Genomic DNA, 63,159 nt, shown 5'->3' on the forward strand with positions numbered 1-63,159 from the left:
ACATCACACTCTATCCATTAGCAAGACCTGTTTATACTCAAAATATAGCTAGTGAAATGATATGATGTCTGGGATTCACTTCCAAATAATACAGGAGGGGAGATGTGGATGGAGATATCATTGAAACAAGATTGTCTATAGGCTGGGACTTCCCTGGCAGTCCAGTCGTTAGGACTCTGCGCTTCTACTGCAGGGGGCACGGGTTAGATCCCAAGTTGGGGAACTAAGATCCCGCGTGCCGGGCGGCCAATAAAAATAAAAATGGGCAGAAGACCTGAAAAAACATTTAAAAAACTGGCTACAGGTTGATGATTGTTGAAGATGGGGGATGGTACATGGAGGTTCATTATATTATTCTACTTTTGTTCATGTTTGAAATTTTCCGTAATAAGAAAATTGAATCATACCACTTCTCCCTACCTTTCACTGCTACCATTCTGACCCAAGGCGCCACATCTCTTGTCTGGACTGTTGTAGTAGCTTCTTAACTGAATTCCTGCTTCTGCTCTCACCTCCACTCCCCACCCTCTGCTTTTTTTTTTTTTTATAAAGTTTTTTTTTTTTTTCCTTTTCTTTCTTTCTTTCTTTCTTTCTTTATGGCTGTGTTGGGTCTTCGTTTCTGTGCAAGGGCTTTCTCTAGTTGTGGCAAGCGGGGGCCACTCTTCATCGCGGTGCGCGGGCCTCTCACTATCGCGGCCTCTCTTGTTGTGGGGCACAGGCTCCAGACGCGCAGGCTCAGCAATTGTGGCTCACAGGCTTAGTTGCTCCGCGGCATGTGGGGTCTTCCCAGACCAGGGCTCGAACCCGTGTCACCTGCATTGGCAGGCAGATTCTCAACCACTGCGCCACCAGGGAAGCCCCACCCTCTGCTTTTAATCTAATCTTCCCACCAACAGTCAGTGTGATACTGTTAAAATGAAAGTCCAACCATGTCCCTCTTCTGCTTGGAACTCCCCAGTGGCTCCCCATTTCAATCAGAGTAAAAGCCAAAGTCTTAATAGTCTTCAAAATCCTACACAATTTACCCCCCACCCTTGTACTCAAACCTCATCCCCTCCCACTCTCCCCCCTTGATCATTCCATTCCAGTCACACTGCTATTCCTCAATCCCACCAGGCATACTGCCGCCACAGGGCCTTTGCACTTGCTGTTCCTTCTCCCATTCTTTTTTTTTTTTTTAAATATTTATTTATTTTTTTCTTTTTGGCTGAGCCGGGTCTTAGCTGCAGCACACGGGATCTTTCGTTGCAGTGTGTGGACTTCTTAGTTGCCGCATACAGACTCTTAGTTGCGGCATGCATGTGGGATCTAGTTCCCCGACCAGGGATCGAACCTGGGCCCCCTGCATTGGGAGAGTGGAGTCTTACCCACTGGACCACCAGGGAAGTCCCACCTTCTCTCATTCTTCCCTCTGACATACATACAGCTCACTCTTCGCCTCCTTCATGTCTTGGCTCAAATGTTTCCTTTTCAGACCTTCCCTAACCACCTTCTTTGAGACTGAACCCCTAAACATCGCCACTTCTCATTCCCCACACGTAGTCAGTACCTTTTAACCTCTTTCCCTGCTTTATTTTCCTGATTAGCACTTATCACCGTCTTAATTACTATAATGTTACTTATTTATCCTGTTTATTATCTGTCTCCACCATTAGAGTGTAAGCCCTCTGCAGTCCAAGAATTTTGCCTATTCACTGCTGTATCCCCAGGACGCCTGCCTGGCACACAGCAGGCACTCAACAAATGTTTGTTGAATGAATAAATGAATGGCATTCTGAGTCTCAATTCCTGCCCACCTGTCCAGGCACAGCTCTCACCTCTCCCCTCCCTGCCCTCCATGCCAACGTGGATCTGAGAGCCGAGTCCTGGCACATACCAGGATGATTCACACTTCTCAGCCTTATCCTGTCTTGTGCCCTCTGTCTCCTGGCCGCATTCCCAGTCTTTTAAGACTCATCTCAAGCAGGTGTCCACTGACAACACAGGTGACCCCAAAGAAACTCTTCTGCCTGAATTTCCACCAGGTTTCTGTGCCCTCTTTTCTCCTAGTACACAGGACACTGGACTCTCTGTGTCTCCTCTGTCTCCCCTACTGCTCTGGGAGCCCCTCGGGCAGGAACCACGTCTCATGTTTTCTTCTTAGCACAATGTCTGGCACCCAGCCAGCACTCACTAGATGTACAGTGAACGAATAACAATACTTGCATTTACTTAATGTTTTCTCTGCTAAATGTTCTCACGCTTAATCCACACAACCTATGGGGTAGGTATTATTCTTAAACCCATTTTAAGGATTATTTATATGAGGATCAGAGAGGTTAAGAGTCTGGCAGAGGGCAGAGTGGAATTCCAGAGCTTGTTCCGCGGGACCCTAGAACTCCCACTGTTCAGCCCAACCTCGAGCGAGTCCCTGCTCTTACTGAGCCTGTTTCAGGTGACAAGCTGGTGGGGATGGAATTGGTGGATACCATCCAATTCCCATCTCCTGGGGAAGTTGCCTTTCCCAGGGCCATCCTCAAGCCAATTTCAGTTTCCAAGTTGTAAAAGGGAAACTAAGAGTTGAGAAACGAAACCTACAGCAGAAAGGGTGACTAACAGCCACGCCTGTTAAGGTGGTTTCACTCGGTGTCCCTCGGTGCCCCAGCTGCAGTGAACAGCCTCCAGGAAGAGGATCCCCTGGTCAGCCAGACACCTCTTGTTTCCTCTCCACTCTGGTCCTTTATTCCACAGGGTGCTGGAGGTCAGCTGAGGAGGAGTCCCCTTAAAGAAGAGTGTGTGTGCCAGGAGCTGGTTAGGTGTGTGGGTATATATCTAGCCACCAGTGGTACTCTCAAGACAGAGATGGCAGTGCCCCCGGAGCTGTTTGTCACCCCGGCTTCCAGGCTGAACTCCTTCGTGGCTCACTCTCTGCATCCCAGCCAGGAGTGGAAAAAAGAGGTGCTGGAGACTGTGCAGACCGTGGAGCAGTTCCTGAGAGAGCAGAGCTTCCAGGGGGAGCACGGGCTGGACCAGGAATTGTGGGTGCTGAAGGTGGTCAAGGTGAGACTGGTCCCCTCCATCCCCAGGCCAGGGCTGGGCAAAATGCAGCTTGTGGGTCTACATCCCTGAGGATGCTGGGACCTCTTGCCTCATTATCCCTAGCCCCTGCTACTGACATCTCAAGACACTCCATCCCAGTGCACTGCTGCCTTGAGCAGAGCAAGTCCAGTAAGGAAGCTAATAATAATAGTGCCCTTTTTTGGATGCACTACCCTAACCCCTTAACATATATTATCTCTAATTTGTGTACCCTGTGAGGTATGTACTATTCTTTTCCCATTTTACAGATGAGCAGAATGGAAACTCAGTGATTTAAGATCCATAATGACCAAATGCAATGCAAGTTCTCTGATTGGATTTTGGTGTGAATGGACCATCTGTAAAATATAATTTGGGAACAATTGGGGAAATTTCAATATGGCCAGAATATTAAATAATATATGTAAGGGAATTTTTTTTTTAATATTTATTTATTTTATTTATTTATTTTCTTGGCTGCGTCAGGTCTTAGTTGTGGCAATGCGGGATCTTTTGTTGCAGTGTGCGGGCTCGGGCTTCTCTCTAGTTGTGGCGTGTGGGTTTTCTCTCTCTAGTTGTGGCGCGTGGGATCCAGGGTGTGTGGGCTCTGTAGTTTGCGGCACGCGGGCTCTCTAGTTGAGGCATGGGAGCTCAGTAGTTGTGGCATGTGAGCTTAGTTGCCCTGCGGCATGTGAGGTCTTAGTTCCCCCACCAGGGATCGAACCCGAGTCCCCTGCATTGGAAGGTGGATTCTTTACCACTGGACCACCAGGGAAGTCCCAGGGAATTGTTTTTTTGAGACATAATAGTTTTGTGGTTATGGGGGAAAATGTTCTCCTTTGTTGGACACAAATGCTAAAGTATTTAGGGACAATAGTCCTTAGCATCTGTAATTTACTTTAAAGTGGCTTAGTTGAAGCAAATATGGCAAAGAGTTTAGACTTGTTGAATCTGGATGGATGTATAAGTGTTCATTGTATTCTCTTTCTATTTTTCTGTTTAAAATTTTTGATAATGGAAAAATTTTTTAATGGAAGCTCAGAGAGGTGAGGTCACTTGCCCAAGGTCACACAGCTAGTGGTGAAGCTGGGATTTCAACCAGGATCTATCTTACTCCACTCCAGGCTGAGCTTTTTTCCCCCAAGCCCTTCCTGCAGCTGCCTCATGTCACCTCCTGTCCTAGCTAGGATAATAATGCAAGAGGGTCAAAACTAGAAAGGCGTGATGAGAAAAACAACTTTTGAGGAAAACAATTTTGTTTTTCTGAGTGGCTGCCTAGGCCTTTTACAGTATGGTGACCCTACTAACACCAAAAGTTCAGAGTCTGGACTTGTAGATAGGTTTAGGGTATCCCCACAGGTTCCTGCTTTGCCTTTCCCCGTGGAACCTTTTAAAATAACCACTGAGTGGGCTTCCCTGCTGGTCCAGTGGTTAAGACTCTGAGCTTCCACTGCAGCGGGCACGGGTTCGATCCCTGGTCAGGGAAGTTCTGCATGCCGCACTGTATGGCCAAAAAACATAAATAAATAAAATTTTTTAAAAATGTAGAGCTAAGAGCGTTTTTAAAAAAATTTTTTTTTAATTAAAAAATAATAACCACTTAGAGTTAAGCCTGTGAAAAGTTAGTAACCTCTGCCCCAATCACCTTGTAAGTACTAGGTGCTTGCTACCCTGCTCTATCTCCTGCTGGCTTGTGACCTGGGGCGGAGAACTGCCCTTCCCCCAGCTCACTGCATCCCCTTGCTTCTGGGATCTGTAAGTAATAAATCTTTTTTTTTTAATTTTTTAAATTAATTTTTGTTGGAGTATAGCTGCTTTACAATGTTGTGTTAGTCTCTGCTGTACAACAAAGTGAATCAGTTATACATATACATATATCCCCTCCTTTTTAGATTTCTTTCTCATTTAGGTCACCACAGAGCATTGAGTAGAGTTCCCTGTGCTCTACAGTAGGTTCTCATTAGTTATCTATTTTTGAAAGTAATAAATCTTATGACTCTACTCCCTTTGTATGGGTGTATTGAAACTGGACCTTTCCTCCAAATGACCCCGTGGGTTTCATTTCCCCACGGAGGGAGTTTGGATGCTGAGGGAGCTACCTGCCCACCCTGTGTGGGTGGCTTGTGCCCCCCCAACACCAACGAGAAATTAACACTTTATTTGGGCTTTAAACCCTCCCCCCCACCCCTGAAAAATCTGGTGAGCTGTGCTGGTCCACAAGAGTGAATGCTTGTCCTTGGGTTTGAATAGGTTTGGACTGAAGCAAGTCATGAAGCCTGTTCTAGAACGCTCTTCCCTCTCTGCTTGTATCTTACCACTGGAAAAGGTGGGAAGGGCAGCGCAGGCACAGCCTTCAGCGGGATGTGCTCTTCATCCGCACCCAGGGTGCCATTCCGAACCCTCTCACATGGGGCAGAAACGCTGAGTCCGAATGCAGGTGGAGAAAGAAAATGGAAAAGGAAGAGGAAAGAAAAGATGGCGGACTCCTGCACAGAAGCAGGGCCTGCCACATAGACTTGGGTCACAGGGAAGAAAGAGGTAGAACCACCATACCTGGTGTTCTGACTCTATCTGACTGTGACTATCACTCCTGGCTGTGAGTCCATGGCAAGTTGATTAACCCCCAACTGCCTCCCTTTTCTCATCTGTACAATGGGGATAATTATACTAGTCCCCCCACCTCAATTAATGGGGGTGAGGATTAAAAGACATTGTGTGTATAAAGGGCTTTCAGTGGTGCCAGGCACAGCGAGGGCTCAATTGGCGGCAGCTGGGTCATCATCAATGTTCCTTGACTCCACCCACCAGCAGAGGTAGCCGACCTGTGGTCTGATGCATCCCTGGCAATTCCACCTCCCGACCTGGAGTGAGAAAGAGAGAAGGCCAGAGAGTTGGGGGACTTAGTATACCAGAGGCAACAGTGCTGGAGAGCAAGTTTAGGATCTCAGAACATCAAAAAGACCCTTTCAAAATCATCCAGCTCAGGCTCCTTCAATTCAGATGGGGAAGCTGAACTCCAGGCAGCAGAAGAGATGACCTAAGTCAAGTAGAGCAGAAGGAAGAGAGATATAGTGCTGACTTCCTGTGTGCCAGGCACCACGGCAAGCCCTTGGCACACATTGTCTTATCGAATCCTCCCAATCACCCAGTGAGTCATGTGCCATCATTACTCTGAGGTGACAGATGAGGGACGGCGTTCAGAAGGATCATGCAACTGAGAAACAGGGGCAAGAGGCGAGGTCAAGATCAGGCTGCCTCATTCCCCAGCCCGTGGTTCTTATCCACCAGGCAATACTGTGCCCCCCTTTTTATTTTTATTTTATTTTATTTTTTAGATATTTATTTCTTCATTTATTTATTTATTTAGGCTGTGCCAGGTCTGAGTTGCCACAGGCGGGATCTTAGTTGTGGCATGCAGACTTCTTAGTTGCGGCATGCATGCAGGATCTAGTTCCCCAACCAGGGATCAAACCTGGGCACCCTACATTGGTGGGGCGGAGTCTTACCCACTGGACCACCAGGGAAGTCCCTGTGCCCACCCCTTTTTTTAAAAATTAATTAATTTATTTATTTATTTTTGGCTGTGTTGGGTCTTCGTTTCTGTGCGAGGGCTTTCTCCAGTTGTGGCGAGCGGGGGCCACTCTTCATCGCGGTGCGCGGGCCTCTCACTGTCGTGGCCTCTCTTGTTGCGGAGTACAGGCTCCAGACGCGCAGGCTCAGTAGTTGTGGCGCACGGACTTAGTTGCTCCGCGGCATGTGGGATCTTCCCGGACCAGGGCTCGAACCCGTGTCCCCTGCATCGGCAAGCAGACTCTCAACCACTGCGCCACCAGGGAAGCCCTGCCCCCCTTTTTAATGTCATGAAATTATTCAGACCCCCCCCCCCAGAATCCTCCTACCACCACCCTGTGGAGGATGACCGTTCCCTTGGAGTGGGGATCACTCTGCAGATAAGGCTGAGTCTCAGAAGCGAGGCAGTGGAGTAAATAAGAAACGTGGGCTGTGGAGTCTGGCTCCCTGGTTGGAAGCGCCCACTGTGTGACCCTAGAGGAGAGGCTTGCCTCTCGACATCCCCGCTTTCTCCCCTGTAAAGAAGGGATGTTAATACTCCCCACCCGGACATCCCTGGTGGCACAGTGGTTAAGAATCTGCCTGCCAATGCAGGGGACACGGGTTCGATCTCTGGTCCGGGAAGATCCCACATGCCGCAGAGCAACTAAGCCCGTGCACCACAACTACTGAGCCTGCGCTCTATAGCCTGCGAGCCACAACTACTGAGCCTGCCTACCGCAACTGCTGAAGTCCGTGCACATAGAGCCCGTGCTCCGCAACAAGAGAAGCCACTGCAGTGAGAAGCCCGCGCACCGCAATGAAGAGTAGCCCCCGCTCGCCGCAACTAGAGAAAGCCCGCGCACAGCAACGAAGACCCAATGCAGCCATAAATAAATAAATAAATAAATAAATAAACAATTTTAAAAAAAGGAAATACTCCCCGCCCATCCCTCAGGGCGGTGGTGATCATCCGTGGAAAGAGCCTCAGGGATTGCCTGGTCCAGGCAGTGGCCTCGGGGTGACGGGACTCTGTGCTCTGCAGGTGGGCTCTTTCGGGAACGGCACAGTGCTCAGGGACAGCTCGGAGGTGGAGCTGGTGATGGTCCTGAGCGGTTTCCACAGCTTCCAGGAGGAGGCCAGGCGCCTCGACGACGTTCTGAGCCTGCTATGTGAAAAGCTCAGGTACTGCCAGGACCTCCGGAGCCTCCAGCTCCAGGACCTGAGGCTGGTCCAGGGAGTCCCCTCTGCTGTCGCCTTCACCATCCAGTCCTGGGAGACTGCGGAGCCCATCACTGTCACCGTCGTGCCGGCCTACGGGGTCCTGGGTAAGGGGAAGCCCACCAGACTCACACGACCGCCCTCCCGGGGGACCCGCAGCTTCCTCACCTCTCCTTCGTGGCCACGTGCAGACACCTGTATTCACCCATTCAACCCATGTCCTGTGCTGGGTGCTGGGTGACCGCAGTGCCTGCGACTGACTCAACTCTGGCTGTCCTGTGGCTCAACTTAGGAAACAGATTTATCAAAGAATCACGCAGATAAACATATGGTTGGAGAGGAAGTGAGAGCCATGGAGGGGAAGGAGGAAGAGCAACCTCGGGTGCTTCTGGAATATTTACCGCGGGGGCGGGGGCCTGTCATTGTCTGTGCTTTCCCGGAAGCAGACCCTGAGACAGGGATTTGGGGATAAGCAGTCCCAGGAGATGCTGGTAGGGAAGCAGGGGAGCGAGACGGAAGGGGAGGAGCTTGACAAGGTGCACGTGGAACTAGTCACCACGGTGAGCAGCTGGGCTTGTGCCCCTGCAGAGCTCCGGTAAAAGTGCAGAGCACGTCTCCCAGGTGGGTTGTTGAGTGTTTCATCCACGAGCTTCCCATCAGCCATTGGCTGAGGGCTGCTTCCCGGGAGCACCGATGGCAGTAGTAACGGTATCAGCTACAAGCCCAGATGATACAGCTTTCACCTGGTGCACCAGCTCCTCTTAACTAGAGTGGCTGCTGGGAGTTGCTCCATGGAGAAAGTGTCACAACTGGGATCCCATCTGAGCCAGAAAGAGACAGTGGGAGACATTAGTGGTAGTGATGTACGCCCCACCCTTCAGCAAACGTGCTCTCTGAGCCCAGCTTTCTTATATGGAACTGGTCCTTCCCTATAGTGATGGAAGCTTCATATAAATCGCTGAGAGATCCAAAACAGACATTAAGGGAAACTGAGGGTGTTGGGCACATCAAGAGAGGACAATAGTCCTTGAGTAGCCTGAGGAATAGAAAACCCACTTTAAAAAAAATGTATTTTATTGAAGTCTAGTTGATTTACAATGTTGTGTTAATTTCTGCTGTACAGCGAAGTGAGTCAGTTATCCATATATACACCATTATGTTTTATCACAGCATATTGAATCTAGTTCCCTGTGCTGTACAGTAGGACCTTGTTGTTTCTCCATCCTATGTATAATAGTTTGCATCTGCTAATCCCAAACTCCCAGTCCATCCCTCCCCCACCCACCCTCCCCCTTTGGTAATCACAAGTCTGTTCTCTGCGCCTGTGAGTCTGTTTCTGGAAAACTCACTTTTGATTCTCCAGAAGGACAATCAAGAAGGCAAACTGTTAGTCTCTTAAGCTATGTGGTCCCAGGTTTCCCTGGAGAGATACTCCAATAATTACCAGTCTCTCCCCCATGGACTAGTCAGCAAGCTGGGGCTTCCTGAGCCCTCACTCTCTCCCCTTTGCCTCCTCTCTCCTCAGGGCCTTCTGTTCCCAACTCTCATCCCTCCCCAGAGGTCTATGTGAGTCTGATTAAGGCCTGCGGTTCCCCTGGACATTTCTCCCCATCCTTCAGCGAGCTGCAGAGAAACTTCGTGAAACACCGGCCAGCCCAGCTGAAGAGCCTCTTGCGGCTGGTAAAACACTGGTACCTGGAGGTGAGGAGGCTGCCAGGCTGGGGGCAGGAGCGGAAGATGGAGGAGGGAGGGGAAGAAAAAGGCAGGAACCATATCTGTTATCTCGGGAAACTGCACCCAGAAGCAATGAAGGTTGGGTGGGAGGGAAGGCTCAGCTTTTAAAATGTAAACCTGGCAGAAGATGCAGATGAAGAAGGAGGAAGGAGAGGAGGAGGAGGAGAAAGAAACAGAGGAGGAAGGAGAGAAATAAGGAACGTACTGTATTTCAAAGAACGAGTGCTTGTAATGGTCCAGCTACAGTCCAGTGCTGGCTAAGGTCAACTTCTCTGGGCTCTCTGGACATTAATCTCAGCTGATTAAGGACTAACAAGAGAAAAAATTCATTTAATTCCACATTGCACCAATTCCCCCTCCAAATGATTGAGTTCCTGAGTATCATGATCATTACTGAGTGAATACATCCACAGCAGCTACTTTTTAGATTTCACATATGATGTCTGCATGGTACCAGGTATATTTCAAAATACCCAGATGAACATGTCATCTGAACTTATGAAAGGAAGACTCAGAAACAAGCAAAAAATGAGAAAGAAAGAAAAAAGATGCTTTCTTATTTTTAAAAAAAATGGTAAGGGTCAGATTTTAGAAAGACCGGTCCAGTCCAAAAAGAAAAAAAAAGTATTTAAAGATAAAAATCAGAATATTACCAAAGTTAGTTTATAGTTAGTATGTTTATGGTGGGAAAGCAGCCATTTTCTTACATGATTATCACTTCTACCGAGGTTGTGATGTATCTTCAGATGTTAGCATCACAGAAGCCAAGAATGAAATTGGTGTTTTTGGTCAGTCAGGCACTTAAGAGGAATTGATCCAAGGTTTTGTGGATTTGGAGAGCTAGAACTCAACAAAATGATCTGTTTGCTTTGTTTGTCTGTCTGTCTAAGTGTACAAAGTGTTTTCTTCCTGTATATGACTTGCACATTTATTGTAACGTCCACAGAACAACATATCAGCTTTACTTCTATAGCCCTTTCTTTGTTCAAGTCTCTGCCACTAAGGGACTTCCCTGGCAGTCCAGTGGTTAAGACTCCATGCTTCCACTGCAGGAGACACAGGTTTGATTCCTGGTCAGGGAAACAAGATCCCCGCGTAGCCAAAAACAAACAAAAAAGCAAACAAAAAAAACCCCAAAAGTCTCTGCCTCTAAGACAAGAATTTGTCTGCATATGGTTTTTTGAAACAGTTTTTTGATTCAGTATTATTATTTATTTATTTATTTATTTATTTATTTATTTTTGGCTGTGTTGGGTCTTCGTTGCTGCGCCCAGGCTTTCTCTAGTTGCGGCGAGCGGGGGCTACTCTTCGTTGCGGTGCACGGGCTTCTCATTGCGGTGGCCTCTCTTATTGCGGAGCACGGGCTCTAGGCGCGTGGGCTTCAGTAGTTGTGGCTCGCAGGCTCCAGGGCGCAGGCTCAGTAGTTGTGGCGCACAGGCTTAGTTGCTATGCAGCATGTGGGATCTTCCTGGACCAGGGCTCCAATGCGTGTCCCCTGCATTGGCAGGCGGATTCTTAACCACTGAGCCACCAGGAAAGTCCCGATTTATTCTTGATTTATCTAATTCTATCCTGGTAGGAAGGAGGACAGATTTTTTGAACGTATGTAAACACTACATATTCCTGAAAAGGAACTTAATAAAGACACTTTGTGAATATTAAGCCATCATTCTGAATAATTTTATAAACAAGGCCAATTTACATATGCTATTATTTTACAGAATAATTATCTTTGTTTTCCTGAGGATTTGTTAGTTCATAATCTATAGTAGGAATTTTTATAGGGTTTTTTTTAATTCTGAGGTGTCAGTTGGAATAATATATCATTTACAGAATGTATCTTGGTTTGCACATGTATTTCCGTATATTGAGGGTAGGAGAGTAAGAAAGAAAGGGTTTTTTTTTTCTCTCACATACTCATCAATAGAACATTAACCTGAGTAATTAATTCTCATTTTGTTAAGCAATCTGCTCTTATGAAGTTGCCTACTTCTGAAATAAAAGATTCTGGTGAAATTCTGACTCAGTCCCCTTTGGTGGCCATGAGTCTTTATCCACGAATTTATTACACTTCATAAATTTCCCATAGTGGAGTTGGGAGGAAGAGATTTGCTGGCAGATAGATTATATTGTAATCAGACCATTCTTTTATGAAATCCTTTTTTTTTCATTTACATACATAAAAACAAAAAGAATTGGCAGCTGTGATTTTACTATTTTAATTATGGGTCCAAAATAAACACAGCATAAAATCTAACAGTCCATCAGCTCCTAATTTTACAGGGTGGTTTTCCAGGAATCACATGTGTGTGCGTGCACACACCACACCCCTACCCCCCAATTTTTGAGTGATTTAAATTCATAATGGCATAGAAGACAACAATAACAGGGCTCCCAGGAGATATCTGAATTCTTAAGACAAACAGACCAAACGAGAGCGAGAGAGAGAGAGAAACACAGAATACAATCAAATTCTCATCAACTGCCACCCAGCAGAGAATGAATTCCTATCATCTGTCTCCCGATAGAGACCACCAGATGGTCAAACCATAAAAGCAGAGTTACAGATTGTAGTCATCAGTGGGGACATAAGTGGCCCCATACAAATACGTACAAGAACCAGAATCAGACTTGTCCAAGAATCAGACAATCTAGAATCAGAAATAAAAACAGAGTAGAGGTGGGGAGGGAGGAGAGAAACATCAGAAGAGTAAAAACTATTGTCCTACAAGATTCACCCTCGGAGTTGAAAAAAGGGGCACGTCTGAGTGTAAACAGCCCATGGGGCGCGTTTCTTAGGCAACACAGTTTACTCAGCTTTGGAACAGTCTCAGTGGAACCTCCAGCTGGAAACAGAAACAAGAGGTAAAAAGTCATTTATTAAATAAGAACTTGCAGAGAAGTTGCAAGGGAATCAGACTGCAGAAGGAAAGGCTTAATCCAATAAAAAATATATAATAGGTGTTTAAAGAAAAAAAGATTACCAAGATTACTAGGTTTATAGTTCATCTCTGTTGGTGGTGGAAAAATAGCAAATTTCTCACATGCTTATCAGATCTAGAAAGGTCATGAAGTATTGCAACTTCGCAAAAGTCAGAGAAATCCAAAATATGAAGAAATCAGAGCATCGCTAACATAAATCAGCACTGGAAGGGAACAAAAATCTTTTCTTCTGGTTTGCTCTTTTTTTTTTTTTAATGTACCATTAAATAGTCTATCAAAGGTCCTAAAAGAAATGAAAGGCTCATTTTTCCTAAGGCTTACATCTTATGATTACAGGCATTCTGCATTTTCTTCGTCATGTAAATTTTAAGAATCTAGCTAGTAAAATTTCACTAGTATTGGAGAAAATAAATTGTCTTGTCATGAGTTTACGTTCTTAACAAAATTATAATTTTATTAGTTAAGATTTACAGCTTTGTGAGATGTGAATTCACAAAATGTTACAAAAACAAATTCATTAATTTATAAATAAGTTTGAAATCAATTAAAAACATTTTAAAGTCAAGGATAAAGTTGTTTTTGTTAGTGAGTCAATAACTTACAGGAAAGGCACAGGTTTCATTTATTTTGGGGACTAGAACTAGACCAGATGGCCTCGTTTCTGTTTGTTTCAAGGTCAAAGTGGGTTTTTGTCCCTTTGAGGGGTGTGATATAAAACTTATTTATAATGGCCACAGGACAAGATGTCAATTTTGCTTGCACAAACCAAATAGCTGGATGTTTGACAGAAATTTTCATTTCCTAGCTCAATGTTAGAGAGGTTCTTTAGACAGGAGGTGACTGGTATCCGTTAAGATGCTTTCTTTTGCAAGTAACAGAAAAACAGAAAAACCAACTCAAACTGGCTTAACCAATAAAGAAAATTATCAGCTCAGTGTGAAAACCCACAGCAGTGGAGAGGAGGCTTCAGGCACTGTTTGATGAGTGCTCCAGCTCAGTTTCTCTATAATACTCTCAGCATCTCTCAATTCTATAAGTCACCTTGGTCCTCAGGCTGGCTTCCCTCATGGTGGCAAAATGGCCACATCTGTTCCTGCCCTCACATCCACATACAAGAGAGGACTTCTCTTCTTTCAACCACTGAACAAAAGAACTAGGCTTGACTCAAATTAGGCCAACTTAGATTACAAAGCTTCTCTTGAACCAATCACTTGGCAAGGGGAATAGGTTTATACTGGTGACCCTGTCCAGTCAGGGCCAACCCTGGAGATGAGGATTGGGTCAATCCCGTCCAAACAGCATGGCTACTATACAATGGGGAAGGAAGAAATGCCTGTTAGAGAGGCAACCCCGATGTTCACCATGGATTCTCAGCTATTACCTAGTCCTATAGTCCCCCAACACACTCATACTATTTTTTTTCCCTTTGGCTAAGAAGACTTTTCTTTAAAAGAAATCTTTCAGAGGCCCAAATAGATTAAAATGGAGCTGCTTAGGCTGGGGTGCTGGTGACAGAGCCCAACCTGCTCACTCCTTGGGACACCCCTTTATCACTCCATTTCCGGGAGTTATGTCAAGCACAGTTTGAAACCAACTGGACTAACCTAGCTGCTTAATTCTAAAATGGAGAAACCCATTTAGGGTCAGAGAGGGAAAGTGACTTGGCCAAGACTACGCAGCCAGTAGGTAGCAGAGCTGGGACCAGAACTTGAATTTTTCTAGTTTCTGGTCCAATGTCGTCCTTATAAGGAATCTTGGGGTCTCGCCCTCTCTTCCCATGTCTTTCAACAGTGCGTGAAAACCTGGTGCCTTCGGGCCGAGCTACCCCCTCTCTATGCCCTTGAGCTACTGACCGTCTACGCCTGGGAAGTGGGTACTCAGGAGAAGGAATGTTTCCGGTTGGACAGAGGCCTGGCCACCGTGATGAGCCTGCTCCAGCAGTATCAGTTCCTCTGTATCTACTGGACCAAATACTACACGTTCCAGAACCCAATCATTGAGGACTTTGTCAGAAAACAGCTCAGAAAAGAGAGGTACTAGATCACTGCATGCCAACCACATCTCAAAGAGAAAAGAAAGAGAATTAAGGGAAAGGTGGTATCGAGTTTTCTGGGTGGGCTTTATTAAGTAGGAAAGCTGATACCTCACCCTGACACACTTGACATCTCACGTTGACTGCCTTTCAAAATTGCAAGGACCTTAGGGGCTATAAGCCTTTTCCTTGTTCCTCGAGCCACCACCCCACCCTACCTTAGCCCTCTTGCCCTCAGAAAATGTTTCAGAAAAACATTTCAGAAAAGCTAAGCTACCTTAGCTTTTTAGTGACAGCACGGGAAACTGGAAAGAAACGTGGAGACCCAAGTGTGAGCCCAGCTCCACCATTTTCTCATTTCTGTGAGCCTCCATTCCTCATCTGTAAAACAGGAGTAATTGGCACCAACATGCAGGACTGTTGGGAGAGTCAGACAAAATATTTGTAAAGGGTCTACAGTATCTAGCCTATGGTAGATGCCAGACAAATATTGTAGCACATGCTGCCTGTACCCATTCGTATCCCCTGGGCCTTTACCGTTTCCAGGAAGGCTGGTTCAACCTCCAGCTGTCAGCACCTGCGTCCCTTTGCCTGTGGGTTTTCAGCTTCCCCCAGTGACTGATGGAAGTTGGTGTATAAATACCCCAGCTCCCTCCCATCTCAGATGGAGGGACTCTCTTTGGAACACATGTTCTATACTACTTCCCAGAGTCCACCCTGGGGGACTAACCCCCAGTTGCTCACAGTGGTAATCACCTTGACACATACCCTTTATTGGCATCCTTCCCTTCCCTGTCTCACTTTCCCACTCTCTTATTGGTGCTTCCTGGTATCTCCTTCCAAATAAATGACTTGCACTCAAATCCTGATCTTAGGATCTGCTTCTGGGGGAACCCAACCTGGGACAACTCTTTACATTAGAAGTTTTAGGTCAATGCAAGCAATATCGCAAGATTGTTTATTATTCCCTTATGTGAGTGTTGGGTCTTTTTTTACAAGGGAGAAAATCCCGGCCTCCTAATGAAAAGAGGATTTATTGTAAGGATGACCAGAAAATTGACCTTGGAAAACCACTGGGACCTGAGGCAAATCTATAGACTCCCCCTCTCTCTGTTGCTCACTCTCATTGCCCACGTGCTCCCTTTCCTTTCACTGCTTCTCTCTCCACACCTGTTCGGCTCCCCTCTTACTCCTAGTTGATGAGGAACCGCCATCATTCCTGGTCCAAACTCCAGAGGGAACCAGTCTGATCGCTGGGCACAGGCCCTGCATATCAGGTCACCTGGTGGGTCACTTTGGGTCAGGTGACCCCATCCCATAGGACAGCGTGTTATGACTCTAAATGAGGCAGGACCATTCAGTGAGCCAGGGATGTTGGGAGTTGAGAGCATGGAGCCTAAGGTGTCTAGTTCATGTCAGTAGCCTGCTATCACATTCTGTCACTTAGATCAAATCTCAGCTCCCACCTAAGTCAAAAGCTCCTGGAGTACAAGGGCCAGGTCTTGATCATGGGCTTGCCATCTAACACATGTGGTCACCCCAAGCAACCCAAATAGGCTATTAGACCCCCTTCAAGCCAATATTCTTTAAAGTATTTATTCAACATTTACCTAGAGGAGAGATGCTTGGAGACAGCCCAACCTCTCCTCTGTTGAGGCAGAGGAGATGGGTAAGAATCTCACCTTCAGGTTGGGAGAACCTAGGGAGGTCTGTGCCTCAGTTTCCTCATCTGTAAAATGGGGGAAAATCATCATCATCACCATCATCATCATCATAGTCCCTACCTTATAGAATTGTTGTAAGGATTAAAATAGGTTAATTCATATAGGGTTTGAGCCTGTGCCTCAATAAACATCAGTAAATAGTGGTGGTGGTGTTACTGTCATCCAAAGCAATTCAGCAGCTCTAGCCTTGAACTCACTTACGTAGCCTGTTCAGCAAAATGAAAGCTCTGAACTTGAGGCCCACCTGCCTGAGTGGGCCGCTGTTACTGTTCCAGCATGCCTTTGGGGCTCTCACCCTCCGTACACCTCAAAAATTCCTTGCAAACACCTAAAGTACTCTCCCCAAGAGGAATTCTTGGAAACAGAATCCTCTCCATTCTGTTACTCTCCAGCAATGTTTTTGGGCCCTCCTAGTCCTGGGCTCTGGACATAGCAGATGCTCAGATGATTGCCAAGAAGGTTTCTTTCTGGCTTGCGGGCCTCCAAACCAGAAAGAACCTGGGTGCCTTCTCTCTGTGTTGCAGGCCTATCATCCTGGATCCGGCTGACCCCACCCATAATGTGGCAAAAGGCTACAGATGGGACATAGTCGCTCAGAGGGCCTGCCAGTGCCTGAAACAGGACTGTTGCTATGACAACAACGAGAACCCAGTCCCCAGATGGAATGTGAAGGTAATGGCTCCTCTCTGGGCTGCCAGGGGCTTGAAGCTCAGAATGAGATAACTGCATAGTATTTACTTCTGTGTCGATGGAGCCAAGAGGACTTTAGTGTCAGTTTGAGGCCTGGTTGCACCACCTACCAGCTCTGTGAACTTGGGGAAATTATTCAACTGTCTGAGCTTCAGATTCTTTATCTTCAAATTCTTGTTTTCCTGTTTTTTCTTCTTCCCATAACCTACCAAAGAATCACTGGGATTCTTTGCTCTCCATCATTCTCTGCATAAGCTGAGCCCAGGCAAGTCAATTCAATCAGCTGTTTTGTGCCAGCACCAGGCTTGGGGTTGATGGGGGGTGACCAAGGGGGCAACAATGGTTCAGAAATAAGACATGGCCACAACCCTTAAGAACCTTGCCAGATGGAAGCAAACTTGCACAAAACTGCTAAATAGAATTACCAGAGAAGATACTCAGAAAACAAAAAAATACCATATAATATTATAATGCGATGCCAAACCCACAGTACAGGTAAAGAACATAATAATCTATTTTATTCACATTGTGCTTTACGATTTGCATAGCACTTGTTCAGGGACAAGTCTGTAAAATAGAAAGGTCAAGTAGTATTATTATCTTTATCATTATTATCCCCATTTTACAGATGAGGAGATTGAGGCTCAGAGAGGTAAAGTGAATTAACCAAGGTCACACTGCTAAGAAGCAGCAGAGCCAGAATTCACACCCAGGTCTTTGTGGGGCTGTGGAATCGGAAAATAAATGTCATCATCATAAGTCACCAAGGAAGATTTCTTGAAGAAATTAAGGCTTGAGGTGGGCCCTAAAAGCCAAGGAGGGATGTAGACACTCAGAACAAAGGTACTCCATCCAGGTAGAGGGTCAGGTTGGGGATGAGGGGCAAAGGACTAAAGTTGTGTGCAAGAGACTGAGGTGCTTAGAGCAGAAGGCAGAAGCAGAATCAGAGGCTCCCTAATAAGGAGCAGAGATTACAAACTGGGGGCCCACCAGCCATATGAGGCCCACAGATGGGCTAAAAAGTATATGCCTTTGGATTTTTCCTGAATATAAAAACCATCATGAAAAGATTTTTATCTTGACAAATCAGAAGACTTGGCAATGCTGGGCCTATATTCCTTCTTAAAAGGATCAGCTAGAGGTCTGCCCACCATTCCCCTCCCCCAGCACCTTCCAGATGTTGCTCTTCAGACATCTGGGGCTCTCAGGCCCTTGAGTGTGGCCTCCAGTGGTGAAGAACAGACTTTGGAGTCTGGCTGACCTCAGTTCAAATACCCGCTCTTGTGGGCAGAAGACCTAAATAGACATTTCTCCAAAGAAGACATACAGATGGCCAACAAATACATGAAAAGATGCTCAACATCACTAATCATTAGAGAAATGCAAATCAAAACCACAATGAGGTATCACCTCACGCCAGTTAGAATGGCCATCATCAAAAAATCTAGAAACAATAGATGCTGGAGAGGGTGTGGAGAAAAGGGAAGCCTCCTGCACTGTCGGTGGGAATGTAAATTGATACAGCCACTATGGAGAACTGTATGGAGGTTCCTTAAAAAACTAAAAATAGAACTACCATATGACCCAGCAATCCCACTACTGGGCATATGCCCTGAGAAAACCATAATTCAAAAAGATACATGTACTATAATGTTCATTGCAGCACTATTTACAATAGCCAGGACATGGAAGCAACCTAAATGTCCACCAACAGATGAATGCATAAAGAAGATGTGTCACATATATACAGTGGAATATTACTCAGCCATAAAAAGGAACGAAATTGAGTTATTTGTAGTGAGGTGGATAGACCTAGAGTCCGTCATACAGAGTGAAGTAAGTCAGAAAGATAACGCATATATATGGAATATGAAAAAGCATTACTGATGAACCTAGTGGCAGGGCCGGAATAAAGACGCAGACGTAGAAAACGGACTTGACGACATGGGGGGTGGGGAAGCGGAAGCTGGGATGAAGCGAGAGAGTAGCATTGACATATATACACTACCAAATGTAAAATGGATGGCTAGTGGGAAGCTGCTGCATAGCAAAGGGAGATTAACTCGATGCTTTGTGACAACCTAGAGGGGTGGGATAGGGAGGGTGGGAGAGAGGCTCAAGAGGGAGGGGATATGGGGATATATGTACACATATAGCTGATTCACTTTGTTGTACAGCGGAAACTAACACAACATTGTAAAGCAATTATACTCCAATAAAGACGTGGAAGAAAAACAAGCAAACAAATACCTGCTCTGCTCCTCACTACTTTTGTGATGGTCAATAAATGGCGTAACCTTGCTCAGCCACAGTTTCCTCATCTGTAAAATGGGCTAATAGCAGAACCAACCTCATAGGGCTGTGAGAATAAAATACATTAAGAAGAGTATGAACGGCGCCCAGCACAGGGCCTGGAAGGTGATTGGCACCCTCTAAATATTTGCAGCTGCTACTGTCGTTGTAAAGATGAGGGCAGGTAAAGGGCACTTTTGTACTCAGACAGAGGGATGTGGACTTAACCCCTCTTTATCCTCTCCCTTCCAGGGGGCACGAGACATCCAAGTGACAGTGGAGCAGTGGGGCTTCTCGGATTTCATCATCACGGTGAACCCTTATGACTCCATAAAGAAGGTTAAAGGGAAGATCCAGGGGAACCTGGGCTCCACAGCCCTACAGCGTCTGTCCTTCCAGGAGCCCGGTGGGGAGCGACAGCTACTCAGTAGCCAGTACTGCTTGGCTAATTACGGGGTTTTCTCCAACACTCGCATCTGTCTGCTGCAGACCATCTCCCCTGAGATCCAGGTCTTTGTGAAGAATCCCAGTGGTGGGAGCCACGCCTATGCCATTTGCCCTGATAGCCTTGTCCTGAACCTGAAGCTGCAGATTGAATTCAAGGAGGGGCTGCTCAGAAAGGAGCAACAGCTAGAGTTCCAAGGCCAAGTCCTGCAGGATGGGTGGAGTTTGAGGAGCTGTGGTGTCCAAGACAGCACCACCCTCACGCTGAAGAAAGAAGAAGAACGTGGAAAGAAGACGAACCCAGCTAGTTCCTCTGAAAGACCTCTCTGTGCATTTCTGCCATTTAATCCAGACCCCATCAGTTCCACCTAACCTTGCCAGTAGACGGATGACGAGGGATGTGAGAGACTAGATATACAAACGAACAATGGCCAGACTATATTCGACAACAGAACTCTGACCCACAAGCTCCGCAGCTACCAGCCCGAAGCCAAACCACAATCCCTGCATCAATCAACCCCAAACCATCAGGATTTGGTCAATAACTGCCAGCTTCCTTATTCCCTCCCTTCCAATTTAGGATCGATGAAAGAAAGCCAAACAAGCTCCCTAACCAATCACATAGGACACCCTGCTTCTGCTTAGCCCACCTCCAGCTTCCCCACGCAAACAACCTCAGTCAGAGTATGCCTGAAGCCTTCTCTTTTTCCCACTATAAAGCTGTCCCACCGCCTTGCTTGCCTTGGAGTCTCTGCCAAAGGCAAGGGATGGTGGCTGATTCCCTGGTTATAGCAAGTTGGGAATAAATAATCTTTGTTTGTTCTCTTTCGGATGGTCTTCATTTCTTCCACAGATGCTAAGGCTGTCCTGGCATTATTGCTGAAACATTTGAGCCTCTCAACTCTGGAAAGTGAGGGCTGTAGGGAAACTGAGATGAAGAAAAGCAAAGTCTGAGAGAGCGAGGATGATGTGGTGTTAAAAGTCCCCTTGGACTTCCCTGGTGGCGCAGTGGTTAAGAATCTGCCTGCCAATGCAGGGGACACGGGTTCGAGCCCTGGTCTGGGAAGATCCCACATGCCGCGGAGCACCTAAACCCGTGCGCCACAACAAGAGAAGCCATCACAATGAGAAGCCCGCGCACCGCAACAAAGACCCAACGCAACCAAAAGTAAAAATATAATAAATTTTTAAAAATCCCCTCAACTTATTTACAAAACAGAAGTAGAGTCACGGATGTAGAAAACAAACTTATGGTTACCAGAGGAAGGCGGGTAGGGGTGGTGAGGGATAAATTGGGAGATTGGGACTGACATATACACACTACTATATATAAAATAGATGACTAATAAGAACCTGCTGTATAGCACAGGGAATTCTACTCAATACTCTGTAATGGCCTATATGGGAAAATAATCTAAAACGAAAAAAAAAAGAGTGGATATATGTATATGTATAACTGATTCACTTTGCTGTACACCTGAAACTAACACAACATTATAAATCAACTATACTCCAATATAAAAACAAACAAACAAAAAAATTCCCTCAACTCCTGCAATACACACACAAACAGTACCTAATGGTCCAAGGATGTAAGGAAAGTAATAGCATCTTTAGCATCAAAGGACATCATGTGATCAGGTTTACTCCAATCAACCCATTAAAAAGTTTGCTTTTCCCCCCCTCCCCTTTGCCCCACTTTCTAAAGGACTACTCACCGTAGGGGGGGAAAATGTACTTTATAATTGGTTCTCAATAGTCTCTGGGCAATTTATCAATAGCAGCCTGTTTCCCACCTCTTTTTGCCTTCAGGGGCGGAAAGAGTGCCTCCTTTCCATGGAGCAGACAGGTGAGTCCATCCCACACCCTTTGTATCCTTTATAAAGCCCAGTGTAGCCCACATTGTAGGTAGTGGACCAATTCTTGTTTAATAGAATGATGAATAAGTTACCTTCCTCTCTTTCGTAATAGGAAAGCTGAGGCCAGAGAGTTTATCTTTTAAAAATTTTGACACACTCAGCTTCAAAGATAAAACACAAAGAAAAGCATTCCAAAGACAGAAGTGATTTTGTTCATATTTTATATTGGAGTATCTTAACTGTGGAGATTCTAATGTGTCGGTCTTGGGGGGATCTTAGGAGTCAGTATTTTAAAGTTTCCCAAATGTTTCCGATGTGCAGGTTGAGTGAAGTCCTGAGCTAGAAAACTGCAGAATGTTTCCCAAACCATATTGTGCAACAGAATCACCTAGGATAGTGCCTCTCAAACTTTAATGTGCACACAAATCACTTGGAGATCCTGTTTAAATGCAGGTTCTGATTCAGGAGGTCTGGGCTGAAGCCAAGATTCTGCATTTTCTAACAAGCTCTGGAGTTTGCCGGTGCTGCAGGTTCACGGATTATACACTGAGTAGCAGCAAGGCCCTAGGATGTTGGAGGAAATACAGATTCCTGAGTCCCACTCTCGGAGATTCTGATTCGCCTAGTTTTTAGTGAGACTCAACAATCTGCATTTTAAAAAGTTCCCTAAGGTGCTTCTGGTGCCCAGACGGATTTACCAAAACCTGGGAACCAATCCTGGCTCATTAACCCCTTGTGTGACCTTAAGCAATTCTTTCCTCTCTATAGGTCTCATTTTCCTCCTCAAGGATAGATAAGTTGATTTCTTAGGCCCTTCCAGCTCTCACGTTTAAGGAAACCCCCATTAACAGTTTAGGACCAATGGCGGCCTGAGTCTGAGAACTACAATCCCCACAATGCCCTGTGCTGCTCCGCTCCCTTGTGGGATCTTGGAAGAGGGTCGCTCCTGGAGGCGCTCCCCACAATCCTTTGCGGTGCTTCAAGGTGGCGGCGCCCAGTGGCGCCATGAGCGATCTGGAGAGCAGCAGCAGCAGCAGCAGCGATGCGGAGGAGCTGGAGCGGTGCCGCGAGGCGGCGATTCCGGCCTGGGGCTTGGAGCAGCGCCCAAGGGGCCCGGAGAAGCCAAGAGTCGGTAGGGGACTATGTTCGGGGAGTCTGGCCGAAGGGCGCAGGATCTTCCCCTGCGGCCTGAGAGGATGGATGGTGGGGAGGGAGTCCCTGGAATTCGACGTCTTTCCCCGAGGAGGCTCCAGGGTCTGGGTGGGGTTCAGAGTCAAAGCGCGGACAAGTTCAGCAGGGAGGGTTGTTCCATTATCCCCGTCAGAGAAACCAAGGCACCTGAATGTCTCTTGACTTTGCTTCCCTGGGTCCATCCTAACTGTCGCACCCTGGGCAGCCCACCACCTCTCCGAGGTGACTGCGACCCTTACTGGATTTTCGCATCCAGGCTTTCCCCGCCTCCAACACTTTCTCACTCCCTGGGGCTGCCAGCGAGCTGTGTCCTACACGTCTCTCTGACCGTGACTCCCTAGTGCCCTGGGAATAAATCCAAAACCCCTTAACTTAAGGGTCCCTAATCCCGGACAGAATCCAGAGGGTCCGTGAATCTGAATGGGAAAAATATTTCATCTTTACTTTCATTAATCTCTGTTTGAAATTTAGCATCTCTTTCCATCATGCATGTGAACAACAAGCCACAGTAGTTTTGGCAATACCTGTTAACTTTGTCTTAACAAAAGTCGCAGATTTTCAAATCCCATTACAGTCTTTGCAGATATATCAAAAATATTTTATTCACAATAAAATGTTGAAAAAAAATCATTTCCACTCATCCCTGCTTTAAAATTACAGTAATTTTTAAAGCCATCAGTAGATCTTATTTAATACATTAATGAAGAAGCACATATATTAATAATATCCCAAATTTGGCTTTTCACTATTAATGATAACTGAATTTCAGTATCATTGGTTTTCTTTGTAATCCTATGTGTTACATTTTTTGCATCTAAAACATTCTGAGAAGGAATCTAGGCTTTACCAGACTGCCAGAGCAGGCCATGGCAAAGAACCCCTGCTTTTGTTGAAAAGGACTTACAAGCCCTTTGGTAATCCATTTTTTGCCTTCCTGCCATACTGCGCACTTCCCGTAGGTAGGCTCCAGACCATACTGTGCCCTCTCATCTGTGGGCACCATAACTCTGCAGTTTTCTCTTCATTTTCTATAGGCAGAAATGCCTTTCCATCCCCATCACTTACTGGCAGTAAGAAATTTGGGCAAGGTACTTAAATGTCACTGTACTTAAATTTCCTCATCTGTAAAGTGGGGGTAATGGTAGTACCTACCCCGTAAGGTTGAGAAGGAACTGAGATGATGTATCTGCAGTGCTTGGCGCATATTAAAGGCCCAATAAATAGCAGCAATTATGTGATCGGTCTCTCTTCATGGACTACCTTCCCCCTCTTGTCTGACTCCCACTCATCCTTTAATACTACAGCTGAGACACCATCTCTTCGGGAAAGCTGGGTTACACGCCTTCTCTCCACCATCATCATACTTTGTGTGATTCCCTTCATATATAATGCTTTCCTTTTTTCTACAATTGCCTCTTTATTTATCCTGTCTTTTTTCCTTTCATCCCCTGCATCCCCAGCACCTAGAGTCAACTCTGGCCTGTACTTGATCCAAAAATATTTATTGAGCGAGAGGTTACATGATGTGAACTTCACGAGGGCTGGTATCCCTTCACCATGGTATCTCCAGGGCCTACACAGTGGTCAGGAAAATAGTTCTTAAATAAATGAACTTGCTGGAAAGGCACCTCTAATGAGTGGAGGCTGAGACCCCAGCCAGACTCCCAGTCCAGTGATCAACATAACTGAGCCCCCTTCTTCTCTCTCTTCCACAGCACTTAGCACACAGCCAAGCACATAGTAGGCACTCAATAAATGCTGGAATCAAATTACACTTGCTTGTTCAGCATAGCGGTTAAGGGGGGACCTTTGGAGCCAGATGGCCTGTGTCCTCATCCCAACTCTGTCGCTTATTAGCTGTTTGACCCTGGCTAAGCTGTTTTACATCTCCTTGCCTCAGTTTCCTCTTCTGCAAAATGGGGATAATGGTAACCCCCACCCCCCACCCCATGGAGTCATTGGAAAGATTCAATGAGTCATACATGTAAATCACATAAAATAGTGCTCGACACACAACTGATGCTATAGTCATTTCCTCTATAAATGCTTTGGTGTTCGTTATTTTCACAGGTGCTGCAAATACTCAGTTGCCAACCACCCAACCGAGCCTCAGGTACTGTGCACTTTGGGTTCACGTTTCACGCATTCATTCATTGATATTGCTCCCCTGCTGTGTGCCAGAGGCTATTAGACCCTGGGATGTCAGTGCGAACCAGACACATGTCTTCCCCGCCCTCATGGGGGCAGCTTCTGAGCTGGCAGGAAGTGAGGTCCTTTTCGTGTGTGTTGTAGGCACAAGGTGGATGAGCACGAACAAGACGGCAACGAGCTGCAGACCACCCCTGAATTCCGAGCCCATGTAGCTAAGATGCTGGGAGCCCTGCTGGACAGGTAACCTGCCCTTATTCATTAATACGAAGAGTAAGGGCTCCCATGGCCTGGAAGCTCAGCGTGTGTAAGTCGACATCGCGGCAAGCACGTGGCATCTGTCACATCATCGCTTTTCATAATCACCCTACCACGGAGGTCCTGTCGTTGTCCTTCTCTAGATGTGGCAACAGCCTCCCCTCTGTGAGAGAAAGCATTTGCTTGAAGTCACAGGGAGGGAGGAGCAGAGTGGCTTTGACTCCAAAGGCCCTGCTCTTAACCACTGTGGAATCCTGCTACCACGAGAGGAAGAGGGGAACCCGAGCTCATTCCCACTGCAAGAGGGCAAGGGACCGACTGTATTCCTACTTCTTGGGTGCTTTCTGTATGCCAGGCACTGTGAGAATACAATCTGTAAAGATCCAGGTCAGCATTCCCAAAATAGGTGCCCAGAAATGCGAGTCCAGAGTGTGGCTTTTGACAAAAGGGGTCCAACAGCAAAGAGGTGGAGAAACGCTACACTCTGCATACCCCCGTGCCTGGGAGATTTAGATTCCTAATAGTGTATTCAAGGTCCTGAGAAGTCCTGCAGTAAAGAGACCTGTGTAACTTTGTTTAGTCCAGCATCTTGCAAATTCATTTGGCCACAATGCCTCTGTTCCGTGGATGACTGATAGTGTGTCATGGGACGTGTTCCGGGATAGGCTGGTCTACATCCATCCCCACTTGACAGAGCCCTAGCAGGGTTTTTGTTGTTGTTGTTTTTTAATATTTATTTATTTATTTGGTGGCACCGGGTCTTAGTTGCCACTCCAGGGCTCCTTAGTTGTGACATGCAAACTCTTAGTTGCAGCATGCATGTGGGATCTAGTTCCCTGACCAGGGATCGAACCTGGGCCCCCTGCATTGGGAATGCGGCGTCTTATCCACTGTGCCACCAGTGAAGTCCCCAGCCTAGCAGGTTTTGAAAAGGAGATTGAGGGTGTTCAGGCCATAGTCCTGCAATTTGAAGTAGTCACTGAAAAAGGACAAATAAGCCTTCCCAAAGTGCACACCAGCTGCTCCTCCCAGACAGAATGTTGGGCCAGGCCTCAGCAGCCTGCACCCCCATGGCGTTAGTGCCAGTCCCCCAACCTGGGAATGTGTTAAACATGTTTAGGAAGGTCAATTAGCATCTCACCCCATGGGAGCGGTTTTTCTCCATGACGGTTCGGCTTCAGGGTGACCAGGGCCTACCTGGCGTTGCAATGATCCACAATGGATGCTTCCCTAGGTGGACATCCAGCAGGATGCGGGTTACACGCGGTCAGGATATTCCCTGCAGCGTTCCCATATTTCTCTCCAAAGAAATGATACTCCAGTTGGTCCCTTGTGTTAGATCAGGGTTTCTCATCTTGGCACTATGGACATTTTGGACTGGATCGTCCGTGGTTGTGCGGGGCTATACCGTGCACGTAGGATGGTTCGCTGCATCCTTGGCCTCTACCCATGAGATCCTAGTAGCGTCTCTCCACCAGCCGTGACAACCAACTGTGTCTCCAGACATTGCCTGGTGTCCCGTGCAGACCGACGTTGAACCACTGGGTTAGATACTACCCGGGTCAGGGGCGGCGCCCAGTTGGGCCAGACCGCGTCTCCGCTCCCTCTCCCCAGACCCCAGACCGCGTCCCGCACAGGACTTCGGGGAGGCCTCTGGCACCTACAGAAGGCAGTTAGGAGAAGCACCCAGTGCATTGCTGTGTTCGCTGCGAGGATGTTGCTGAGAGCGTCGGTCTCTGCGGTGCGAGGTGACTGCCCCACCAGCATTCCCCCAAGACCTGCTTCCTGGTCTCGTCAGTTCTCCCCGCTCTCTCTGTGCTTCTAGAGAAAGGGGGTCCTGTGAAGCTCATTGCTTATCTTGACAACAGTAATCGTCTTCAGCATCGTCGTAGCTGCTGTTTACTGAGCACTGGCTTGCAGCCACGCTCTGTGCTCAGGGCTTGGTACCCACTGTCTCATTTAATTCTTGTGACAGCCCTCGGAGGCGGGGACTCTTATCACTCGCAGTGTAGAGACGGGTAACACAGGCTCAGAGAGATGAAGTCCCTTGTTAATAAGTGACAAAATCAGGATTCAAAACCCAGGTCTGAAGTCTGAAAAAGGTCGGTGGGTTGTAGCAAAGTCAGTTTCCCAGTTGTGATAATGGACCCTAGTTACACGCAGTGTCACCAGAGGGAGAAACGGGGTGGGGGGGAGTCCGTGGATCTCCCCGTATTATTTCTTGGTACTGTATGTCAATCTACAATGAGCTCAAGTTTTTAAAAATTAAAAAAAAACAACAAAAAAAACAGGTCTGCCCTGCTCTAGGAGCTGACCTCTGAACTGTTTTTTGCTAGACTGGTCATATTTCCCTTTTCATGCTTGCTGCCAGGAAGTTCAGAACGAAATGTGTACCCTCTGTCTAGCAAGTGTGTAGGGCTTCCTGGCCACACTTCTGGCTCTTTCTGTCCTTCCTGCTCTTGTTTTCTCTTTGCCTTATTTGAAATTGCACTCATTTTGTTGTACTGTATCTTCAAAACTTCTTCAGCACTTTCTGGAATAAAGTAGGGTTTAAACCAGTGAGGCACCGCAGTTTGAGCTGGCACTATGGACATTTGCGTCCCCATCAGGCCGGGGTGCTCTCCGCCTTTGCACTTAGTATCGCATTACCCTACCCCCTCCACTTAAAGGGAGAAAAGCAAGTTTTAATTAAAAAGAATTTTCGTTACCCAGAATCTCATCTTAAATGCACCCTCTCTTCCCTTAGCTCCATTACCATCTCAGAAGTAGTGAAGGAGCCAAGAAAGGCTGAGGTACCGAGAGGCGTCCTGGAGGATGATGGTGAGCAGTTATACTTTCCTTTATTAAGCACCTCCCGTGAGTCTGGAGCTGGGAAATACATTTTTGGCATTTTATCTTCTTTCAACCCTGCAGCCCCTGTGCGAGGCATGTATTATGGTGATCCTGTTCACAGGGGGGAGTCATGAGGGGACTGGGGCTCTGGGGAATGCAGACACTGGCCCGAGGTGACCCTAAGCAGGAGCGCCTAGCCACTGCACCCTGCAGCCTCTCCCACGTGAGTCTCTGTTCCCTGCCCAACTCATGAGCCACTCTGAGGGCTGCCTTAGGCGGGAGGCTCAGCTGCTGGCTCCCTGAAGCCTCTGAGGGCTTGCTGACTTGATTCGGCAGCCGGCATCCCCTCAAGCACCCCATCCTCTCGCTGCAGCAGGTAGCAAGTGTGCCTCTCATCCTACGAGGCACCGTTTTGTAGTTAGGAGCGATGCCCGCTGGACTGGGAGCTCCTTGAGGGCAGAGACAGGGCAGCCTCGGCCCCTGGGGTGCCCCTGGCGGTGCTGACTCCGCCCCTGTGGGTTGCAGGCTTCCGCCTTTTCTTCACGTCCATCCCTGGAGGCCCTGAGAAGGAAGCTGCTCCCCAGCCCCGCCGGAAACGGTTGCCTTCCAGCTCCAGGTAAGATGGGACACCCACTCCTCAAGTTCCCTCGTTGTTGCCTGTGTTCTGTCTTGGCCAGTCCCCCCTGCCCCGCAAATAGCCAGGCCAACTCCAGTCAGGTCCAGGCCCAGAAGGAGCCCTGCAGTAGCTGAAAAAATAGTACCTCAGTGGGAGGGGGTAGAGCTTCCACTGGGCATTGGCTTTGGATGTTTACTGCTTTTCGAGCACCCATCTTGTGCCGGACACTGCACTCCTGGGACATCCCTGTGAGGCCTGGGCTCTGTTAAGATCCCCATTTTATAGATGAGGACACTGAGGGTCAGAGAGGTTAAGTCACAATATGAGGTCACACAGCCGGGAAGCAGAGAAGCCAGTATTGGAACCCAGCTCTGCCTCACTGCCAAGCCTGAGTTCTCCAACCGCCACCCTCTGTCTGTGGCCTCTCTCTGGTGGCTTGGACTGAGGCAGTGAGAGGCGGCTTTGGGGCCCCGTCCCGACTCCAGCTGACCCGGCCTGCACTCCCGTTGCAGCAGCGAGGACGGCGACGAGGAGTTGCAGCGCTGCCGGGAGGCGGCTGTGTCAGCCTCTGACATCGTCCAGGAGTCCGCCATCCACGGCCCTGGCAACGTGGAGAAAAAAGCAAAGAAGAAGAAAAGGAAGTGGAAAAAGAAAGCCAAGGAGGACAGCACCGACCTTGCCCCCGCGGCCACCACTGCAAGCAAGGCCGCATCTGGGGAGCAAGGAAGGGAGTCCACCGGGCTCAACGGAGACCAGGCGCCGTTTGGGACCAAAAAGAAGAAAAGGAAGAAAAAGGCAAAGAGGGCCAGTGAGGCCTCCCCATCCCCACCAGCAAAGAGCGCAGCAGCCGTGCCTGCAAACTGAGCCCCGCCTGTGAGCACGGGGCCCAGCTCGGGCACCTGTGGGGGACAAGGCATGTCCAAGCCCCGCCTCCCTCTCCAAGTGCAAGGACTTGGCTAGCAAGTCTAGACTTCGCCTATGACTGGGGCTGGCCCAAGGGTCAGGGCAAAGAAGCGGTTGTGGGGTGAGCAAGGCCTGCCCTTCTGTGCTCCCACTGGGGTTGGGGCAGACCCGTGGTACCAGAACATTCTGTGGTCTCAGGAAGAAGGAGGAGCCTCCCAGTTATTGAAGGCTGATGGCCAAGTGGTAGAGCTTCCACCTCCTCAGCCTCGTGTGGGAGACAACCTGAAGAAAACGAGGGAGGGGGTCTCCGAGATGCCAAGCCCCAGGAGGAGTTTTGTGCGTCTCCCTCCAAGCCACACAGACCTGATACAACATTGTCTGGAAAAGAAGGAGAGAGATCCCTGCCTCCACCTGGTTTTCCAGAATTTTCTTTCTTCACATTGTGAATACGCCATGCATGATCATGTCTCTGAGCCAACCAGATAATTGAAAATAAATTGTCGAGGGACCCAGAATGTAACAGAGGGATTTGGGTGCTACCCTCGTGTCCGTGCTGAATCCTGATGAGCCACTGTAAGTAAGCGTCACACAGGAGGGGTCCTGCCTACACCCCCAGAAGTGTTCCCCTACCCCAGCGTCAAGACTTCAGGAAGTGTCACAGCACTCGTCGCCTGGGGGATTCATGGACCCATGTATCCTGCAAGAAGGAGCAGAAGTTCAAGGTGAAGGTGAAGTGCTGGCTTCGTTGCCTGGCCTTGGAGATTCGGCAAAGCAAGGAAGACAGAGGTGGGATGTGAGAGCGTGTGTGCCGGCCCCATCCCTCCTTGGGCTCCTGGTCCCCTTCCACCCCCCTCTGCCTGCCCAATCCCATCTGGGCGATGTGTGGACAAGCAAGACGTTTCAACATGTTCCTCATTTACTTTACTAAAAGTTAAATAAATGTACAGGCTCGCCCTTAGCCGGCTGCAAGCTGCAGGGGATGCCAGTTCTCCCCTGGCTCCTTCCTCAATCCAGGATGGAGGCAGTCCACTAGGGCTGGGTTATCTGCAGCAGCCCCAGGGAGATGAGCCCTGGGTTGGCACGGCTCCCTTGTCCCTCAGGACCTCAGCCTCCCCGGGGTGGTGGGCTGTGATCGCCTTCCCTCAGCCAGCTGGGCTCCAAGCTTCCAGGCGGCAACCTCTCCTCTGGTCTCGCCTCTCTTCTCACTCTGGGCCCCTCAGCTCTGCCAGCTGCCCCAGCCTTACCGCCTTCTGAGCTCAGCAGCTTCTCCCCCAAAGCAGGGAAGGGTCTGCTGCCCCACAACCTTGACTTGGCACCAGGCACAGAGTCACGAGTCTCCCATAGGAGCAGGGACAACACCTAGGCCTGCGGGTGTGGGGGCTTTCCAGTAGAGGCAAGATGCCAGGCTGGCATCAGAAGGTGTGATGCGCAGGGGCACAGATGTCCAAGAAAATGGGAGATCATGGCGGCCGGGGAGAGGGATGGCTCAGGACGAGGGAAGCTGGAGAGGCCTGCTTGCCCCAGGCCCTGGCACAGAGGAGCCACTCAGGCGATGCTTATGTGATGGGGGACAGGTGGGTCCAAATGGGTGTGCGGGTTAAAAGCAGGAAGGGGGGCTGGGTGGAGTGGCCTGATTGGGGCACAGGTGACAGAATGGGGCCACGTTGACCTATGACCTCTCTCCCAGCTACACAGGCTGGTGTCCTGAGAAGTGTGGCCTCTCCACAGGCCCGGCCTGGGGGTACCAGAGTCCAAGGCTGCCCCCTTCTGTTCCAAGTGACAAGATTTACCCTGAGCAGCAGGGACAGTCCCTCCCGAGTCCCACCAGGAACAGGCTCTGCTTCCCAGCTCTGCATGGTTCCCTCTTGTGCACTGAAGCAGCCCTCCTCGGGTTGGGGCGCCTCAGAACCCCCCCCCCCTTTTCTGAAGGGAACAGGGTGGGGACTGAGGCACAGTTTTCCAGGGAAGAGCAGCAGCCTGGGGGCAGTGAAAGTTTTGCAGGCTCAGATGTCTTGGTCACCCCTCCAGCAGTCTGTGTAGGCTCCAGGGCCCATCCCCTGGGAGGCCGTGTCCATGGTTACTGGGAGGAAGAGGCCATCTGCGTGGAGATGAAGGTCTCAATGACGCTGTGGTTGGACGGCAGCAGATGGCCATGGCCGTTGGTGGAGTCGGAGCTCTGGTACAACACCAGGCTGCTGGAGGACACTGCAGAGGCAGAGGAGGCGGCTGGCTTCCTGCCACGCCCGTCCCGACCCCTCCCCACCCACCATCCCTAAGGGGTACTCGGGATGGGAAAGTGGCACCTCGCCACCTCCTAAATCTCAGCAGGTGACCGGACCCCAGAGTCACACCTCTGCCCTCGGGCCTTATTAACCCCCAGCTAGGCTCCAGGGCCACGAGGCAGTGGTCTTCCCAGCACATTTTAGTGGGAACATCACAGAAGCGCTGGTGAGCCGGTGTCGTGGTTAGTTTTATGCGTCAGCTCGGCTGCCTTTTAGTACCCAGTCATTGAGCCAAACCCTAATGCAGGCGTGGCTGTGCAGGTATTTTGTAGATGTGGTTAACACCTACGGCAGTTGACATTAAGTAAGGGAGAGTTCCCTTGATAATGTGGGTGGCCCTCATCCAATCGGTTGAAGGCCTCAAGAGCAAAGGCTGTGGTTTCCCGGAGGAGACTGCAGCGTCACTTCCTACCCTGCAGCTCTCAGACTCACCAGCCCTCACAGCCGTATCAGCCAATTCCTTACATATATGTGCGTGTGTATGTATTCCTATTGGTTCTGCGTCTCAGGAGAACCCTGACTGATTCAGATGGTTAAGAGCATGAATGGGCTTTGAGTTTGGACCTGGGTTCAGGTCCTGGCCCCACTACCTAGTGGCTGTTGGAAGCACCGCCAAGTCCCTCTCCTCCTTGAGTGCTTTCTCGTCTGTAAAACGGGGATGCCGACACACACCTCATGGGTAGAGCACAGAGCCTGGACCACGGAGCCCTCAGTGACTGTCCCTGCAGCCACCAGCGCTGGATGGAGGATGCTGAGGCTCACACTTAGCAAGCAGCCGCCCTGGGTCTCAGAGCCCAGCAGCCTGACTCCAGAGTGCCTGCTCTTCACCCTGACGTTGTGGGCTGCAGACTCAGGTCTTCAGGGAATGGAAATGTGTGGGTTGGGTGGGACGTGGTGGGCTGGAGAGCCCACACTCTGTGGTTGCCACGGGGCAACACGAGTCCTTCCGACTTTCGAAGAGGAGCCAGAAGTCTATGAAAGCTCTTAATTTTTAGCTGTTGGCAACGAATTCAAAAAAATGCTAAACCCTGAGCTAAAGCAACACATCCATGAGTCACTTCTGGTCCCCAGCAAGCCCAGTTCTCGCCTCCTGATTACCCCCTACCACCTCTTCCGGTTATCTTTTTCCTCAACTGAGTTAATAGATGTTCCTGTGAGACAGGCCCATTTCCTGTGGTTTCACACCCCCCTCGGCTCACTTCAGGGGAGCACAGGTGCCCCCTCGCATTTACCCCCTCCCTGCCCCCCGTCTGCTGCCCACGCCTTCCTCCCCAGCTATGGGGACGGCAGGGGGGCAGCAGGGAAAGGCCACTCACCGGTGGGGCTGGCGCTGAGCCGATGAGTGGGCTGCAGGTGCTGGATGCCAGCAGGGTCCTGGCTGGGGATGTGGATGGTGGCGGCCTGGGACGCTGGTGTGTGAAGCCCGGACTCACTGGAGGCCTCAGCGTCTGAGGTGAAGACCTGGCAGAAGGGCAGCTCTTGAGCCGCCAGGGTGTGCGCTGGGGCAGGACCCAGGGAGGGGCTGGGGCAGGCCTGGGCCTTACCTGCTTGGTGGGTGTGAGGCTGGCCAGGGCGCTCAGGTTGGTGGTGTCGGTGATGAGCATGGTCTGCGGAAGCAGGCCCGTGTGGGTGTACTGGGCCACCTCGGGCTTGTGGCTGTAGAGGGCTGGCCGGGAGGGAGGGAGGAGAGAGGACACAGACTTCGCACCTGGGCTGGGCTGAACCCCTCCCAGGAGGGCCTCAAGGCGGGGGGCTCCGGGGAAATGGGGCGTGGGCCTGGTGAGCAGCCCAGTGGGGCAGTGGCTGGGGACTCAGGGCTGATTTCCCAAACTGGGAGCTCCAGATAGAGGGGTTGGACGCTCTCCCCAACCGCAGGGGCCTGCTCCGCCTGTCTCAGTGGAGAGGAGCCTGGGCGAGGCCGGGAACCCAAACCCAGCCCCTGCGGTCACCTCGAGAGGACAGGTGTGAAGGGCAACGGGAGCACAGGTGCTGTTAGGGCACTAAGTACCGGCCTTGGAGGGAAAGGCCAGGGCTCCTCTTAGGGGGTGAGGAGGGGGCAGCATTTCTCCATCTCCAGGACCCCTCTCCACAGTGTAACCCAGAATTTCACCTGCAGTCCCCAGCCCCACAAATATACACACAGATGCCAGTAGAAAACAATGTAAATCACGTATTCTCACATGGACTCAGATGAAAACACAACCACCCACATACACACATAAATGGTGCCCTCAACCAAATACACAGATGTTCAGGTCCACAAGCCCTTATCCAAGAGTCCAAGTTCCAGAAAGGTCTGAAAGCCAACAGGTTTTTGTCTGGTTGGCACTAGAGCTCATTTGGTGGCAAAATCTGACCTGAACCTGATGTGAGGCTGAGTCTTTATTAACCCACTTCGTGGAATTCTACCTTTTGCTGCAGGAATCATGGTGTTTGATGACAGAGTATTGCTCCAAGCCCTGCTGGGAGTGTTGTGTCATTCATGGTGTATGCTCCACATTACCTTTCTAAAAGCTGAGAAATACATATGGCCCCAAGGGCACACGTGGGTGTGCACACACAAACACCCACTCACACAAACCCATGTGCGTGCACATGCAGCCACACGGATTCACACACTGAAACGTATTCCAGCCCACAGACGCTCATCTGAGCCACCGCAGAGCCCCCGTCACAGAAGCACTCACACTTGTATCAGACACACACAGACCACAGCATCTGCTAAGCCGCCCCCTTCCCCTGGGCTCAACGACAGCCAGCCTCTCCCACCACCTCCCCCAGCAGGGGGGCTGAGGGGTGCTCACCATGGGGGCTCTGCAGCTGGGCCATGGTGGCCATGAAGGGGCTCTGGGCCACGTGGCTCTGCACGGAGGGCATGAGCGGCTGCTGGTAGGAAGGGTGCAGAGGCTGCGAGAACTGGACGGGCTGCAGGGTAGTCAGGCTGCTGCCCATGCTGTTGATGACAGGCACGCTCTGTGCCTGCGTGGAGGCCAGGCCTGGAGCGGGAGGGGCAGGAGTCAGCCAGACCTCCTGCCACCTCCATGGCCTCCCCAGGCCCAGCCCTGACCCCCAGGGGCACCATCTCTCCCTCCTAGAGCCAGTGGGTTGGAGGAGGGGACGAGGTAGTCAGGAAACAGCCTTGCACTAGGAACTTTCACTAAGTTACAGCCCTGGCAAGTTAACTCCCTCTGAGCTGCTAGCTCATCATAAGGGCAGGGGGTGTGTCAAACTAGGGTCCCTGGAGCCCTGGGGTTCCACAACAATGCAAAGGCCCTGGGGCTTAACTCTCTGTACCCGGCTCCCAGCAGCTCCCTGTCTGTCTTATATATTGAGCTTCTGCATAATAGTTCTGAATAAAGTTTTTCTGGGCTTTTTAAAAAAAAACGAAAACCTTAAACCTAGAAAACTTCAGTCCTCCTTGCTCTGCTCTGTTTTCCCATAACTGTTTTACCTTTTAAGGTACTCTATAACGTATGTATTGGATTGGCCAAAAAGTTCGTTCGGGGTTTTCTGTAAGATGTTAGGAAAAACCTGAACGAACTTTTTGGCCAACCCATATTCTGCTTATTGTCTGCCTCCCCACTTGGGTGGCTGAGATTTGGCGCTGTTTGGTCCACTTGTGTATCACTGGTGGAGCACGGAGTGGGCACTCAATAAATACATGAAGGAATGAGTCCCAGTGGCTCTCCCTGCTCCTGGATTCTGTGGGAGACCCGGGAGCCCCTCCCCCAGATGCCCCCGTCCACCCCACCAGCTTACCAATGACCAGGGTGGAGGCGCCCGTGTTGGTGAACGTGGGGCCCAGGGAGGCAGGCTCACCAGGCCCTATGGCCATGACCCCGGGAAGCGAGGCCATGATGAGGTTCTGGGGCTGCTGGCTGAGGCCCGGGGATGTCTGCTCCAAGCTGTGCAGTGCCGTCAGGGTGCTGACCGGGGGCAGCGGGCCCCCAGTGGCCGAGACCTTGGAGGGGAAGCCGAACTGAGTCAGGTGGGGTCCCACCCTACCTCCCTGGGGACTGCTCCAGAATCTCCCAGCCAAGGGGAGATTGGCGGGGTGGGGTGGGGGGGGATGGGGCGGGACACTCACCAATTTGGCTTCTGTGCTCAGCAGACTGTGACTGGGCTCCAGACCCGTGGGGGACACTTGATGCAGGGGTGCAGACACTGTCACCAAGGGACCACCACTGCTTGAGGGCACTTCCGCCCCCTCACTGCTTGCAGGCTGTCCATAGCGCACTCCTGGAGCGGGAGCAGTGTCCAGCCTCAGCACCCCACTTCCCTGCCCGCCTCCATGGCCCCCATCATTCCAAACTGCATTGGTTTGCGCAGACCCCTCACCCCATCTTTATGCAGCCAGCAGACTTTGCTTGAGTGTCCACTTCCTGCCAGGCCCTGTGCTGGTTGCTTCCAACTCCTTGAACACAAGGGCCGCGTTTTATTAGCTCTGTGGCCCTCACTGCCCAGGGCTATACCTGACGTGAAGTAGGTGCTCAATAAAAGACAACTGAGCCAGGGACTTTCCTGGCGGTGCAGTGGTTAAGACTCTGCGCTCCCACTGCAGGGGGCACGGGGTTTGATCCCTGGTCGGGGTAAGATCCCGCATGCCGTGCAGTGCAGTGTGGCCAGAAAAAAAAGACAACTGAGCCAAACTGAATTGACGGTAGTGAAATTAAACCACAGCAAACTGAGTTGAATAGAATGAACTGGAATTAGTTGAATGAAACTGAGTATCATTGAATCAAACCAGAAATGAATTGAGATTGATTGAGTCAAATTGGATTGAAATTGAACTGATACAAAATTAACTGAATTTCCTTGAAATACATTTAGTTAAACTGAATCAATTGGGAATTGGATTGGATCAAACTATTCCAAATTTAAATGAACTAAATTAGATTATAATGAGTTAAACTGAATTGAGTTGAATTGAACTGAGCTGAAATGAATTGAGTTGGTTTGATCTGGAATGAGTTGAAATAACTGAAATCAAGTGAGGGTGGAGTGAATGGAGTGGATGGAATGGAGTACAGTGGGTGAAGTTGAGTGGTCAGTGGAATGGAGAGGGGTGGAGTGGATAGAGCAGTGCAAATAGAGTGGAGTTGGAGCCGTAAGGAAGTGCTAAGAGGTTTGGGTGGCTGCTGCCACTGGGGTGGTGCTCCCCAACTCTCCCACCCACCCCCATATTCCCTCTACCCACCGTCCCAATCCCCCTGCCCACATGGCACTCACCGTGGACCTTACCGGGGGAGAGGGCCGGTGGGGGCAGGCCAGGGGAGCCGTGGGCAGGCAGCGCAGGGCCTGGGCCTGGCCCTGGTGGCGGCCCGCTGTACGTGTCCATGGCCAACTTGTGCCGAAAGGCTTCTTCCTTGCGCCGATTGGCAAACCAGTTGTAGACGCGCACCTCTGTGACGAGGTTGGAGCCCAGCCCCTGCGCCTGTGACGGTGACACCCCCCTCTGGATGCACTCCGCCCTGCAGAAATGGCCACTCATGAGCCTCTGGATCAGGCACAGAAGAACCTTCCCTTGGGGCTGGGGGGAGGGTTCTGAGAAGTAGGGCTCTACCTGAGTATTTGCTGAGGCTGGCAGACCTGGGTTCCGAGCCCAGTCTGCTGTGCAACCTTGAGCAAGTGACTTAGCCTCTCTTAATCTCTTCAGTTATAGAGTGAGCCCAGTAAGTGTAGGGTTGTAGTGAGGATGAGTGAGACGAGCAGCCACTCAAGGGCTGCTTGGGTCGGTGGGGGGTGGGTGCCAGGAATGGAGCTAGGTGTCAGACACTGAACAGGAGCTGAGAACTCCTGGGCCAACAGCAGGAGCTCTCAAAACCTGGGGAGCCTCCCTCAGGACCCAGAGACCCCCTCGCCTTCCCCCAGCCCAGACCAAACCAGCCCTGCTGACCACCAGCCATTCTACCTGTTACACTCCTCCACCAGCGCCTCCCGCTCCTCCTTGCTGGGGTTCTTCTGCCTCTCGTAGGCCTGGAACAGGATCTGCTGGGATGCTGGGCCCCATTTGAAACGGTTTCTCCGACCCTTCTTGGTTGGTAGCTCATCACCCGTGGGCTCTTCAATCAGCCCACCCTGCCCTGCGTGGGTGAACTCTGTGGGCACAGAGAGCCATTAGCAAGACGCTGGCCAATCCCACCTTCCAGCATTGGTTCACCATGCTGGAATTGGTTCACCTAACCATGCCCCTGGTTCTTTCTCATTCCTAGGATGCTGAGCCAGAGGAGCTTACAGCTAGAACTTAGAAATCATCTAATCCAGTGATGACAGACACATAGCACACACACCACCCCTTTCCTAACCTGTGTCCAAGGCAGACATCACTAATCAACCCCTGCATACTTTGCTACTGGGCCAAGATATAATCTCACAGTCTTCAATACAAGGCTCCAGGTAAGCATTAAGCATTTGTTCACATTTGACACATATGCCGTCCCATTTTATAGATGAGATAGCTGAGGATCAGGGAGGTTAAATATTTTTCCAGGGTCGCACAGTAGAGCAGAAACTTGAACTGTATCTCCTGAGTAGATTCCGCGCTATTTTCAACATTCCAGACTTGAAAATCAAGCTTAAAGTATAAGTATTAGCGAGAAGAGAAGAGACCCAGGCACTTTCTCAGCTGGTTCTTTGGTAGGAGGCCAGTTAATGGCGCCTCCAAATAACAGAACAGCTAGCAGCCCTTCAAAGAGCAGGGGAAATATGTATATAGCCAGTATATACATACAGTACCCCTGGAAGGTTACGTATGAGACTGGGAATGCCAGTGGCTGCCTTAGGAGAAGGACACCTAATTTTTATTGTAAAATCTTTACTTTCTTCTATTTTTTTTTTAAATTAAGTGTGTATTACCTTGAAAACCTGGATAATTATAAAAGAAACATCAAAAACATTTTTTTTTTATACTTAGGCTCAAAAGTGTGGAAGTGCACTTGGGATTTTGTGGGGTATGAGGCCCAGGTAGTGAAACCCACCATCCCCGGAATAATAGTGCACCTAGCTCTTCCCAGGTTTGCAGTGGAGGATTCCCTAAGCATACACCTCACCTCTGAGCCTTTACTCCTGCTGTTCCTTCTGCCTGAAACCCCATCCCTGCATCTTCATGGGTCAAAATTCAACTCACACTTTAAAACTTAGTTGAAAGATCATACTTCTAGTTGATCCTTCCTGATGCCCCTGCCTCCCTGAGGAAGAGATTATTCTCTCCTCCTCCACCAGCTCAACACTTGGAAACACTTTCTGTAGTGCCCTGCCCTGGGCCTGGCGCACGGTGAGTGCTCCATAAACACCAGCTTTTGTTGTTGGCGTTATCACATTATAATACTTGTCTCACCGAATCATGATGATTTGTTCTCCTGCTTCCCCTCTACACAGGGAGCTCTTGGAAGGCAGGGGCCCAGTTCACCCACCCAAAGAGGATGCCCAAGACCAACCCTCCTCCCCTCCCCCAGAGCGCCTTGCGCAGAACAGCTGTTACATGCTGGTTGAATCCTCCTGACTTCCTCTCAGTCTGCCTGTCTGAGGAATGGGGTGGGAGGCTTCCAGCTCCCACCCTCGAGCTGCAGGTAGTCCCGGGCCCTGCCGGGAAGACAGGGCTGCAGTCGGTTATTACTTACGCTGGGCCACCTCTCGCTGCTTGCGGACGTACCAGGTGTACAGGGCGGCTCGCTTCTGCGTCTTCATGGGGGTGCCCTTGTTGAGGTGCTGGGACAGGTGGGATTGGTTGAGGCCGGTGGTGTCGACCACCTCCCGCTGCGGGATGTTGTGCTGCTGCAGGTAGGACTTGACCATCTTAGCCACACGCCATGGGTCCTCCCTGGGGTCGGGGGGTGGGGGCGGGGGGGCAAGGACAGGCTGCTCAGCCCAGGGTGGGTGCTGGGAGCCCTGTCCCCCCGGGGGGTGAGGATGGTAGATGGAAGCAGGCGTGGAGCCCAGGAGCCTGTACCTAGACTCAGGGACAGGAGGTAAGGGCACTCATGCCAGGACACAAGGACATGGGGACAGAGACTTGCAGACACATGCACATGGCAGACGTGGACACAGGCCCCAACCAGTCCCACACAGACATAGGAACAGATAAAGGTTTCGAAACACGGACACACAGAGACGTGGACACAGATGTAGACAAAAACAGACCCCCTGGGAGCTGCCCAAGCCAGATGGGGAGGGTACTCATCTTTGTGCCTCCTTTAAAGATTCCCCCCACCATTCTACCTAGAAATGTTATTTGTGGCTGTGTCTTAACCACTGTGAGAGACTATAAACACCTGGAGGGCAGGAACTGTCTGGTTCTCGGCACCCAAAATAGGCCTGACATAGAGTCTGCCCTTGGTGAATGCATGAATGAATGAGTGGATGTATGTATGGATGGATGGATGGGTGGGTAATGGGATGGTCAATGGATTGATGATGGATGGTGGGTGAGAGGATGGATGGATGGATGGATGAATGGGATGGTTGATGGGTAGATGTTAGATGGATGGGTGGATGGGTGGGTGGATGGATGGATAGATGAGAGAGATCTACTGGAAAAAAATTTGCGTCTGAAAACAAGGAGAGAAACATGATTCTCCCACTTTACATCCAGGGCCACTGAGGCTCAGAGCACTGTGTCACTTGTATCTCTTGCCCAAGGTCACAGGGTCAGCCCAGTAGAGTCCCACCCCAGCTGAAAGGATTTGGTTCTAAGTCAGTCTGTCAGATAAAAATGACATAGCATCAAAACGCCTCCTGAAAATCTGCACTAAACCCTAGATGGTGGCGCGACCAGTCTCCCCACAGCACTGAGGCGGGTGGCTAATTTCTCAACAGAGTCCCAGGTGAAGGGGTTAGGGGCTGGCATCCCAAGGCCTTGTAAGAAAAATGAGCGTGTCTGAGCACAGAATCCCACTCTGTGGGCTCAGTTCTCTCACTCGAGGGATTCAAGGGGACCTGAGGCCACCTGTGGCTCAATCTCCTGTTCTCTGCTCACTGTGGGGAATGGAACAGGTCAGGTTGCCTGTACGATATAAATTCTTCTCTCTCCCTCTTCTGCTCTGTCTCAACCCTCCTCTCTTCCCTTCATCCTCTCCTGAGCTTCTATTACAACCATGTGTCAGATACAACAGTGCTGAAACAGGCAGAGCTGGGATTTAAACCCAGGTCTGTGCGATCCCAAGCCTGTGTTCCCACAGCCTTGATGCAGCAGTTTGCTTCTAGAATTGAGGCATATGTGACAAATGGCGTGTGTAGGAAGTGATTCGTCTCCATGTCGTTTGCCACAGCCAAAGATTGGAAACAACCTAAGCGTCCAGCAAAAGGATGCTGATTAACCAAATTGCAGTGCCTCTGTACAATGCAGCTATGAAAACCCACTGAGAAAGCTCTGTACAAGCCCAGATGGAACAGTTTGTGTGATAGGTCTACTGTGCTATGTGTGTAAAATTTTAAGTGGGATAAAAGAAGATTTCTACGTATTTGTTTTGTTCACATGAAATACCAGAAGTATACAGAATGAACTGGAGTCACTGATTGGATGCTGGGGACAGGGTGAGAGGGGAGGGTTTTCTCTGTTACTCTTCTGTACTTCATAAATTATGTATCAATAATATAGTATCATATAATATACTACATATGCATATATAATGTTTAAAAGTGAATTGTGAAAAAAAAAAAAGAAAAGAAGCCCCCCAGTGCTCTGAAGCCCACCCCACACTGCCTTCTCCCCTGGCCCTTCTCTCTTTCCTCAAAGAACCAGCCTCACCTGCGTCCTTGACAATGCCCTTCCAAGACATGAGGGCACAGAGCCTTTCATCCACTTTGGCCCTCTGACTTCCTCCTTTTTTAATCAGCAGTTCCCATACAGGCAGGGAGGAATGGAAGGTGGGGACAGATATAGTTAATCAGCAGTCGGTCCAGCAAGTCCCATTTGTGTAGAAATGATAGCTGTGAGAATTCATGCTTCTTGAGTATTTATGGTGAGCCAGGTAAGGGCTGGTCGTTTAAATCTTACAATAACCCTAGGAAGTATGCCCATTTCACAGGTGAGAAGACTGAGGCTCAGAAAGGTGAACACTTGTCCAAGGTGACTTCGCTGGGACTCAAGAATATTTCACTTTCCTGAACCCCCCAACCTCTCCCCAAGCCCTATCTCCCTGCTTTCCTAGGAGCTTCTCCTCCCCACCTCCCCTGTTCCCCGGGTGCCAGTCAGAGCTGGGAGGGAAGGGCAGGACAAAGTCCAGCCTTGTGCTCCGTGGCAAACATGTTTATCTGACTCTGGGGCTGGGCTGCCCGATGGCCTCCCTCCTCCCCCAACTGCAGTCATCACCCTCCTGAGAGATCCTCCCTCCCTCTGTCTCTTCTCCAGAGAGAAGGAGCCCAGTCTTCCTTCAACAGGGCCTCTCCTGGCTCAAACTAAAGATTTACTGTCTGCCTCTGTCCTTCTGACCCCATGTGTCTCTATCTGTCTCTATTTCTCTCACTCTCTCTCCTTCTGTCTCTGTGTCTCTCTGTTTTCTGCTCTCTTTCTCTCCCCCCCCCCTCACCCCACAGTCTCCAAGAACATGGCTCTTTTCAGGACATTTTCCCCAACGCAGAACTAAGAGGCCAGGTCTCCAGGCATCTCCTGCTTTCACTCTAATGGGTTTGAGAGTCGAACCAACCTGGGTTCAAATCCCACCACTGTGGCCTCGCGCCCAATGTGCACACGGCCCGCATCTCCCCTGTAACACAGCGGCAAATTCACACCTGCCTCCCTGTTCTCTATTGGGAGAACTGAATGAGTTTCTAATAGGAGTGAAATGCTGAGGACAGGGCCAGGCACACAGTAAGTGCTCAGTAAGTGGAACAATATTGTTACCATCATCATCATCATCAGCGACCTAGTCCTGGGACCTCCAGCCCCACAGCAGAGGGAAGAGGGCCCAGGAAAGGTGAAGGTCTGCCCACATCCCCCTCCTCCCGCCTCCTGCCAGTTCTAGGGTCAATCAGAGGTTCGAGGCTTTGGGCCTCTTGCTCCCTGGCCCGTGGGGTTTCAGTGGGTCCAAGGCTGCAGAGCTGGGAGACCAGCCTGAAGGCCACTCATCCGGAAGGGGAGCCGAGTCCTCAGTGTGAATCCCAGCTCTGCCACTCACTCTCCGGGTGGCCCTGGGAAGTTTCTTAACTTCTGTGTGCCTCAGTTTCCTCAACTGTAATAGGGAGCTAATAATATTTCATAGGCTGTCAGGAGGAGAAAACGAGCTTAATGCACTTGTAAGCACTTCGTGAGCCCTCGAGCACTACGCAGAAGTGGTCGATGGTGACATTAACAGCAAGAATGACCCAGGAGGGTAAAGAGGGAGATAAATGTATCAAGGACAGGCATGCGACCTCAGGGTGCTGTGCAAAGTGTGGGATTAGGAGGACCTGGGTCCAAGTCCTGGCCTTACTGCTTTGTAAGAGTTACTTTGGGCAGGTCACTTTGCCTCTCTGAGCTTTAGTTTGCTGATCTGTAAAATGGGACCACTGATAATAGCAACTGTTTGTTGCACTCACATGCTTACGCTGTGGGTAAGCGTTATGATCAACTCTGCCTTGCAGAGAACACTGGGACTCAGAAAAGTGAAATTGCCTGCCTGAGCAGAGCTGGGGTTCAAGCCCAGGCAGGCTGACCTCAGTTAGGGATGTCAGATTGCCCCACCTTGGCCACTGTCTTCCTGGGTCTCAGTGCCTTGGTGCTGCCCAGTGGAGAGGACCAGAGACCCTCAAGATTGAGTCTGAGCTGCTCAGGGACAGGAGGGCCCAGGAGGACACTGAGGAAGGAGCCCTGGGAACATGTTACTCCCTTGGCCATTGCAGCAGACATCCCCAGGGCTCAGAGAAGCCTAGTCCCTCATTCATTCATGCTGTGTGTCAGCACTGGGCTGGATATCAGGGGTCTGAGTGGTGAACAAGCCTCTGGAAGAGCTTCTGTTGTCATAGCAGGAGATAGAAAACAGACAAATAAGGTAATAATAAGTAATGATAAGTTTCAGGGGAAAGTCAATGAAAGTAGTGGAAGAGGGAGTGACTGTGGTGGCATTTGAGCAAAAAGAGGAGAAGGAATTGACCGTGGGAAGATCTGGAAAGAGGGTTTCGGGGAGAAGGTACAACACATGCAAAGGCCCTGAGGTGGGAATCAGCAAAGTGTAGTGTAACTGGAGGAAAGTGAGGGAGGGAGAGAGATCCCTCAGGAAGAGATCAGGGGATCAGGGCAGGGAGTTTGAATTTTACTCATTGTCCAGGTAGGGAAACAGAGGCAGGAGGAGAAGAGACTTGCCCAAGGTCACTCTTGGTCACACTTGGCTTCCACGGGAAGCCCTGCCTCTTCACCATCCTTTCCAGCCTCAACCTCCCCCACTGGCCAGGCCTTCATGGGGGTCCCCCACCCCTCTGCAGCCTGTGCCCTGAGGCTCGAGGCCCCACTTTTTCCCCTCGGGGCGTTTTCAGATCCCTTTTGTTACCTGAACAATAAGTAACCCAGGTAGTTAGTTATAAACCCCACAGGAACAAGGAGCTGGTTGATAATTTATAGCAACATCTCAAATTTAAATGGAAAGTAAATAGCATGCTGTTAGCATTAAAGAAAACCCAATCGGGGCGGGAGGCAAGCACTCCAGCCTCCTCGCAGCTTGGGGCGCCTCGCTCTCTCCCCAGCCCATTCTCCCAGCTGCGTGTCAGCCCCTCTCCCCTCCCGGCTCCTCCGCTCCACTCTGCTTCTCCAGGCCTCTCTCTCCATCTCCCCTGACGCCCTGTCTCTTCCTCCATGTCTCCCCTCTCTCCCTCAGTTTCCAGGTCTCTGCTGGTCCCCAGGGAGCACTTTGACCCCTGCTTCCTGCTCGAGTGCTGTGGATCAAGCCTTTCCCTCCACCCATCATCCCACCAAAGGGGCTGCTGATCAAGAGGCCCCACCCAGCCAGGTAAGGCCTTTGGCACTCCCTGCCCCAACTCCCCCCCAAAAGCCCCCAGTCCCATCTGGGGCCCTGAGCAGGTCTGGCCCTGCCCCACCCTTGTCCGAGTTGCCCTTGCCCTGGGTCTGGAGATGCCAGACTCTTTGCCCCTCCCCTGCAACGCGGCAGGGCCCTTTGCCCTCCTCTTCCTGCCAAGTCAGGGGGCCCTGGCTACTCCCCTGCCCCCTGCCCAGGCCCTCACAAGGCCTGGCAGGCCCTGAGAGCTCCCTGAGGCAGGGATCCAGCCCTCCCCAACCCCAAGCTGGGATCAGGACCTTGGACAGAAAAGAGGTGGTCTTTGGGACTCCTCCTCAGAACCCCCAGCCACCCCCCAGCTGGCCCCTGGCCCCGGTCATGGTGATTGAGGGCACCGAAGAGAGTGGGTGTGGAGCCCCAGCTGGGTGGCCTTAGTCCAGCTCCGCCCCCCTCTGAGCCTCAGTTCCCTCATCTGCGAAGCAGTTGTCCCCAGGTGCCTCCAGAGTTCATCTCAACACTACCCGAAATGATACCTGTGAAACCTCAGCACGTGCCCACCTGGCTGTTAAGATGGAGGTTACAGAGCCTTAGGGGAGGGGCAGTCCCTGCAGCCCCCAGGTTCCCCTTCCCTCACCTCCAACCTCCCCCACCCCCGCTCCGTGCGAAGTTGGTTGGCCCAGGCCTCGCCAGGCTACCAGCCCTCCAAGTTAATGATCACAGGCCTTATCAGAGCCTTTTGCCATTTATAAATTTATAAAACAAAAGAGAAATAATAAAGCCCGTGGGTAATTAGTAACCAGGTCAGCTCTGCTGAGGAGAGGGGAGGCATCGGGCTCAGACCCACCCAGTTCGCCAGGAGATGGGGAGCCAGCCAGTGGGTGGGGTACAGAGTGGGGAGGCTTCTAATGGTACCCACTGGTGAGGGGCATGGCCTGAGGCTGTGCTGGAAAGGGGAGCAGCTCCCATCCTAAGGCTCTATTTCCCTCAGGTAAGAAAGACCTGGGTTCTGCTGGCTGAATGCTTGAGTTCCGCGGAGGCCAAGCGGGGCCCCCAAAACCCCGGCCTGGGCTCCCCCTCCCCACTGGTGCATCCGGGTGCCTAGCAGGGAAGTTGGGATTGGGAGAGTCGAAATGGGCATGGTAGCTAAAAATTCCCTGCCTCCCCACCCCCGTTGTCCAGGGACTAGAATAGTAGACTCTCCTGCTTTGTCCCCATCTTGGGGCTCCCCTGGGGCATGCCCCACTTCCCAAGCACTGGGCTGAAAGCCTTGGCTCATGGAGACTCAGGACCCCGCAGAGGGCCGGGTCAGGGGCTGGAGGCTCCAACCTCCAAGCTAGGACCCCACCCCACCCCCGCTTCCAAGCTCTAATGGGCCCTGTCCCCCTTGCCGACAACCAGCCTAAAGGCTACAGCCCATGGGACTCTGGACTGGCAAGGGCTGGTCAGGAGCCGAGGCTGGGCCCCTCCGGGCTCCTTGGGAGCTGGGGACAGGGGAGGGGTCCTTACTGCAGCAGGGTCTCCACCACGGCTTTCTGGTGGGCTGCCTCCTCGGGGCTGAGGTTCTCCAGCTCTCTGAGAATGGGCGGCGTGAAGTCCTCCCCCTCGTCGTCCGTCTCGTCCTCGGAGCCCCTCGTCTCCCCCAGCCCATTGGGCAACTCGGCCAGCTCCCCTCGACCGCCGCCACCGCAGGACTCCCCCTTGTCCGGGGGGCCGTCTCCGGCCAGCAGGTAGGGCCCCGGCTCACCCAACGCCTGGATCAGCGCCTCTTTGCTCAGGCCCGACTCGAGCAAGGCCGCCAGGAGCTCCGTCTGCAGCTGGCTCAGTTTAGAAACCATGGCTCCACTAGCGCGGGCCACGCGGCCCAGGGCCACTGAGCCGGCCGCCTCCCCGCCGTGTGGGCTGGCTCCGTGCTGGCCGGCCAGCAGGCAGGCCCAAACCAGGCTCCTTGCGCCCGCTGCCCCCCCAAACCCCACTAGCCAAGCCCTGTGGGCACCCCCAACCCCCAACCCTGGCCCCAGTGGCCAGTGAATCAGGGCCCCTGCCCGCTCTGTTTACATTGGAGCTGGGGAAATTCTCCAAGGTTCATATTTATCCATGTGCTTAGCGAAGGGACTGAACTTTGGACTTCACCCTGCAAAGTGCAGGCCTCATGGCAGCGCAGAGGGACGGGGAGCCGTGGCCTTCCATGGGAGTGGGCAGAGCGGAGGGCGGGGGAGGCAGCGGTGGGGGGCCCAGGACAGCTGGGATGGAAGGCGCTGGGAGCCAGGGAGGCCTTCGGGTGACCAGCATCGGGTCCCTCCCCCAGCGACCTCGTAGGGGGCCAGGCTGAGGCAAGAGAACAAAAACAGCCTTGGGAACAGAAGCAGCAGAGAGTTCTAGGCTGTCGGGTAAACTCTCCTCAAGGGCAAGGCTAGGACACATCCATTTGAGGACCCCCCACTGCCAACCCCAACATCTGGCCTCCCAGGAGGGAAAACGCGTCGACTTAAGTCTACTGTGGGCTGGGTCTGTAACGTGCGTCATTACCTCAGTGTAGCCCCCTAACAGCTGTGAGTAGGTACAGGGATTATGCCCATTTTACAGAGGAGGAAACTGAGGCTCTGAGAGGGTAAGCAACTCGCTCAAAGTCACACAGCTAACAGGGACAAGATTTGTGGAGTGGGAGCAGGGTGAGGCCAGTCAAGCACTTGGTGCAGGTGCAAATTTTAAGGGGACGTCGAAAAACTCAAGATGAAAAAATATTTTTATATACTCTATTAAAAATTCAAAATTAATGCAAAACCCAAAAGAACTTAAAAGAAATGTCCACACGAAAACTTGCATGCGAATGTTCTCAGCAGCATGATTCACAAGAGCTAAAAAATAGAAAAAACATAAATATCCATCAGTGGATGAATGGATAGAAGAAATGTGGTCTGTCTGCGCAATGGCATATTATTTGGCCATAAAAAGGAATGAAGTCCTGATTCATGCTACAGTAGGCATGAATCTTGAAGACATCATGCTAAGTGAAAGAAGCCAGACACAAAAGGCCATCTATTGTATGATTCCATGTATAGGAAACGTCCAGAGTAGGCAAATCCATACAGACAGAAAGTAGATTCGTGGTTGCTGGGGGCTGGGGAGGTGGGGGTGGGCACAGGGAATGGCTGCTTAATGGGTACAGGGTTTCTTTGGAGATGATGGAAATGTTCTAATATTGATGGGGTGATGTTACACAACTCTGTAAATTTACTAAAAACCACTGAAGTTTGCAATTTAAAAGGGCAAATTTTATGATCTATGAATCAATAAAATATACTTTTCATTAATTTGAAAAATTAATGCCAAAAATCTGTGATGAACAAAAAATATCAAAATGTTAAATAAAGGCAGGTTCCAACCCTCACTCACCTCCCGCTAATGCCAGTCCTAGGCAAAAACTCATCCTCAACCCCCACCCTTCCCTCTTCCGGTAAGAGCCTGGACAAAAATTCCTGCCGTCTGTCCCCTGGGGTGGCCCTAAGCTCCCAGAACAAGGGGTGTGCGCCATTGCCTGGAGCAGGCAGGGTGGTGCTGAGGGGCTGCCCCCAGGCTGGGGCATCTCTCAGGGGTCTGCAGAGCCAGGGTCATGCTTGGCAGCGGTGGAAGGGAAAAGGCGCCCTTGGCCAGAAGGCCCTCCCTGCAGGCCAGGCTAGGCCAGCAGGGGGACAGGGGCTGATCAGTTCTTCATTTTGTACTCACCTGACGCACTCGGCAGCTGTGAGGCCCGTGCGGCCACTGAGCACTTGAAATGTGGCTAATGCCTCTGGCTGAAATGATAATATTTTGGATCTATTGAGTGAACGTTTTTAATTTTAAAACTAAATATTTTAAAAATTAGAAAACTTAATTTCACCTGTTTCTTTTTACTTTTATAATGGTACCGCTGGACACTTTTGAATTACATTTGCGCCTCACATTCTGTCTCTATTGGACAGCACTGCTCTGTAATTTACTTACACGTACGATGTTTATTATTTATGGTCTGTCTGCCTCTGCTGGAATGTCGGGCCCCCCACCCCCGCTCCAGGGCAGGGCTTTGTCTGTCTTGTTCACTGCTGTATTCGAAGTGCTTAGTATGTTGCCTCATCCGTACTTCGTAGGTGCTCAGTAATATCTGTGGAATGATAAATTTCATTGCACACCGCCCAACGTATACTTAGCTCTGCACCAGGCTTTAGTAATGTGTGAAATGCTCAGAACCACTCTATGAAGTAGGCACTGTTATTCCCAGAGCCCGGCTGTCTGCACAGGATGATGCTGGCAGTTGCCCCTTGAGAAAGTGGGCCCCCCACATTTCTCTCAGTGCTTCCCTTCTCCTCTAGCACAAGTAGCTTTGGGGTCAGGCAGCTCACCACTGGGGGCAGAATTCTCAAGTCCAGCTAAAGGACAGGGAAGATGCTGCGTGCTGTCCCTTCGCGGTTTCATGGCTCTCCTCCTTGCTACCCCGTCCAGGAGGCTGCTTGCTGCCTGCAGCTGCCCTCGGAGACTTTCCTCTAGAAGAGGGAGCCAGACAGGGTGGGGCCTGGATACTTCGCACAACTTTTGGGCTCACTGACTGCTGGGTCCCCCCGGCAGCCAGGTGGCTGAACTGGTGACTCCGGGACTGAAGGTGGATTTAGTTGGGAGGAGGAGAGTGGCGTGGGGCGGGGGGAGCCTCTAAGGTGTCTAAGGAGAGAGTCCCCCCAGGGTCCAACTTCAGCTCCAGTACACACAGAGGCTATTGTCCTGCCCCCCCCCACCCCCCGACTAGGGCTCCCTCTGAAAATGAGAAGGGTGTCGGGTATTGATACTTGGCAACAGACAATGGAAACGGCGGTTCCAGCCCCCAGCCTGCCCTTCCCCACAATCAGGGGACACATCTAAACAGACTCAAAGGTTGGGAGAGGCATTTTGCCTTCTTGAGAATCACTCAGGACCTAGTGTGCATTTCACGGGCCCCCCCAACACACACCCCAAGCCCGCACTGGGTGGCCTCAGGCACTGAGTTCGCCTTTCATGACTTATTTATAAAACAGAGGTGTTGATCTCCTAGGGTTGCTTGAGACAACTTTGTACACCTAATGCAGAGATTCCAAACTTTCTTGGTTCCAGGTACCCCCAGTGTCTCAGTAATATATTTTTATGACAGCTCCTACCCATATCCTCCAACCCCCCAGCCAAAAAACTAACAGTTCTGTTTAGTAAGTAGTTAGGTCAAAACAACTAATAAGTATTTATGTCCTAACAACTTAGTAGCCACTTGAAAATGCACATAAACTGAAGAAAAGTAATATTTTAGTTCCTTCTTAAATAATCATAAGTATGTACTAATATGAGTGGATTTGTTGGGCTCTACACAACTGCTCAAACTTTGGAATTAGATTGGACATGACCACCTTCATTTCCTGTTCCACAATCATTTTTGCATGATGCTTACTTTTTGTTGTTGTTGTTAGAACAACTGCCATAAACCCAGCTTCACAAAGTTATGACATCATCTTAACATTCAAACTGCAAACTACCTTGAGCTAGCACAAGGTGGCCGACAGATGTCGCTGTGTTCCTTTCAAAAATCCTCTAAAATATTCTGTGGCGCCCAGGGGCACCTCGAGGCGTAGTTGGGAACTGCGGACCTAAGGGATGGTCTTGGACACAGAGGGTGTTCGGTAAACCGTAGTTGTGAACTTTATCACCATTCTCACCTACTGAGTGAGCAAATGTTTGCAAAACCGAAGTTCTGGCAAGGCACAAGTCTTCTCCTTGGCCTTAGGAAGCGGCGCAAGAGGGGTGCCCCGTCAGCCAATCTCAGGGCTCTCTTGGAATTTAATCGCCAACCCTACCACCCCACCACCCCCACCTCGGGGCCCACCTGTATTCATACTTGGACTATTCTTCCTCCCAGCCCCACTACCTTTAACCTTTTAACCTTTATTGAGCAGTCGCTGGTATATGCAATTTTCATGCTTTTTCTCATTTAACATCTCAACAGCCTCATGAGGTAGGTACTTTTATCCCCATTTTACAGATGAGGAAACTGAGGCTCTAGGAGGCTATGTAACCTGCCCAGCTAGTGCTTGGCAGAGCTAGGATTTGAACCCCGATCACCCTGATGCCAGAATCCAAGCCCTTGACCACTATTCCACGCTACCTCTTTCTGTGAGGCAGTTCACTTTCACTAAATACTTGTTACTATTATTTTGTTGTCATCATTGTTTTGTCGTTCTGGTTAAGCATAACTCTGCTTATTGGACTTGTCACCTTTGTGTTGGTTTTACAGATGAGGAGACTGAGGTGCTGAGGGAATAGAAGAGTGATTAAAAGCCAGACTGCCTGGGTTTGAGCCTGGCTCTGACATTTACCAGCTTTGTGACCTTGGGCAACTTGGTTAACCTCTCTGTGCCTCAGTTTGCTCTTCTGTACAATGATAATGAAAATACTATCTGCCTCGTGAGTTGTTAGGAGGATTAATGAAGTAATACACAGACAGCACTGCGCCTGGCACATTGTAAGCACTCCCCACTACTGAATGATAATCGTTACCTGATTACTAAAACAGCCGTTCCACTCCTATTACCCAGGCTGAGTTTTCTTCGTTTGCGAAAGTTCTCCACATAAGAGTCCCTGCCACCCACTTTATTTGACTCTTAAGCCCCGCCTACTCTCTATCCAGTTACACTATTTGCCATCTCCAGAGCATACCTGAAACTGTCTCCCATCTATGACTTTTGCACAAGCTGTTTTCCTGGAGACCCTCACCTGTGAACCTCAAGATCCTCAAGATCCTCCCGGGTCTCCTCCTGATCCCTTCTCCTTCCCACAGCAACATGAGCCTTCACTAGCCAGCCTTCCCTGACTCACTGGAGCAGGACCAGCAGCAACAGAAAGCCTTGGGTTGAGGATTAGAAACTCAGATTCCTGACTCCACACTCAAAGGGTTTCTTTAGTAGATCTGGGGTGAAGCCCAAAGTGTGCACACTCCTTGCATCAAAGGGCAGAGAACTGAATAGTGTTCTCTGCAAATCAACAGTAAGTGTGGTTGTATGTATGTGTTTGAGAAAGATGTGAAAGGACATACTCCAAGCTGTCAACATCAGTTATCTTTGGCAGAGAGGTATACATAAAGAAAAACAAAAACAATAGCAGGAGGAGAGGAAGAGAAATAAAGAAAAGAAACCTCAAAAAAAAAAAATGTAACTCTATGAGGTAATAGATATTAACTAAACTTATTGTGGTAATCATTTCGCAGTATATATGGACGTATATCAAATCATCATGTTGTACACCTTAAACGAATACGATGTTATAAGTCAACTATATCTCAATAAAACTGGGGAAAAATTAGTTTATGATGATGGTTGCACAACACTGGTAATATGCTAAAACCATTGAACTGACACTTTAAATGGGTGAGTTATATGGTATATATATTATATTTCAGTAAAGATCTTAATAAAAAAGAAAGAAAAGGGGACTTCCCCGGTGGTCCAGTGGGTAAGATTCCACGCTTCCAATGCAGGGGGCCTGGGTTCGATCCCTGGTCGGGGAAATAGATCCCACATGCATGCTGCAACTAAGAAGTCCACATGGCACAACTAAAGATCCCACATACCGCAACTAAGACCCGGTGCAGCCTAAATAAATAAATAAATAAATAAATATTTTTAAAAACTAAAAAACAATGGACCTTCCCAAGCTTAAAAAAAAGAAAGAAAAGAAGCCTCAATAAAATATTACATGTATAATGAAGTGACTGGGTGTGTATACGTGTATCAGTATAAAAGCACAGTGAGCCATGTGGAAAGATGGTCTTCAAAGGTATATTTGCAGTTATTGCTAGGTGGTAAGATTTCAGGTGATTTTTATTTTCTTGATTATCCTTGTCTGTATTATTTGAATAGTTTAACATGAATATTTATTTTCATAGATATAAAATAGAAAAACAATAAAGTTATTTTTATTTGAATGGTACCTCCTCCCCCCCCCCCCACCCAATGAGCCAGATTCCCCAGGCTATCGTGATGCCCACAGTTCTGTCCCCCATCTCAGGTGTTTGTCCCTGGACCCCCACCTGGCTGTGAGCCACAGATGGCAAGAACCATGGCATGTCTATTCCTGGGCGCCCAGGGCTCCCAAGTGCTATTACCTACGCTAGTGGATCTCCAGACACAGCTCATGCTCAGGAAATAGTTGCCGGATGGAGCCCCATCCAGTGTTTCTGAATGCATTTCTCATGATTTCCTGAAGATGTCTTGTCAGTTCAATTAGATTGTAAATTCTGTGAGCTCAGGGAGAGCCTTTGCCTTCCTTTTACTACCCTTGCCCCTGCCCAGCTCTGATCTGGGCACATAGTGACCTTGAAGGGTAAAAAAAAGACTCGAGGCAGGAAAAACACCTGCAGGAGGAAGGGACCAGACAGCCTGGGAGTGCCTCCGTCCGTCCGTTTTATTGTCATCCTCTTCATCGACAGCAGAGGGCGCTCTAATTCCACGCAGCAAACGTTTCCAAATCTGACTTATCTTTAGAACTCCGGGTCACCAGGGCAAACAAACAAATAACAACACCAAAACCGAAATCCAAGGCCCCACCCCTATTGTTTCTGAATCTGCCTCTTTAGCAGAAATACCAGAGAATCCCTCCTTTGAACAAACACCTCAGGCAATTTTCTCAGGATCGAGCGAGTTGCAGAAACTCTGTCTCACACAGCCCTCCAGGTGTTTACAAGATAAATAATGTGGTTTCGTGGTTTCGACAAGCAAAAAGCCCAGAGAGACTTACAAGGGTGTGAATCAAAGTGAGCAAACAAATTCTTTAGTCAGGATGTCACACTTCAGCCCCAGGGCTAGGTGATGGTGCTGCCTAGAGGGCAAACTATTACAAGCTTTGCTGTTGACTCTGAACAAGTCCCATAACCACTTTAAACCTGTTTCCTCATTTGTAAAGTAGGGACAATGTGGGCCTGAATGGGTTGTTGTGAGAATTCAGTGAGATAAACTGCAGTTGTTTTTATACAGCAAGCAGGCATTTGGACAAATGTGAGTTTTCATCCTAGTGAAAATAGCTAGTTTTTGAGCACCTACTACCTGCCAAGCCCTGCATAAGTGCTTTACAGTTATTTGTTCCTTTAACCCTCGCAGCAACCCTATGAGGAAAGGTCTGTTATTCTCCCCATTTCACAGATGAGGAAACTGAGGCACAGAGAGGTTAAGCAACTTGCCCATTGTCTCCCAGCTAGGAAGTGGCAGAACTGGAATTTGAACCCAAGAAGCCTGGCTCCAAGCCCCAGGATGAACTAGCCCCATGGGAACAAAACTATAACACCTTTGGGTTTTTTGTTTGTTTTTGTTGTTGTTGTTGTTTTTGGCCGTGCCACGCGGCACATGGGATCTTAGTTCCCCGACCAGGTGTCGAACCTGTGACCCCTGCATTTGAAGGGCAGAGTCTTAACCACTGGACCACCAGGGAAGTCCCGACAACATCTTTTAGGAATCATGAAAATTGCCCCTTGGCTTCTTTGGGGAAAAGTAGACCACCCAGATAAGCGAGTCCAGAAATTAGCTGAGGGGCCAAATGCAGATGCAGGCTGCCGGCTGGGATTCCTAGTCCTACAACTTTTCTCAGATTGGCTTACACACATCTGAATTCATGGGACCAGGAAGTGCTTGGTCTTGCTAAAGCTGGTTCCCGTTGGCGGACTTCCGACTCACTGCTGGACTAGTGTCAATCAGTTGCAGCCTCAATATAGGACATGGGTAATTCCAGAAAGCTGTGGCTTCTGGACACCGCCCCCTGGAAACAAGGCTTTTGTGAGGATACAAAGGGACAAGAGGGAAATCAAGCTGAACTAGTGTCCTCGGGACCTGGCATTGGGGTCATGTCCACTCACGTGCCTGGCTTGACTCACAAGTTATTGATAATCCCAAACAAGCTAACAAAAACGAGGCAATCATGTTTCTGGATGGAGAGATGCAAAGGAGCCTGGGAACACTTTCTGGGGAGGGGAAACCAGAGCCTGGAGGACAGGGTGGGATGAAGGCTTCGCTTTTGTGCAGCTTCATTTTTACACCCTGAGCGAGTTGGTCAGGGTCCGGGCAGGATACAGCTGGCACTCTCTCAAATGAAATGATGCAGCCAGGCTTTCCTGCCGGGGCTCTTTACCAAAGTGGGAGCAGATGTAGGGAGACTCAAGGCATGGAGTGTCCAGGGTGGGGCTGGGGCCAGTAACAGTGGGGAACTGTTGGCAGTCCTGGGCCTGGCTGGGTGAGGGCTGGGATGGCCACCAGTGCCGTGTAAAGGGCTGCCCTGGGAGGACGGGTGACTCAAAGCCTGGAGGCGGGGAAGGGCAATACATACCTCCACCTCTGCCTTGCTCCAGTCCTACCCTCCAGTCTCCTGCTGGCCTCTCCACTTGCCGAACCCAACCACCAGGCAGAGACGGTGGGGGGGGAGACTCCGCGGGCATGGAGCAGGGTGGAGACCGGCAGAGAGCACCTCTGTGGAGCAGACCAGACCACACCACTGAGCAGTAGGCATAGTTATGGAGATATGGGGATGTAATAAGAAATATATATTTGGTCTTCATAGAGCTCCTAAACCCTTGTAAAATTGAGTGATGGGGTGAGCAGAGCATCTTTTGTTATACCGTTTGATCTTGGTCCCCATTCCTGACATAGAGCTCCTAAGACCTTTGAACCTCCAGAGTGATTAAGAGCGTCTTTCTGTATGTAAAGGAGGCGATTGATGACTGGGGGCTGCAGGGAGTCCTCACCAGAACCAGAAAGACCGAGGCATGGTTAGAGGGCCAGAAATTTCAGCCCAACGCCCACTCCGACCTCTGGGGAGGGTAGAGGGGCTAGAGGTTGAGTTAATCACCCATTGTCAGTGATTTAATCAATCATGCCTATGTAATGAAATCTCCATGAAAATCCTAAATGAAAAGGTTGGCATTCCTTGCACTTGGGAATATATTCATGAGCCCGGAGGGTGGTACACCCCTACTCCACGGGGATAGAAACTCCTGCACATGGAACTCTTCTGGAACTCACCTATGTACCCCTTCCTCTGTCTGGTCATTTGTGTCCTTTATAATATCCTTTATAATAAACTGGTAATTGGGACTTCCCTGGCAGTCCAGTGGTTAAGACTCCTCACTTCTGTTGCAGAGGGAGCGGGTTCGATCCCTGGTCAGGGAACTAAGATCCTGCATGCCGCGAGATGCAGCCAAAAATAATGACAACAACAATAAACCGGTAATAGTATGTAAAGTGTTTCCCTGAGTTCTGTGAGCTGTTATAGCAGATCATCCAATGTGAGGAGGGGGTCAGGGGAAACCCTGATTTGTAGCCAAGTTGCACAGAAGCATCGATGCCCCATTACTTGTGAACCCAATACTTGTGACTGGCGTCTGAGGTGGGGACCATCTTGTGATATGAAACCCCTAACCTGTTGGGTCTGCGTGAACCCCGGGGGGTTAGTGTCAGAACTGAATTAAAGGCTGAGGCTTCTAAAAGTCTCATGCAGGGAATTCCCTGGCGGTCCAATGGTTAGGAATCGGCGCTTTCACTGCTGTGGCCTGGGTTCAATCCCTGGTCAGGGAACTAAGATCCCACAAGCTGCACAGCGCGGCCAAAAAAAAGTCTCATGCAATACTTCTACCTACGGTTCATTGAACTAAATGCAGTCACATGGCCTTGCCTAGGTTTGAGAGAGGCTGGGAAGTGTCTTTATTCTAGGCAATGAGAACAGGGTTCTACTAAAGAAAAAATGGGAAGAATGTATATTAGGAATGTAACTGGCTACAAATGATAAAAATAGCATCTCATTGAGCACTTACTATGTGGCAGACCCAGTGCTGAGCACTTAATAAGTGTGGTCTGGTCAAACAAGATTGCCCTCTTGTAGCCAGGAAGATGCACACACACACACACACACACACACACACACACACACACACACACACACACACACACACACACAGAGAAGCCTCTTGGACATGGCCCCTTCACTGTGAGCCATCGATGTGAGAAGTCTTTGTGACCCAGCAGAGAGGGAGGGGTAATATTCCCTTAGCATAATAAAGTCAGGATTACTGGTTCTCATGAAATTAAATCAAAATCTGTACCAGGAAGAATATGAGTGTTCCATGTAGAAGATAGGGGGGAGGGATGTTTTCAAAAGGAAATTAATCTTTGTGGTTTGAGGCGTGTTTGATTTTAAATCCATCGAGAGAGAACCAGCCACTACCCGGCAATGGAAACCCCCGCTCTTCCAGCCTACCCCATCTTCCCCACACCTGCCCCCAGAGGAGTCAACAAATGATGAGACCAAAGTCCCTCTGTCCCCCTCTGCGCGTCAGCAGAAAACTCGGAGAAGAAAGACTTTTAACAGTCAGCAGACTCCGGGAACTGTGTACTTAGCAATTTACCAAAAGGGGCTTCATGGGGACGTTGACATTTTTACAGAGAAGGGTGATGTTTCACGAATAGTGAAAAGGTCAGAGACAGAAGTAGGCAGTTCAGAGAGGAAGGGAGCATCACAGGGCTGCCATTTTGCACAACTCCAGGGTAACGCCCACCCACAGAGAAGAGAGGACGACAGTGGTTCTAAAGGCTTATTGAAAGGAGATTCCACAGGACCTAGGGGGTGGGGGCAGGGGCTTGGAAGAACAGTTGGAAGGTTAGAGGCTGAAGTAGTGGGAGATACCCCAGGACTGGAGACAGGTTTGGGGTTCCTGAGCATCTGGGGAGACTGGATCTGAAATACGAGTAGCCAGTCTGAACGAAGACCCCTGTGTCAACACTTGGCACAGAAATAGCGATGTTAGCAGCCTTCAGAGGATCCACAGCCTTGATCAGAGAGCACATCAGGGTAACCAGTGTAGACCAAAGGCCAGAAGGCTTCCCTCAAACCTTTTTGCCTGGATAGGAATCCTACCACCCCTGTACAAGACAAGAAATAGGAAGCCCTGAGTTACAACTAGGCCTAAATACCACCCCCCTAACACGTGGAAGTCTTGGGTCAGGAATAATTTGATTTCAGAAAACTTAAGCAGTGTTCGCAGATTCCGATCATCATCATCATCATCATCATCATCATCAATCACAAAGTTGGGTGGGCTTGAGATAACATTAGGATCCCAGGTTCTCTCCATCCTCCCTCTCAGCAGGCCACAGCATCAACTTCCCTGAAGGCCAACTCCCCTGATGGTCACAAAGTGGCTGCCACCACTCACTGAGGCATCTTGGTTTTGCGGAGGGTGGGCGGGGAGGGGAGGGAGGAGCTGCTCACGCCCATTAGCTCAGACCACGCCCCCTTGCATCTCATTGGCCCACCAGTTCAGGCCCACTCTGAATCAATCACTAGCAAAGAGAGATGGAATTGCCATGATTAAGTTAGGCCAGCTGTTCTCAGTGTGGTCCCAGGACCAACAGCATCAGCATCACCTGGGAACTTGTTAGAAAGGCAGGTCCTTCAGCCTCATCTCACATGTGCTGGATCACAAACGCTAGGGATGGGACCCAGCGGGCTGGATTTTCACAAGCTCTCCAGGGATTCTGATGCACGAACCCCTGCCTTAGGTAAAGGTCTTCTTAAACTGCTCTCAAGGTCTGTGCGTGAGGATGACTTTGGAGGAAGGTAGGTGAGGCGGGCTGAGGGTGGGGGATGGGAAGAATACCCTCTTCAGTGGGCAGTGCAGCTCCCGCTGTCGACAGTGTGATGACAGGGACCATGTGGACCCAGGAGTCCTCACCTGCAGTAAGGAGACAGCAAGACTAAAGTCTCCTCTTAAGACCACCCCCACCCCCACCCCAGAGGAAAAGGAAAAGCCCAACGGACAGGAAAAAAACCCAAAAATCTACATGCATATTATGTCATTTGACCTCTCTGCTATCCTCTAGAAGGGATATTATTAAATTCTCATTTTAGTGACGAGGAAATTGAGGTTCAGAGAAGTCGCTGCTACACGGCTACACACAGCCACCCATTCCACGTGAGATGTCCAATCTCTTGTCCGTGTGATGTAACAATGGCGGGGCAGTGGGAGCGCTCAGGCAGCAAAGGGGAACATTTTGTGTAGAGAATTTTAAAACAGTAATAAAACAGGCTAAAAGTCCTTTATTGTGAAAGTGTAATGGCAGTTTTAAAGATCAAAATGCAATAGCAATTCTAATTATTTCTCAATAAAACTGGGGAAAAATAATAAAAGCAAAAAAAAAAATGCAATAGCAATTCTAAACAGTTCTAAACAATGTCAGTGACAAGACTCTCTCCCCTGAGTTGGTTTGGGTTCTAAACAATTTCTGTGGTTGCTGTTGAGTTTTAATAAGAAAAATGATGATATAGGGAATTCCCTGGTGGTCCAGTGGTTAGGGCTCCACACTCTCACTGCCGAGGGCCGGGGTCCAATCCCTGGTCAGGGAACTAAGATCCCACAAGCCGTGTGGCAACAAAAAAAGAAAGAAAGAAGAAAAAAAGATGATATAATGATAGAAGTTAAAATATAACACAAATAATACAAATTAAAAACGAGCACTTTTCAATAACCCCTCTTTTAATAAACATTGTAGTCTCCATGTAAGAAGTTAATTCAGAGAATTTTTCCAGTTATACAGCTGGTCCCTGACACAGCTGGTCTCAACTATCTTGGTTTCAAAAGTAAGTTTATAATAATATGAAATCACTGGACCTGGTTTATGACTCCAACCCCTATGGTACTTCATATTCCTCATTTAAACAGTAGATTAAAAATAATAATAATACAGTGATTGTAAAGATGAAGGAACAGAACCTAGCCTACTTTAGTTCTGTCAATCTATATGGCCACTTGGAGTTTTTATTTGTGTTTAAAATTTAAAACAGTGAAACAGCATGCAGGTGACAAAGTGTCATACTTTCTGTCGGTCAATGCTAATTGTGGTTCATGCATGAAATATTTTACTGAATTTCAATAATATCTTTAAAATTGAAATATATACCTACTTCCTAATTGTTAATGGTTTCAAAATGAAAGAATGAATCAAGAAAATGATGATGATTGATTGTTACATGATTAATATTGAAAATATTTTTATCACCTAGAGGAGGAAAATGTTAAAGACGGTCTATTCTGGGTCGAGTACAATTATTCAAATGTCTGAAGACTATTTCATGCCACTGCTGAGAGTTCTCTCTTCCTGGCTAAATGGCCCTAATTCCTTTGTCCACTCCTCAGCTGACACATTTCAGACAGTTCACTTGCCCAGTGTTACTCCTGGAGCCTAGAGGAGATCTTCTAAGATTGTGGCATCCAGAACGGAGGATTCTGCAGGAGAGGAGAGTGAACACAAATTTTAGAATCAGGTGTGCCAGGATGCAAATCCAGGATGTGGCCATGTGACCTCGGGCAGGTCATTTTCTCTCTGAGCCTGTTTCCTCATCTCTACAATTTGATTAAGGATCTTTATAATCTCTTGGGGTTAATATGAGGATCAGATGAGCTAACTTATTTTTATCTAGATGTGATTATTCATACTGTTTCCCTCCCCACCCTCTAAGGGGAGAGGATTCTTGCCAACTCAGCTCCATGATACCTTCCCTTTGTTTTGCAGGATCCCAGCCACAGGTTACAGCCTGGGAGAAAAGTGGTCAGGGAGTTTGAGATCTGAGTATGGGTCCAAGGGACTGCCTTTCCCAGGGAGACCTCTGTAAGGGAAGAAGGAGTGTTTTGGAGAAGTTTTACTCTGTATTGAAAATGAGCTCCCTCCAAAACCACACCTATGAGAATGGCTACAATGAAAAAGACTGACCTAATCAAGCCCTGGCAAGGATGTGAAGCAAGGGGAACTCTCATGCCCTGCTGTTAGAAATGTAAAATGGGGGAATCCCCTGGTGTGCTGTAGTTAGGAATCTGTGCTTCCACTGCCAGGGACCCTGCGCTGCCAAACACACACACACACACACACACACACACACACACACAAGAAATGTAAAGTGGTGCAAATACTTTGGAGTTTGTAGTTTCTTTTCTTTCTTTCTTTCTTTTCTTTGGCCGTGGGGCATGCAGGATCTTAGTTCCCCGACCAGGGATCGAACCCAATGCAGGGGCCACAGGTTCGATCCCTGATCGGGGAACTAAGATCCTGCATGCTGCACAGCGCGGCAAAAAAAAAAAAAAAAAAAAAAAGAGAACATACCGTGTGATTTCACTTAGATAAAAGTCTAGAAAATGCAAAGTAATCCACAGTGATAGAAGGCAATCTAGTGGTTATCGGGTATGGAGGGAGGGTGGCAGAGGCAGGAGGAAAGGATTACAAAGCACAGGAGGAAACTTTTGGATGTTACAGGTATATTCATTATCTTGATTGTGATGATGGTTTCACAGGTGTATACTTATGTCAAAACTTGTCAAATTATACACTTTAAATATGTGCAGTTTATTGTATGTCAATTATACTGCAACAAAGCTTTTGTTAAAATGTACTCACCCCTTTGCATTCTTTGAGAGATTGGGAAAAGATTTTAATTACTTCCATTTTTCTGACAAATAAGTCACCATGCAGAGACAAGGCCACCAGAAGCCCTGGGTATATTTGTTTTACATATATTACGCAGAAAGCCTGGTTCCTGGCTCAATAAATAGCAGTGATTGGAATTATTAATGCAGCATTCCAGGTATCATCTGACCAGCACAGAATTCTCTATTTAGACCAGAAGTTGCAAGCTCAGAGGACTTTAGGGGCCAGGTAGGTGAATTAAAGCAAGAGTGAGACAAGCATATATGGCAGAGACCATGGCAAAACTAATTTATGTCCAGTCCAAATGCATCCAAGTTCTAAGTGTTAAACAACAGACATTGGTGGGCTGAACTGGGCAAGTTTGGGGTTGGGGGGGCGGTCCCTGCACTATCCCTAAGACAAGATACCTCAGGTCAAGTAGGTCCATGAAATTTAGTGATTCAATAGCAACAGGTAACATCTTACAAAATGCTTTTATCAATATTTTGTCCTCCCGACAACGCTGTATGCTCGAGAGGATTATCTCCACTTCTAGATAAGGAAACTGATGTTCAGAGAAGTCACCAAGACTCCCACCCAGGGCCAGTGAAACTGAGACACCCCCTTGCTGCTTCTCACCCCAGCTTGAGTTTTTTTCCCCCACCCAGCTACAACTATGATTGTATTAGCTTTGTTTACTCCTGTGGATAAAACTCCACTGTCTCTTCCTTCCCACGGTGGTCACCTCAGGGGCTGAGGATATTTTGGAAGGAGAAAGAGCTCAAGAAGCCCTCTGGTGGACGTTCCAGGAAAAAAAAAGAGTTGAAAACGCACTGCCTGTTACGACTCCAATTTTTTTTTTTTTTTTAAATAAACTCCCTTTATAAGGAGTTCATCTGTGAATATCCTAGGATATAATGCAGGTAAGTTCACTTTAAGAAAACTATTATATATGGTCAGTAATTATGTAATATCTTTATATGGTGCCAGGTACCCAGACTTATCGTTGTGATCATTTTTAAATGTATAGAAACATTGAATCACTATGTTGTGTAACAGGAACTAACATAGTGTTGTTGTAGGTCAATTATACTGCAAAAACAAACTCATAGAAAAAGAGATCATATTTGTGGTTATCAGAGGTGGGGGTAGGGGGAGGAGGAATTGGATGAAGGCAGTTATAAGGTACAAACCTCAGGGAATTCCCTGGTGGTTCAGTGGTTAGGACTCCACGCTTTCACTGCTGAGGACCCAGAACCCTGGTGGCGGAACTAGGATCCCTCAAGTCGCAGGGCGTGGCCAAAAAAAAAAAAAGAGGTACAAACCTCAGTTATAAGATAAATAAGTACTAGGGATATAATGTACAACACAATAAATATGATTAACACTGCTGTATGTTACATATGAAAGTTGTTAAGAGAGTACGTCCTAAGAGTTCTCATCACAAGAAAAATTTTTTTTCTATTTCTTCTTTCTTTATTTATTTTTATTTTATTTATTTATTTTTGGCTGCGATGGGTCTTCATTGCTGCGTGCAGGCTTTCTCTAGTTGCGGCGAGCAGGGGCTACTCTTCATTGCGGTGTGCAGGCTTCTCATTGCGGCAGCTTCTCTTGTTGCAGAGCACAGGCTCTAGGCACGCGGGCTTCAGTAGTTGTGGCACGTGGGCTCAGTAGTTGTGGCTCGTGGGCTCTAGAGCACAGGCTCAGTAGTTTGGCGCACGGGCTTAGTTGCTCCGTGGCATGTGGGATCTTCCTGGACCAGGGCTCAAACCCGTGCCCCTTGCCTTGGCAGGCGGATTCTTAACCACTGCGCCACCAGGGAAGTCCCTTTTTCTATTTCTTTACTCTTGTATCTACAGGAGATGATGGATGTTCACTGTACTTATTGTGGTCATCATTTCATGATGTATGTAAGTCAAATCATTGTGCTGTACACCTTAAACTTGTACAGTGCTGTGTGTCAATTATATCTCAAGAAAACTGGAAGGA

At 49.2% G+C, this 63,159-nt stretch overlaps 3 protein-coding genes across 5 annotated transcripts; 2 read left to right on the plus strand and 1 right to left on the minus strand.

Annotated features, from left to right (window-relative positions):
• The first annotated feature begins 2,659 nt into the window (after positions 1-2,659).
• Positions 2,660-20,472, plus strand: OASL (2'-5'-oligoadenylate synthetase like). Its single transcript, XM_061169851.1, has 6 exons — positions 2,660-3,039; positions 7,652-7,934; positions 9,353-9,528; positions 14,296-14,537; positions 16,785-16,932; positions 19,495-20,472. The coding sequence occupies exons 1-6, from the start codon at positions 2,842-2,844 to the stop codon at positions 20,056-20,058; spliced, it is 1,611 nt and encodes a 536-aa protein (XP_061025834.1). The 5' UTR covers positions 2,660-2,841; the 3' UTR covers positions 20,059-20,472.
• A 2,051-nt stretch (positions 20,473-22,523) lies between these two features.
• On the plus strand, positions 22,524-30,451 carry C15H12orf43 (chromosome 15 C12orf43 homolog). Of its 2 annotated transcripts, none has more exons than XM_061170234.1 (6): positions 22,524-22,677; positions 24,807-24,849; positions 25,029-25,127; positions 27,889-27,962; positions 28,500-28,590; positions 29,103-30,451. In XM_061170234.1, exons 1-6 carry the CDS (start codon positions 22,551-22,553, stop codon positions 29,452-29,454), a joined length of 786 nt encoding a protein of 261 aa, XP_061026217.1. In that variant the 5' UTR covers positions 22,524-22,550; the 3' UTR covers positions 29,455-30,451. The 2 variants fall into 2 exon arrangements, with proteins under 2 accessions (XP_061026217.1, XP_061026218.1); XM_061170235.1 differs by having other exon boundaries at positions 29,106-30,451.
• On the minus strand, positions 30,400-46,656 carry HNF1A (HNF1 homeobox A). Of its 2 annotated transcripts, none has more exons than XM_061170233.1 (10): positions 46,205-46,656; positions 39,395-39,594; positions 37,687-37,873; positions 37,017-37,246; positions 35,863-36,014; positions 35,535-35,736; positions 34,580-34,771; positions 33,320-33,441; positions 33,092-33,236; positions 30,400-31,698 (listed from the first exon to the last, which is right to left on the minus strand). In XM_061170233.1, the coding sequence occupies exons 1-10, from the start codon at positions 46,531-46,533 to the stop codon at positions 31,571-31,573; spliced, it is 1,887 nt and encodes a 628-aa protein (XP_061026216.1). In that variant the 5' UTR covers positions 46,534-46,656; the 3' UTR covers positions 30,400-31,570. The 2 variants fall into 2 exon arrangements, with proteins under 2 accessions (XP_061026216.1, XP_061026215.1); XM_061170232.1 differs by having other exon boundaries at positions 37,005-37,246.
• Positions 46,657-63,159: the final 16,503 nt, after the last annotated feature.

This window comes from Eubalaena glacialis, chromosome 15, assembly GCF_028564815.1.
Source record: "Eubalaena glacialis isolate mEubGla1 chromosome 15, mEubGla1.1.hap2.+ XY, whole genome shotgun sequence".
In the NCBI taxonomy this organism is placed as follows: Eukaryota; Metazoa; Chordata; class Mammalia; order Artiodactyla; family Balaenidae; genus Eubalaena; species Eubalaena glacialis.

Coding starts and splice junctions, on each gene's coding strand:
- OASL (XM_061169851.1), top strand. CDS start 2,842: ATGGCAGTGCCCCCGGAGCTGTTTGTCACCCCGGCTTCCAGGCTGAAC. Junction 3,040..7,651: donor GGGTGCTGAAGGTGGTCAAG/GTGAGACTGGTC, acceptor TGTGCTCTGCAG/GTGGGCTCTTTCGGGAACGG. Junction 16,933..19,494: donor TCCCCAGATGGAATGTGAAG/GTAATGGCTCCT, acceptor TCTCCCTTCCAG/GGGGCACGAGACATCCAAGT.
- C15H12orf43 (XM_061170234.1), top strand. CDS start 22,551: ATGAGCGATCTGGAGAGCAGCAGCAGCAGCAGCAGCGATGCGGAGGAG. Junction 25,128..27,888: donor CTGGGAGCCCTGCTGGACAG/GTAACCTGCCCT, acceptor CTCTTCCCTTAG/CTCCATTACCATCTCAGAAG. Junction 27,963..28,499: donor AGGCGTCCTGGAGGATGATG/GTGAGCAGTTAT, acceptor TGTGGGTTGCAG/GCTTCCGCCTTTTCTTCACG.
- HNF1A (XM_061170232.1), bottom strand. CDS start 46,533: ATGGTTTCTAAACTGAGCCAGCTGCAGACGGAGCTCCTGGCGGCCTTG. Junction 37,874..39,394: donor GCAGCGAGAGGTGGCCCAGC/GTAAGTAATAAC, acceptor CTGTGCCCACAG/AGTTCACCCACGCAGGGCAG. Junction 34,772..35,534: donor CGCCTCCACCCTGGTCATTG/GTAAGCTGGTGG, acceptor CTCCCGCTCCAG/GCCTGGCCTCCACGCAGGCA.